The following is a 72,089-nucleotide window of genomic DNA, read 5'->3' as shown; positions in this document are numbered from 1 at the left end:
CCTTGCACAATGATCCCTTTTGACTTTTAATCGGTGCTGCCTTCCAACCTGTCTCAGACCTTCCCTTTTGTTGTTTCCTCCCCTCCCAACTTTCCCTGCCCCAACACTTATTTAAAACCTGTTCCATCTGTAACATTTTCCAGTTAGGAAGAAAGGTCACAAGCCTGAAACACTAACTCTGCTTCTCTCTCCAAAGACGATACCGGAATTGCTGAGTATTTTCAGCATATTCCTTTTATATTACATTTATATACCTTGTTTAACGAAGTAACACGTCCCCGTCTGCTTTATTGCAGCAAACATCAGACAAAATATGGTAGCTAGTCATGTAGAATCATAGAAATTTGCAGTGCAGAAGGACGCCATTTTGGCTCATCGTGTCCATGCCAGCCGACATAGAGCCGCATGATACTTAGTCAACAGCCCAAGAGGTTACATATAAACCTATGAACAAGGACGGAAAGGCAAAGAGCATCCAGCCCAACCAGTCCGCCTCAAACAACTGCAACACCCCATATACTGAAACATTTTACACTCCATCCAAACTAGAGCCATGTGATCTCCTGGGAGAGGCAAAAACCAGAAAAAACCCAGGCCAATTTAGGGAGAGAAAAATCTGGGAAAATTCCTCTCCGTTCCATCCAGGTGATTGAAACTAGTCCAGGAGATTACCTTGGCCGTATTCTATTCCCTGCAGTACTTACCATTATAATCTGTGCCATTCAACAAAATGCCACCAAGTCTAGCGGGAGCTGGGGGTACTTGTGCATGAAACACAAAGAATAGTATGCAGGTACAGCCAATGGTATATAGGCCTTTATTGCAAAGGGGGTGGAGTATAAAAGCAGGGACTCCTGAACTACTTTGGTTACTTCTTACCGGGTCTCAGCACACTGTTAGAACCACTGCATGTCTTACTACGAAAAGGGGACGAATGAGTTTGGGACAACAGACAAGAAAATGCCTTTGTAAAAGCGAGAAAATTGTTATGCTCAAACAAATTGCTTGTGTTGTATGATCCATATAAGCGTTTGGTACTAGCATGTGATGCATCGTCATATGGCATCGGGTATATATTGCAACAAGCTATTGATTTCGGGAAATTGCAACTGGTTGCCTATGCATCCAGGAGTCTGTCTAAGGCTTAAAGAGCCTACAGCATGATTGAAAAAGAAGAGGGAACGTGTGTTTATGGGCTAAAGAAAATATCTGTTTGGGCTAAAATTCGAAATAGAAACTGACCATAAGCCACTTCTATCCCCGTTCTCCGAGAGTAAAGGGATAAATACCAATGCATCGGCCCGCACCCAGAGATGGGTGCTCACGTTGTCTGCATACAACTATGCCATCCGCCACAGGCCAGGCACAGAAAACTGCGCCAATGCTCTCAGTAGGCTGCCATTGCCCACTACGGGGGTGGAAATGGTGCAGCCCGCAGATCTAGCCATGGTTATGGAAGCATTTGAGAGTGAAGAATGACCCGTCACTGCCCGGCAGATCAAACCCTGGACAAGCCAGGACCTTTTATTATCTCTCGTCAAAAGCTATGTGCTTCACGAGAGCTGGTCCAGTGTCCCAGTGGAAATGCAGGAAGAGATAAAGCCATTCCAGCGGCGCAAAGATGAAATGTCTCTACAGGCAGACAGCCTTCTGTGGGGCAATCGAGTAGTGGTCCCCAAGAAGGGCAGAGATTTCTTCATCAATGACCTCCACAGTACCCACACAGGCAGCGTAATGATGAAAGCGATAGCCAAATCCCACGTATGGTGGCCCGGTATCGATGCAGACTTCGAGTCCTGCGTTCACAGATGTAATACATGCTCGCAGTTAAGCAATGTACCCAGGGAGGTGCCACGAAGTTTAAGGTCTTGGCCCTCCAAGCCGCGGTCTAGGGTACACGCCGACTATGCAGGTCCGTTGTTGGGTAAAATATTCCTCGTGATTGCAGACGTGTACTCCAAGTGGATTGAATTTGAGATAATATCGACTACCAGGTCCGCTGCCACTACTGAAAGCCTGCAGGCCATGTTTTCCACACACGGCCTATCATGACCTGATGAGCGACAACGGGCCAGTACTGTTTTTACCAGTGCTGAGTTCAAAGAAGTCATGACCCGTAACGGGATCAAACATGTCACACCTGCCCCGTTTAAAACCACCGTCCAATGGTCAGGCAGATAGAGCATTGCAAACCATCAAGCAAGGCTTGAAGAGAGTAATTGAAGGCTCACTGCACACTCAGCTATCCTGAGTCCTGCTTAGCTACCGCACGAGACCCCACTCACTCACTGGGATCCCAGTGCTGAACTGCTTATGAAAAGAGCACTTAAGACAAGGCTCTCGTTAGTTCACCGTGATCGACATGAACAGGTGGCACGTAGGCAGCTTCAACAAAGTGCATACCATGATAGCACAAGCATGTCACGCGAGATTGCAATCAATGATCCTGTATTTGTATTAAATTATGGACAAGGTCCCAAGTGGCTTCCCGGCACTATCGTGGCCAAAGAGGGGAGCAGGGTGTTTCGGGTCCAACATTCAAATAGACTCATTCACCAGAAACACTTGGACCAAATGAAACTCAGATTCAAGGACTATCCTGAGCAACCCTCCTTGGACCCTACCTTTTATGATCCCCCTCCATACACACCAGTGGCAACCGGCACCACGGTTGACCCCAAAGCAGAACCCATCATCCATTGCAGCCCAGTAGGGCCCAACACACCAGGCAGCCCAGCAAGGCCAGCTGCACAGCAGCCCAGCTAGGGCCGAACAAAGGATTCAACAACGTCAGCTTTCACACTGAGACGATCAACCAGGGGAAGAAGGGCCCCAGATCGACTCATATTATAAATGGTTACACTATTGACTTTGTGGAGGAGTGTTGTTATATATGTAAACTTGTATTTAATCTGCACAGCCACCACAGGGCTCATCCCCTGGAGTCCCAAGGGATCCCATAATCCCTTGGGAGCAGAGGTATTTAAGGAGGCTTCACAGGTTGCAGCGGTACTCTGGGGACCTGCAATAAAAGACTAAGGTCACTCTTTACTTTGAGCTCACAGTGATCAGTCTGACTCTTTCTTCATACACAACACTTATTATTTCTTAAGTTCTTATGTTCCAATCCCAATTACAAGCTCTAGGTCCGTAAACCTTCAGAGTTACTATGTCCAGGCCCCTCAATATTTTGTACACCTCAATGAGGTTTCCTCTCAACCTCCTCTGTTCCAATGAGAACAAAGCCAGCCTATCCAATCTGTACTCATAACTAAGATTCTCCATTCCAGGCAGCATCCAAGTAAATCTACTCTGCACCCTCTCTAGTGCAATCACGTCTAGTATAATACAGCGACCAGAACTGCACGCAGTACTCCAGTTGTGGCCTAACGAAAGTAGTATACAATTTAAGCATAAGCTTAAATTTTATAATGAGGAGAAATTAGGCATGATCAACGAGGTAGGTTTTTTCGGAGAGTCTTAGAGGAGGAGAGAAGTACAGAGGCAGAGAGGTTGAGGGAGGGATTCCAGAGCTTAGTGTCACGCAGCTGATGGCATGTCCATCAATCGAGGGATGAAGGACACCGGAGATGCGCGAGAGGACACATTGAAGGAGTGCAGATACCTCGGAGGGCCAGAGAGAAGGCGCAGCGCAGTCTTGGAGGGATTTGAATAGAAGGATAACAATTTTAAATGTCGTTGTGAGACCGTGAGGAAAGGTAGGTTCAGCGAGTACAGGGGGGATGGGTGAATGGGACTTGGTGTGAGTGAGGATAGGGGCAGCAGAATTTTGGATGAGTCCAGGTTGATGTCGGGAGCTAAATAGGAGGACGTCCAGGAGAGCATTGGAATAGTCGAGTCTGGAGGTAACAAAGGTCTTGCTGAGAGTTTCAGCAGCAGATGGGTTGTGGCAGTGACAGAGATGGGCGATGTTATGGAAGTGGAAGTAGGGGATCTTGATGATGGGATTGGAGTTGAAAGCTCAGCTCAGGGCCAAATAGGCCATCGAGGATGTGGACCGTCTGGTTGAGCTACGGATAATCTTCTAGAGGAGCAGGGAATCGATGGCTCAGGGATGCAGTTTGTGGTGGGGACCGAGGACAATGGCTTCAGTCTTTCTCACATTCAATTAAGAAAATATCTGCTCATCCAGTGCGTAATTTAGGACCAGCAGCTTGAAAATTCCAAAGCATTGGAGGTATCGAGACAGCTAGTGCTGAGGGAGAGCCGGGTGTCAACAGCATACAAGTGGAACCTGCGGTTGTGTTTTCGGATAATGTCGCCCAGGGGCAGCATGTCGATGTGAAATAGGAGGGTCTAAATTCTAAAGGGGCAAAGTGTGTTAATAAAACAAGCCTGAAGGCTCTGTGCCTCAACGCAAGGAGTAGTTGGAATAAGGTGGACAAATTAACTGTGCAAATAGCAGTTAACGGGTATGATGTAATTGGCATCACTGAGACATGGCTCCAGTGTGACCAAGGCGAGGCACTCAATACCTATGGGTATTCAACATTTAGGAAGGATAAACATAAAGGAAAAGGAGGTGGGGTGGCATTGCTGGTTAAAGAGGAAATTAATGCAATAGTAAGGAAGGACATTAGCTTGGATGATGTGGAATCAATATAGGTGGAGCTACGGAATATCAAATGGCGGAAAACGCTAGTGGGAGTTGTGTACAGACCACCAAACAGTAGTAGTGAGGTTGGGGACAGCATCAAACAAGAAATTAGGGATGCGTGCAATAAAGGTACAGCAGTTATCACGGGCGATTTTAATCTACATATTGATTGGGCTAACCAAACTGGTAGCAATTCGGTAGAGGACGATTTCCAGGAATGTATTAGGGATGGTTTTCTCGACCAATATGTCGAGGAACTAACTAGCAGGCTGGCCATCCTAGACTGGGTGATGTGTAATGAGAAAGGGCTAATTAGCAATCTTGTTGTGCGAGGCCCCTTGGGAAAGAGTGACCGTAATATGATAGAATTCTTTATTAAGCTAGAGAGCGACACATTTAATTCAGAGACTAGGTCCTGAACTTAAGAAAAGGTAACTTCGATGGTATGAAACGTGAATTGGCTAGAATGGACAGGCGAGTGATACTTAAAGGGTTGACGGTGGATAGGCAATGCCAAACATTTAAAGATCGCATGGATGCAGTTCAACAATTTTACATCCCTGTCTGGAGTAAAAATAAAATGGGGAAGGTAGCTCAACCGAGGCTAACAAGAGAAATTATGGATAGTGTTAAATCCAAGGAAGAGGCATATAAATTGGCCAGAAAAAGCAGCAAACTTGAGGACTGCGAGAAATTTACAATTCAGCAGAGGAGGACAAAGGGTTTAATTAGGAGGGGGGAAATAGAGTATGAGAGGAAGCTTTCTGGGAACATAAAAACTGACTGCAAAAGCTTCTATAGATATATGAAGAGAAAAAGATTGGTGAAAACAAACGTAGGTCCCTTGCAATCAGATTCAGATGAATTTATAATGGGGAACAAAGAAATGGCGGACCAGTTGAACAAATACTTTGGTTCTGTCTTCACGAAGGAAGACACAGATAATCTTTCTGAAATACTAGGGGACCGAGGGTGTAGTGAGAAGGAGGAACTGAAGGAAATCCTTATTAGGTGGGAAATTGTGTTAGAGAAATTGATGGGATTGAAAGCCGATAAATCCCCGGGGCCTGATGGTCTGCATCCCAGAGTACTTAAGGAAGTAGCCCCAGAAATAGTGGATGTATTGGTGACCATTTTCCAACAGTCTATCGACTCTGGATCAGTTCCTATGGACTGGAGGGTCGCTAATGTAACACCACTTTTTAAAAAAGGAGGGAGAGAGAGTACGAGTAATTGTAGACTTGTTAGCCTGACATCGGTCGTGGGGAAAATGTTGGAATCAATTATTAAAGATGAAATATCAGCACATTTGGAAAGCCGTGACAGGATCGGTCCAAGTCAGCATGGATTTATGAAAGGGAAATCCTGCTTGGCAAAACTTCTAGAATTTTTTCAGGATGTAGCTGGAAGAGCGGACAAGTGAGAACCAGTGGACGTGCTGTATTTGGACTTTTAAAAGGCTTTCGACAAGGTCCCACACAAGAGATTGGTGTGCAAAATTAAAGCACATGGTATTGGGGTAGTGTATTGACGAAGATAGAGAACTTGTTGGCAGACAGGAAGCAGAGAGTCGGGATAAACGGGTCCTTTTCAGAATGGCAGGCAGTGACTAGTGGGGTGTCGCAGGGCTCAATGCTGGGACCCCAGCTATTTACAATATACAGTAATGATTTGGATGAAGGAATTGAGTGTAATATCTCCAAGTTTGCAGATGTCACTAAGCTGGGTGGCGGTGTGAGCTGTGAGAAGGATGCTAAAAGGCTGCAGGGTGAATTGGACAGATTAGGTGAGTGGGCAAACGCGTGGCAGACGCAGTCTAATGTGGATAATGTGAGATTATCCACTTTGGTAGCAAAATCACAAAGGCAGAATATTATCTGAATGGCGGCAGATTAAGAAAAGGGGAGGTGCAACGAGACGTGGGTGTCATGTTACATCAGTCATTGAAAGTTGGCATGCATGTACAGCAGGCGGTGAAGAAGGCAAATGGTATGTTGGCCTTCATAGCCAGGGGATTTGAGTATAGGAGCTGGGAGGTGTTACTGCAGATGTACAGGGCCTTAATGAGGCCTCACCTGAAATATTATGTTCAGTTTTGGTCTCCTAATCTGAGGAAGGACGTTCTTACTATTGAGAGAGTGCAGCAAATGTTCACCAGACTGATTCCCGGGATGGCAGGATCGACATATGAGGAGAGACTGGATCGACTGGGACTGTGTTCACTGGAGTTTAGAAGGATGAGCGGGGATCTTGTAGAAACACATCAAATTCTGATGAGACTGGACAGGTTAGATGCAGGAAGAATGTTCCCGGTGTTGGAAAATCCAGAACCAGGGGAGATAATCTAAAGATAAGGGGTAAGCTATTTAGGACTGAGATGAGGAGAAACTTCTTCAAGCAGAGAGTTTTTAATCTGTGGAATTCCCTACCGCAGAGAGTTGTTGATGCCAGTTTCTTGGATATATTCAAGACAGAGTTAGATATGACCTTTATGGCTAAAGGGACCAAGGGATATGAAGAGAAAGCGGGAAAGGGATACTGAGGTGAACGATCAGCCATGATCTTTTTGAATGGGGGTGCAGGCTCGAAGGGCCGAATGGCCTACTCCTGCACCTATTTTTCGATGTTTCTATGTTTCTAAATATAGATCCTTGGGGCACTCCAGAGGTAATGGTGCGGGAGCAGGAAGATAACCCATACCTGGAGATTGTTTGGTTACGACTGGATTGATAAGAATGGAACCAGGTGAGGGGAGTTCCACCCGGCTGGACTATGGGGGAGCGACGTTGGAGGAGGATGGTGTGGTGTCAAAGCCAGCAGACGGGTCGAGAAGGATGAGGTGGGATAGTTTTCCACAGCCACAGTCACATATGATATCATTTGTGACTTTGAAAACTGCATTTTCAGTGCTGTGGCAAGCGCAGGAACATGACTGCAGAGGTGCAAACATGGAGCTTCGGCAAATATGTACATGGTTTTGGGAGGCAACAACTGTTCAAGGACTTTCGAAAGGAAAGGAGGATTGGAAATGCGGCGGAAGTTTGCTGGGGCTAAGATTTCAAGGGTGGTCTTTTTAAAAGTGTGTAATGAGGCAAAGTTGAAGGAGAGGGGTCAATGCAAGAGGAGCAGTAACCTTTAACAATATAATCTCGTGTGAGGCCCAGGAAGGGAAGGTGGGTGATTTGCCATTTACTGGAAATAGTGGCGAGAAAGCAGGAGGTGACTTTCATGGACAAGATGATCTCGGAGAGCTCATCGGGGGAGATAGCAGAGAAACTAGAGACAGAAAGACATTCAGGGCTAGGGCAGGGTAAACCTTCAGGAAAGTTTCTCCCCGTGGGCTATGGGTAGGGAAGGAAGCGGCGGAGGCAGCTGAACAAATGGTCTAAATCGTAATGACAAAGGAGCCCAGGAGGTCTCCTCTCCCTTGCCCACTACAACAAATGCGGAATTTAAGAAGCTGCATGGTAGTGGAGAAGAGAAGCTGGGTTTTATTTGTATTGCAGGATGATCCTTAATTGGTGAACAGTTTTGCCAGAGAAGAGCAAGACCCGATCGTGCTATGTGTCGTCCAGCTACGTCTGGGAATGAATGGCTTAACCAAACGTCCTCAATAAACGCTCAAATTAGCATCCCTTGGAATTAAAGGAGCGTATATGGGTGTTATACTCGGTGACATACTAGGGCAGCCGCAGTGATGTTATATTGGGGACAAGGGCCTGAAATAAAGAGGTGAAGGTGTTATTGAGTATATCGATGGTAATAGTGGTTATGTTACTGAACCAGTAATACAGAGACAAAAAGAGAAAATGCTGGAAACACTCAGCAGACCAGGCAGTATCCGTGGACAGAGAAACCGAGTTAAAGTTTCAGGTTTGGAACCTTTGTCAGTAACCCAGAGGCTTGGACTCATAATTTGGAGACGTAAGTTCAAATCCCACCATGGCAGCTTGGGGAATTTAAATTCAGTTAAGCAAATAAATCTGGAATTAAAAAATTAGTGTCCGTAATGATGACAATGAAACTACCAGAATGTCATAAAAACCTATCTGGTTCACTAATGTCCTTTAGGGCTGGATATCTGCCATCCTTACCTGGTCTGGCCGATATGTCACCCCAGACCCATAGCAATGTGGTTGACTCTGAACTGCCCTCTGAAAAGGCCTAACAAGCCACTCCATTGCATCTAACCGCTATGACAAAGGCAGCACTGTGGGAGTACCTTCACAAGGACTGCAGCTGTTCAAGAAGGCAGCTCATCACAACCTTCTCAAGGGCAATGGGGGGTGCGCAATAAAAGCTGACCTTGCCAGTGACGCCCACATCCCACGAATGAGTAAAAACATATATTATTGTGGCGCATGGAGGTTAAATAGTTGGAAATCTGAAAGCGTGGTTGGAAATGATATGGGGAGGGATTTTTGCAGCGGCAGACACAGCAGGAAGTAGTGAAAGAAGGGGAAGGGAATGCGATTGGTGAGTGAAAGAATGAATCTGATTGAGACAAGCGGAATAACAAGGCCACGTGTGATGATGGATTGGCCGTGAATAGGCGTAGGAAAGTATATACGCATGGAGACGTTATTTTGGACAGAACGGAATAGAACACAGCGATGATCCACGTACTGTAAACACAATCTCTCACAGTCTGGTACCTGCCCCAGTTCCTGTACTTTACAGACCGGGTCCCTCAGACCCGCTGACAGCAGTTTCACTGCTGAATCTCCCAGATTATTATTACCCATGTGCAGAACCATCAGCGAGCGGTTTGGACTGAGAGCGGAGGCGAGTTCCCCGGCACAAGAACCTGTGAGACCGACATCACACAGCCTGGGGATCAGAGAGAGAAATAAAATAAATCATAGATTAACAGCACTGCTAGTGATACTAATAATAAACACAGTGTTTATTAATAGGGAGTGACCGCTGCCAATGGCGCGATGCTGCGCAGGAGCGCAATGTGCATTAATCTGGAACCGGAAGCATGAACCATTTATTCCCCATTTCCCGCTCCCTCCCTGGTATTATTCCCCATTTCCCTCTCCCTCCCTATTTCCCGCTCCCTCCCCGGTATTATTCCCCATTTCCCGCTCCCTCCCCGGTATTATTCCCCATTTCTCGCTCACTTCCCGGTATTATTCCCCGTTTCCCGCTCCCTCCCTGGTATTATTCCCCATTTCCCGCTCCTTCTCTGGTATTATTCCCCATTTCCCGCTCCCTCCCCGGTATTATTCCCCATTTCTCGCTCACTCCCCGGTATTATTCCCCATTTCCCGCTTCCTCCCCGGTATTATTCCCAATTTCCCGCTCCCTCTCTGGTATTATTCCCCATTTCCCGCTCCCTCCCCGGTATTATTCCCCATTTCTCGCTCACTCCCCGGTATTATGCCCCATTTCCTGCTCCCCCCTTGTATTATTCCCCATTTGCCGCTCCCTCTCCGGTATTATTCCCCATTTTCCACTCACTCCCCGGTATTATTCCCCATTTCCCACTCCCTGGTATTATTCCCCATTTCCCGTTCCTCTCCGGTATTATTCCCCACTTCTCGCTCACTCCCCGGTATTATTCCCCATTTCCCGCTCCCCCCCTGTTATTGTTGCCCATTTGGCGCTCCCTCTCCGGTATTATTCCCCATTTCCCGCTCACTCCCCGGTATTCTTCCCCATTTCCCGCTCCCTCCCCGGTATTATTCCCCATTTCACGCTCCCTCCCCGGTATTATTCCCGATTTCCAGCTCCCTCCTCGCTATTATTCCCCATTTCCTGCTCCCTCCCTGGTATTATTCCCCATTCCCGGCTCACCACCCGGTTTTATTCTCCATTTCCTGTTCCCTGCCCTGTATTATTCCCCATTTCTCGCTCCCTCCCCGGTATTATTCCCCATTTCTCGCTCACTTCCTGGTATTATTCTCCATTTCCCTCTCCGTCCGCGGTATTATTCCCCATCTCCCGCTCCCTCCCCGGTATTATTCCTCATTTCCCGCTCCCTCCCCAGTATTGTTCCCTATTTCCCGCTCCCTCCCCGGTATTATTCCCCATTTCCCGCTCCCTCTCCGGTATTATTCCCCATTTCCCGCTCACTGCCCCGTATTATTCCCCATTTCCCGCTCCCGCTCCGGTATTATTCCCCATTCCGCGCTCCCTCCCCGATATTATTCCTCATTTTCCGCTCACTCCCCAGCACATTTTCCCAGAAGTGCGCTCTCGCCCCGTAATTACCGAAAACAATTCAATGCCCACTCCGGTTATGATCCTGAAGCACGCATGTGCACAACAATTCCCCATTCGTTTGCAGCAGTCACGGCTTAATTATTAACATTATTACTGATACTGATAATAAAGCATAATATTTTTAATAACAATATTAATGACACTAAATGTCCAGTTTTAGACATCCAGTTATTATAAACACAATCTCAAACACTCTGCTACTTACCGCACTTTATGTATTTTACAGTCCGGGTCCCTCAGAGCTGCAGACAGCAGTTTCACTCCTGAATCTCTCAGTTTATTGTAACTCATGTCTAGAACCGTCAGTGAGCGTTTTGTACTGAGAGGGGAGGCGAGATCTCCGGCAGAAGAATATGTGAGATCGTTTTCAGAAAGACTAGCATTCAGAAGGAGAAAAATAATGGAAATCAGGGCAAATCAGAGCGAGGGTAAAATTGGGCACGGATGGAAACCACTGGTCACATATTACACGCTCCATTGCATCGACTTCAATAGACCTGTTAAGCATGGTCATAGCAGCCCACAAATGCAATTCCGCCCATTTTCCTTCCGTGCCATGTCCAGCTTCACCCCACTATTTATTAACACCATATTATTTATGTGCAGGAAAAATAAAAAAGCAAATTATTATTTAAATTGACAGAGATTACAAAATGCTGCCGTACAGACTGACCTGGGGCTTTTGTGCATGAAACACAAAAGCTTAGTATGCAGGTATAGCAAATAATCTGAAGGCAAATGGAATGTTGGCATTTATTGCAAGGGGGATAGAGTATAAAAGCAGCGATGTCCTGTTACAACTGTACAGGACATTGGTGAGACCACACCTGGAGTACTGCGTGCAGTTTTAGTCTCCATATTTACGAGGGATATATTTGCATTGGCGGCAGTTCAAAGTAGTTTCACTCTGTAGATTCATGAGATGAAAGGGTTGACTTATGAAGAAAGGTTGAGTAGGTTGGGCCTCTACTCTGGAGTTTAGAAGAATGAGAGGTGATCTTATTGAAACAGAAGATACTGAGGGGCTCGACAAAGTAGATGCTGAGAGAATGTGTCCACCCGTGGGGTAATCAAGAACTAAGGGGCATAGTTTTAAAATTAGAGGTCGCCCATTTAAAACTGAGGTGAGAAGGAATTTCTTCTTTCAAAAGGACATACATCTATGGAATTCTTTGACCCAGAGAGCTACAGAGGCTGGATTATTGAATATACTTAAGCGGGAGATAGACAGATTTTTGAACGATAATGGGTGATGGGCTTTGGGGAGCGGGCAGGGTAGTGGAACTGAGTCCAAGGTCTGCACCTTTGCAGGACCGGAACCGATGTCCTAGGGAGACTGTTTGCTAGTGCTGTTGGGGAGGGGTTAAACTAATATGGCAGGGGGATGGAAAACTATGCAGGGAGATAGAGGGAAGTAAAATGGGGGAGAAGCAAAAGATTGAAAGAAGAAAAAAAAAGTGGAGGGCTGAGAAATATAAGGCAAAAATCAAAAAGGGCCACATTACAGCAAAAGTCGAAAGGGACAAAATGTGTGAAAAAGCCAAGCCTGACCGATCTGTGCCTCAATGCGAGGAGTGTTCGTAATAAGGTGGACAAATTAACTGCGCAGGCAGCTGTTAATGAATATGATATAATTGGAATTACGAAGACATGACTCTCGGGTGACCAAGGATGGGAACTCAACATCAAGGGTTATTCAACATTGAGGAAGGATAGACAGAAAGGAAAAGGAGGTGAGGTAGCCTTACGAGTTAAAGAGGAAATTAATGTAATAATAAGGAAGGACATTAGCTTGGATGATGTGGAATCTGTATGGGTAGAGCTGCGGAATACCAAAGGGCAGAAAATGCTAGTGTGAGTTGTGTACAGACCACCAAACAGTAGTAGTGAGGTTGGGGACAGCAGCAAACAAGAAATTAGGGATGCGTGCAATAAAGGTACAGCAGTTATCATGGGCGACTTTAATCAACATATAGATTGGGCTAACCAGACTGGTGGCAGTACGGTGGAGGAGCATTTCCTGGAGTGTATTAGGGATGGTTTTCTAGACCAATATGTCAAGGAACCAACTAGTGGGCTGGCCATCCTAGACTGGGTGATGTGTAACGAGAAAGGACAAATTAGTAATCTTGTTGTGCGAGGCCCTTGGGGAAGAGTGACCATAATATGGTAGAATTCTTTATTAAGCTGGAGAGTGACACTGTTCATTCAGAGACGAGTGTCCTGACCCTAAGGAAAGGTAACTTCGAAAGTATGAGATGTGAATTGGCTAGAATAGACTGGCGAATGATACGTAAAGGGTTGATGGTGGATCGGCAATGGCAAACATTTAAAGATCACATGGATGAACTTCAACAATTGTACATCCCTGTCTGGACTAAAAACAAAATTGGGAAGGTGGCTCATCCGTGGCTATCAAGGGAAATTATGGAGAGTGTTAAATTCAAGGAAGAGGCATATAAATTGGCCAGAAAAAACAGCAAACCTGTGAGAAATTTAGAATTCAGCAGAGGAGGACAAAGGGTTTATTTAGGAGGGGGAAAATAGAGTATGAGAGGAAGCTTTCTGGCAACATAAAAACTGACTGCAAAAGCTTCTATAGATATGTGAAGATAAAAAGATTAATGAAGACAAACGTAGGTCCCTTGCAGTCAGAATCAGGTGAATTTAAAATGGGCGAACAGAGAAATGGCAGACCAATTGAACAAATACTTTGGTTCTGTCTTCACGAAGGAAGACACAAATAACCTTCCGAAAATACTAGGGGACCGTGGGTCCAGCGAGAAGGAGGAACTGAAGGAAATCTTTATTAGTCAGGAAATTGTATTCGGGAAATTGATGGGATTGAAGGCCGATAAATCTCCAAGGCCTGATAGTCTGCATCCCAGAGTACTTAAGGAATTGAACCTAGAAATAATGGATGCATTGGTGATCATTTTCCAACAGTCTATCGACTCTGGATCAATTCCTATGGACTGAAGGGTAGCTAATGTCACACCACTATTTAAGAAAGGAGGGACAGAGAAAACAGGGAATTATAGACCGGTTAGCCTGACATCAGTAGTGGGGAAAATGTTGGAATCAATTATTACAGATGATATAGCAGCGCATCTGGAAAGCAGTGACAGGATCGGTCCAAGTCAGCATGGATTTATGAAAGAGAAGTCATGCTTGACAGATCTTCTAGAATTTTGTGAGGATGTAACGAGTAGAGTGGACAAGGGAGAACCAGTGGACGTGGTGCATTTGGACTTTCAAGAGGGTTTTGACAATGTCCCACACAAGAGATTGGTGTGCAAAATCAAAGCACATGGTATTAGGGGTAATGTATTGACGTGGAGAGAGGACTGGTTGGCAGACAGGAAGCAGAGAATCGGGATCAACAGATCCTTTGCCGAATGGCAGGCAGTGACTAGTGGCTTGCCATAGGGCTCAGTATTGGCACCTCAGCTATTTACAATATACATCCATGATTTGGATGAAGGAATTCAGAGTAATATCTCCAGGTTTGCAAATGACACCACGCTGCGTGGCGGTGTGAGCTGTAAGGAGAATGCTAGGAGGCTGCAGGTTGATTGGATATGTTAAGTGAGTGGGCAAATGTATGGCAGTTGCAGTATAATGTTCATAAATGTGAGGTTATCCACTTTGGTGGCAAAAACATGAAGGCAGAATATTATCTGAATGGCGGCATATTAGGAAAAGGGAAGGTGCAATGGGACCCGGTGTCATGATACATCAGTTATTGAATGTTGGCACGCAGGTGCAGCAGGCGATTAAGAAGGTAAATGGGATCTTGGTTTCACAGCTAAGGGATTTGAGTATAGGGGAAGCGAGGTCTTACTGCAGTTGCACAAGGCCTTGGTGAGGCCTCAGCTGGAATATTGTGTTCAGTGTTTGGCTCCTAATCTGAGGAAGGACGTCCTTGCTATTTAGGGAGTGCAGCGAAGGTTCAGCAGACTGATTCCCGGGATGGCAGGACTGACATATGAGCAGAGACTGGATCGACTGGGCTGTATTCACTGGCGTTTAGAAGAATGAGAGGGGATCTCAGAAACATATAAAATTCTGAGGGGACTGGACAGGTTAGATGCACGAAGAATGTTCCTGATGGTGGGAGAATCCAGAAGCAGGGGTCACAGTCTAAGGATAAGGGGTAAGCTATTTAGGACCGAGATGAGGAGAAACTTCTTCACTCAGAGAGTTTTTAACCTGTGGAATTGTCTACTGCAGAGAGTTGTTGATGCCATTTCGTTATATATATTCAAGAGGGAGTTAGATATGGCCAAGGTGTATCATCAAGGGGTATGGAGAGAAAGGAGGAAAGGGGTACTGAGGTGAATGATCAGCCATGATCTTATTGAATGGTGGTACAGGCTCGACGTGCCGAATGGCCTACTCCTGCACCTATTTGCTTTGTTTCTATTTTGCTATGTTTCAGCCATGATCTCATTAAATGGCGGAGCAGGCTCGAGGGGCCAAATAGCCTACTCCTGCTCCTATTTCTCATGTTCTTATGTTCTTATTCCTGATATTTATAATAATTTAGTGTTTCATAACTCTATTACTGATATTAATAAACACTGTGCGTTATTATTAATAACACTATTACTGATATAATAATTATGTACAGTGTTTCATCAATTAGTACTGACATTAATGTACATTGTTTTATTACTCTATTAATGGTGCTCATAATATACAGTGTTTACTAATAACACTATTACTGATACTAATGATGGATGTTAATAACACTAATACTGAGAATAATAATATGCAGTGATTATTAATAATACTATTAATGATACGAATAATGTACAGTGTTTATGAATATCACTATTACTGACACTGATAATAATTTTCAGTGTCAGACATCCAGTTATTATAAACACAATCTCACACAGTCTGGTACTTACTGCAGTTTCTGTATTTTACAGCCCATGTTCCTCAGAGCCGAAGACAGCAGCTTCACTCTTGAATCTCCCAGTTTATTATTATGCAGACCCAACACAGACAAAGAGCGAGAAACACATTGAAAGAAAGATTTGTATTTGTATTGCGCCATTTACGACCATTGGACGTCTCAAAGAGCTTTACAGCCAATGAAGTACTTTTGGAGTGTAGTGACAGTTGTAATGTGGGAAACATTGGGTCAAACTCCGGTCGTGATTCTAATTTTGTCGCTCCCATATTAGAGGAAACATGGAACCAAAATCAGGAAAATATTGCAGACAGTATACTGGCTCAAAATTAAACTCAGTTGGGGTACTTTGAATTTTTGTTGACACAGTATGATGGACGATATTGGATCGACCGCCAATTATATACGGATTTTATGGGAATGGGGTGATTTTCCCCGAATTCAATGATGAAGCGGCGATTCACTGTACATTGTATTCTGTGCATTATATTATTCTGTATAATATCTCAGGGTGAGTTATAGTGTAAAACGGCGCTAAATACTGCTGAAAAATCCTTCTCCCTGGATTTTATGTAAAAAAAGAATTTATTCTGTCCCATTATAAGTTTTAAATGTCCCTGTAATCCTAATTTATAGGGGAGTCACTCATTTTTGACCCATTAATCTGGCTCTACTTTGATTTCAGATTCAGGTATTGCTATATTTTGAGGAATATCCTTGCTTCCGACAGATCTTTGCCCAAGGGGCAGATTAGCAGAAAATTCAGTGATCATCACCTGTGATTTTACCAGTAACTGTGCACTATGTGCAAAAACCAGCCTGGCGAAAATTCTTCCCAGTCGTCCTTTGCATGACTGTATCCTGCGACATAACCGGACAATGGTGGAGCTTTGAAGTTTAAAACAACGACAGCATTCTTTATTTAATTAACAGGATTGGAAACAACTTGCAATAATTAGACATAGAGATGTCCTTTTACCGCATTTTCTAAATCCAAGACATTTTGCCTGACATTGGATCATTCATTATAATATACAAGACTAATTCTATCTCGTGATTTGTATACAGTTTACAATGGATATAGCAACGTATTTTAGAATTTTAAATATTTTTATTTGAAATGGTTTTGAACCTGACCATATGTCTATTTTCTGCTGTCCATTGCCAATCCCTGTAACGGAATTTCCCGCCATAATTTCCTTATCAAACTCTTTCAGTCACTGATAAGTAGTGTAACATCACCACTTGCACGCAAAGGCTCCATACTCATTTTCCGCCTTGGAATTTAACCCTCGTCCTGTTATTTCTTTGCGACGTGTTAATCACCGTGTCTCTCTATGGCTTAACTGGAAGTTTTTATTTAATAATGAATCATTACTGTAGCCAATGACTGCTCAACAACGGAACTAACAACGGCAGAAATAAATAAACAGTTACCTCAACTCCCGTAATTTGTGCAGTACGGGACCAAGCGCTGGAGTCCTTCACACTGAATGGAGCATCACTCCAGATCGAGGTCTTTGATTGTATTACAGAGCCCAATGACATGAAACAGGACCGCACAGTCAATCGGGGTCAGTGGCAATCCACGAAATCTCAGTGTTTCCACAGATCCCACTGTGAGCCGAGCGAGTGCTATATTCTGAGAATGTAATGGAATATGTTCAGGAGGTTCCTTATACTAGCATCGCTCTATGTGTTCCCAATCTGCCCTTCAACCTTCTCCTTCACCCAGTCAATCATTCGGCAGGTTTGATGAAGAAATGGACCCAGAAACTCCTCCAGGAGCCGAGCTGAGTGTGGGGAGGAGAGACCAGCAGCAAAACGGAGAAACATCTCAAATCGCCCATCTTCTTTGCTGTGGGATTTACTGAGCAGTTTCCAGATGTCCCCGGGATCTGTAGTCAGGAATTGTGCGAGTGCAGCTACAAACCCTTGGATGGTGAGGTGTGGGAATGTATACACCACGCTCTGGGCAGAATCATCTCTCTCCAAAAGCTCTATCATGAACCCAGACAGGAACTGGGAAGGTTGCAGATTGTACTTGATCAAATCTTCATTTCTAAACACAATCTTCTTCTTGGAGACTCCTGTGAAAGCCATCTCACCGAGCTTCAGTAACACATCACAGGGGCTTCCAGTCTCGCGGCTGTGGTTTTCGGAATATAGATATAATATGAATACAGTTGCGTGATGGTCTTGGGAACTCGCTGCTGTACCCTATCTCTTTGTGTAAAGAAGGGGTCCAGTGACAGACCGAGGATCCAGGAGTAGAAAGGGTTGTAGCACATAGTGTACAGGATCTCGTTTTCCTCCAAACAGCTGCTGCCAACGTCTGTTCCTCAAAACACTTGTTGAAATATTCCTTCCGTTCTTCACCAACAAATCCCAGGATTTCAGCCCAGACACTGATCTCAGCCTTTTCCATTAAATGTAATGCAGTGGGGCTGCTGGTCACTCGCACTGAACATCCTGGGAGCAGCTTGCGCTGTATTAAACTGTATACAATGTCAGACACTTCACACCAGTTTCGGGATCTGTGCACCTGTGCTGAGGTTCTGTATTTCTCCGATTGTCAGCAAAATCGATACTGTCCTTGAATTCATTCAAACCATCGAATATAAACAGCAATCCCTCTCGATTCTTCCAGAGCTCTCTCAGAATATTCCCAAAGTATTGACACTGATCCAGTATCAGATTCCCCAGATTTAATCTACAGTTAATAGCGTTCAAATTCTGGAATATAAAACTGAAAACAAATTGAAAGTGTGGGTATATTTTCCCAGTGGCCCAGTCATGAACAATCTTTTGTACAAGTGTTGTTTTTCCATTCCCCGGGACGCCAATCACTGCTGCTGAACACCCCGAGACACGGCTCACTGCTCCTGATCTCCCAGAATTGGGTCGATGGATCAAAGCTTTCATTTTCTGAAGCACACTGTGCCTCTGAGAAAAACTGCTCTGGAACAATTGATCAGTTCGGATTTTTTCCAGTTCACTCCGGAGATTTTTCTCTCTCCAATCTTCATGGTCCCGGCCTCTTGCCAGCAGTTCATTTCCTACAACTGTCCGATGTGTCGAACAGTAGAAGTGACCCATAGCTCAGCGCATCGATCAACCAGCTCGAAAATCTTAACTTTCTCCCTTATTAGGATAGTGTTCTCTATTAGTGTTTCAATTTGTACCCGAAGTGTTTCCTTCTGTTTCCATTGAACACCTTCAATTAGAACGTACAGAAAATGGTTCTCAGTATTAGTTGTATTGTGAAAATACATCTTCTAAATACCCCTTTGCTATTCAGTAAAATATATAAGAATTCTTTCACAGCTTCAACAGAGGTGTGGAAATTAAAACCCAGTTAATGGAAACCTCGCTTGAAGTGACCAAAAGCCGAGAAAAGTTCCAAATTCTCACTGGATACTAATATTTACTGAATATGGAGTTTTATATGAAGTCGATCTTTTCCCTCTAATGGTCAATACACTCAAGCCTGCCCTGTACTATCGACATCTCATTACAAATCACACACGATACTGGTTGTACGATAGTCGAGGTTCTATGGATCAATCTTTGAAATAGCCAGTGGGGCTTAACTTCTGCAGAAATGTGAATCACGGGATTGTATATCAGTGGGAATGGGATATAGTGTGAATGGTCAGGAGTCCCACTCTTATTGTATCATCGCATCAGACAGCACAGTGGGTGATTAGGCCCGTCGTGCCTGTATTGGCTCCTTGAATGAGCAGTTATGCTTAATCCTGCCCTCCCCACCACGCTTTTTGTCCGCAACCCTGCCAGTTCCTCTTCCTCATGTACTTGCACAAATCCATTTTAAAATTATTTATAGAATGAGCTTCCAGCATCTTTATAGGTAGAGCTTTCTAGACACCAACAACCCAATGAAAAAATCTCCTCGGCTCCCCTCCAGATCTTTTGATCCAATGATTTGAATCTATGACCTCTAGTTATTGATCCCTTCACCAGAGGGAATAGGTTTCCTCTATCTTCTTTATCAATACCTCTCACCACCTTGTAAACCTGCATTAGGTTATCACTTAGCGTGCTCTGTTCCAAGGAGATCAGAATTAACTTTTCCAACCTCTCCACGTAACTAAATTCCCTCATCCCTCGTGAACCTTCTCTCTACCCTTTCTAATGTTTTACATCTTTCCTGAAGTGTAGCGCCCCGAATTATCACAATATTGCAGCTGAGGCTGAACCAGTGATTTATAACGTTAGAGCATGATCTCTTTCCAGTTATATTCTATTTCTCTATTTATAGGTATCATAAGAAATAGGAGCAGGAGTAGGCCCTATGGCCCCTCGAGCCTGCTCCGCTATTCATTAAGATCATGGTTGAACTTATCATGGAATCAGCTCCACTTCCCCGCCCGCTCCCCATAACCCCTTATTCCCTTATCTTTTAAGAAAATGTCTGTTTCTGTCTTAACTGTATTCAATGTCTCAGCTTCTACAGCTCTCTAAGGCAGCGAATTCCACAGATTCACAACTTTTTGAGAGAAGAAATTTATCATCATCTCAGTTTTAAATGGGTGGCCCCTTATTCTAAGATCATGCCCTCTCGTTCTAGTCTCCCCTATCAGTGGAAAATCCTCTCTGCATCCACCTTGTCAAGCCCCCTCATAATCTTATACGCTTTGATAAGATCACCTCTAATTCTTCTGAATTCCAATGAGCAGAGACCCAACCTACTTATCCTTTCCTCATAAGTCAACTATCTCCTCTCTGGAATTAACCTAGTGATCGTTCTCTGAACTGCCTCTAAAGCAAGTATATCCTTTCTTAAATATGCAAACCAAATCTGCACGCATTATTCCAGGTGTGGCCTCACCAATATCTTATATAGTTGTCGCAAGACTTCCCTGCTTTTATACTCCATCCCCCTTGCAATAAAGGCCAAGATACCATTGGCGTTCCTGATCACTTGCTGTATCTGCATACTATCCTTTTGCGATTCATGCACAAGTCCCGCTGTACTGCAGCACTTTGCAATCTTTCTCCATTTAAATAATAAACTGCTCTTTGATTTTTTTTCTGCCAAAGTGCATGACCTCACACGTTCCAACATTATATCCATCTTCCAAATTTTTCCCCATTCACTTAACCTGTCTATATCCTTTTAAAGATAATTTGTGTCCTCCTCACACATTGCTTTTCCTCTCATCTTTCTATCGTCATCAAACTTAGCCACGTTACACTCAGTCCCTTCTTCCAAGTCGTTAATATGAATTGTATATAGTTGTGGTCCCAGCACTGATCCCTGCAGCACCCACTAGTTATTGGTTGCCAACCAGAGAATTAACCATTTATCCCGACTCTCTGTTTTCTTTTAGTTAGCCAATCCTCTATGCATGCTAATAGTTTACCCCCAACACTGTGAATTTTTATCTTGTGCAGTAACCTTTTATGTGGCACCTTCTCAAATGCCTTCTGGAAGCCCAATTAGAGTTATAAACTCAATTAAATTATAGCTGTTTACCCCACCTTCTCAACCTGCTCTGCCACCATGAAGGATTTGTGTATATGAACGCCAAGGTCTCTCTGTTCATCTACACTTTCCAAAATCGTTCAATATATAGCATATGGCCATTCCATATTAGACCTCCCAAAGTGCAGCACTTCACACTTCTCCGCATTGAACTCCATCTGCCCTGTTTCTGCACATTTCACTCTCCTGATTATGTCATCCTGAAGCCTATAACATCCATTATCATGATCGACAACATTGCCAAGTTTCGTATCACCTGCAAACATTGTTATGCTGCTTCCTAAACCAGATTCTAGGTCATTTATAAAGATTAAAATGAATAATACATGTAGATGCAAAACTGACATTTGGGACATACCACTGCAAACTACCTCCTGGTCTGAAAAAAACATCCAACTACCACCAACCCTCGCTTCCTGTCACCTGATTCAAATTTGCAATCATACCACCGCGTTCCCCTTAATTCTTTAAGATTCCAGCCTCTTACTAAGCCGTGTGTGTCGCATCTTTCCGAATGCCTTCCTAAAGCGCATATATATAACATCTACTGCAGTACCTTGATCAACCTTCTGGTATCTCAAATAATTTAATCAAATTAGTCAGACACGATTTGCCTTTTAACAAATCCATGGCAGGTTCTCCACTTTCTTGAATAGTGGTATAACATCAGCCACCCTCGAGTCCTGCGACATTACACCTGAATCCAATGAGGATTGAACGATTGTGACCAACGCCTCTTTCAGCAATCTAGGATGCATTCCATCTGGAGAAGGTGACTTACAAACTTGTGCAGGTTATCTAGGATATTGTGTGTACTGGCAGAGGTCTAGGCAATATAAAATAAACTGTACAATTTTATACCTGGGTTTGTATGTACACAAGTCTTTGTTTGAGAAGTTGAGAAAGCTGATAAAAAGGATATGGGATCATTGGCTTTATCAATAGTGGAACAGTTGAAAAGCATATTTATGTTAAACCTTATAAAACACTGATTTGGCCTCAGCTGGAGTATTATGTCCAATTTTGAGCACCACGCTCGGAAATATGACAGGGTGCTGAAGTGATTTACTAGAATGGGACTAGAGATGAATAGAGACTGGAAAAGATGGTGCTGTTATCCTTGGAGCCGAGCAGCTTAAGAGGAGATTTGATAGGTTTTCAAAATAATATACGCTTTTCATAGAATAAATAAGGATAAACAGTTGGCCGTGGCAGAAGGGTCGGTAACCATAGATCACAGATTGAAAGTGATTGGCCAAAGAACCAGAGGCGACATGGGGAAAACACTCTTTTAAGCAGCAAGTTATAATTGTCTGGAATGCAGTGCCTGAAAGGGTGGTGGAATCAGATCCAACATTAACGATCAGAAGGCAATTAAATAAATACTTGAAGGAAAGATAACAGGGTCAAGGGAAAGAGGAGGCGACTGGGACTAATTGGAAAGCTCTGACAAAAAGCTGCCAGAGGCAGGAGGGGACGAATGGCCTCCATCAATGAAGAGTTCCTATTTATTGCATCGGGCAGTTAGCAGGTTATCTGGGGCAGTGTTTGCACTGGGAGAGGGACAGACTGTAAATAGCCCGGAGTCCCCCTGTTACTGTATCAGACGGTGGCCAGGTTATCTGGGGTATTGGGTGCACTGGGAGAGGGACAGACTGTGAATGGTCAGGGTACCACTTTTACTGTATCAGACCGTGGGCAGGTTACTTGGGGTAGTGTGTGCACTGGGAGAGGGACAGACTGTGAATAGTCAGGGTACCACTGTTATTGTATCAGACTGTGGGCAGGTTATCTGGTTTAGTGTGGGCACTGGTAGAGGGACAGACTGTGAATAGCCCGGAATCCCCCTGTTATTGTATCAGAATGTGGGTAGATTATCTGGGGTACTGTGTGCACTGGGAGAGGGGCAGACTGTGAATGGTCAGGGTACCACTGTGACTGAATCAGACCAGGGGCGGATTATCTGGGGTGTTGTGTGTGTGCACCGGGAGAGGGAGGGAGTGTGGATAGCCCGGAGTCCCCCTGTTATTGTATCAGACTGTGAGCAGGTTATCTGGCTATTGTTTGCACTGTGAGAGGGACAGATTGTAAATTGTCAGGCTATTATTGTATCAGACTGTGGGCAGCTATCTGGTTTAATGTGGGCACTGGGAGAGGGACAGCGTGTGAATGGTCAGCAGTCCCAAAATTACTGTATCAGATTGTGGGCAGGTTATCTGGACAAGTGGGTGCACGGGAAGATGGACAGACTGTGAATGGTCAGGGTACCACTGTTACTGTATCAGACTGTAGGCAAGTTATCTGGGATAGCATATGCACTGGGAGAGGGACATAATGTGAATAGCCCAGAGTCCATCTGTTATTGTATCAGACTGTGTGCAGGTTATCTGGGGTACTGTGGGCACTGGGAGAGGGACAGACTGTGAATGGTCAGGGTACCACTGTTGCAGTGTCCGACTGTGGGCAGGTTATCTGGGGTATTGTGTGCACTGGGAGAGGGACATAATGTGAATAGCCCAGAGTCCACTAGTTTTTGTATCAGACTGTGGGCAGTTTATCTGGGGTACTGTGGGCAATGGGAGAGGGACAGACTGTGAATGGTCAGGGTACCACTGTTGCAGTGTCTGACTGTGGGCAGGTTATCTGGCGTATTGTGTGCACTGGGAGAGGGACAGACTGTGAATGGTCAGGGTACCACTGTTACTGTATCAGAACGTGGGCAGGCTATCTGGGGCATTGTGTACACTGGGAGAGGGACAGACTATGAATGATCAGGGTACCACTATTACTGTATCAGACTGTGGGCATGTTATCTGGGGTAGTGTGTGCACTTCTAACTCTCTGACTATAGGAACACTGTTTTTACAACATTGAAGATACAAAGAAGAATCAAAAATATTGCGTGTGCCAGGAATATCGACAGAGGAAAGGCTGGAAGAGTTGGATTTGTATTGTTGCGGGATGAGACAAATGATGTTGAATTATTGATCTATATTTTGAAGGGAGTTCATAAAATGAATGCGGGAAACAAACCCGCAAATAACAACATGATTTAATAACGGATCAGCTGAGATTGTGAAGTGAGGACTGAGAATGAAGTCAAGGTGATATTGTTCATCCGGAGCATAATAGAGCGGGGTATTAGATACCTGGGAAGGACACTAAAGGGTCAGTGTAAATGGGGTCCACAGATAATTGAACGTGTTTCTGTGGATAAACTAGGAGGAGCAGCTGGTGGTTCATCTCTCTAACAGGGACAGGCTTTGAGGGCCAATGGCCTTTTCTTGTCCAGAAACATTCTCCTGTTAGATTGAGTTTCAGAATATTGAAACCGTTTTTCAGTTGTTTTACACATATAGTAATTTATTGTGTTTTATAACAGTCCTGTCCAATCTGAAATAGAACTGCTGCCCACATCACCGAGTATAATGTTGGAGCAGAAATTATTCACTGTTCCATCAATAATTACATTCCCTTGTTTAACTTTGATCTGCGTGTACTATACTGGAGGGCTGGAAATTAGAAAATATGTCTCCATTAGTCAGTAATTGTCCGCATGCCCGACACAAGACTCCCAAAGCAAGCACTCTATTCGGAACTCCTGCACGGCAGGCGATCCGCTGGTGGGCAGAGGAAACATTTCACGGACATCCTCAAAGCCTCCCTGATAAAGTGCAGCATCCCCACTGACACCTGGGAATCCGTGGCCAAAGACCACCCTAAGTGGAGGAAGAGCATCTGAGATTGTGCTGAGCACTTCGAGTCTCGTCGCCGAGAGCATGCAGAAAACAAGCGCAGGCAGCGGAAGGACCACGCGGCAAACCAGACTCCCGACCCAGCCTTTCCTTCAAAGACTGTCTGTCCCACCTGTGACAGAGACTTTAATTCCCGTATTGAACTGTACAATCACGTGAGAACTCACTTTTAGAGTGGAAGCAAGTCAAGCTCGATTTTAAGGAATGGCCGATGGTGAACTGGGTGTAAATGGGCCGTGAATTAAATGACTATTCTTTGAATTAACAGGTTGCTCGGTGCGTATTTTAACTGTTTCGCTGCCACTACGAAATGGGCCAATAAACTCCTCGTCACCCTGAACAATTATGAGAGTCATTGAGCGAGATAGAGAAGGAGAGAGCCAGAGAGAAAGACAGAATAGGAAACAGAATAACATTGAGAGAGACATTGAGAGAAATATTGAGAGAGAGATTGAGAGAAATAGAGGGGGCAAAAAGAGCTGGACTGATAGAGATAAACAGATAGTGAAAGAGACACACAGGGAATGGGCAGACGGAGAGATAGAAAAAAGAGATATACAAACTGGTGCGTGGGGAGCCATAAATAGCGAGAGTGAGAGCCAGAGGAGCAGAGAGATACAGAGGGAAGAGAAATGCAGCAATAGAGAGTGAGAGTTAGAGAGGCGGGGAGGGAGGGACAAAGTGACTTTGAACGTGATTTTGTTACATCCGAAACGTGGGTCTTTTATGTAAAAAAGCAACTACGTAGTTATGAGCGATGAGTGGGCTGCAGAATATTGAGAAACTACATTAAGCGTTATGATGGTCGACAAGCAATGCTGCCATTTAAAGAATTAACATATTATTAACAACAAATATACATTCCTTTAAGGCACAAAAAGCCGATAGGAAAGGTGGTCCAACGGTGGCTAAAAAGACAAGCAAAGGTATTATTAGAACAAAGGAAGAAACTTCTAATGTTGCCAAAAGGTGGAGTAAGCATTAGGATTGGGGGGATTTTAGAATACAGCAAAGGAGGACCAATACATTTATGAAGAAAGGGAAAATATAATATGACAGCTAACTATCAAAAACAATGAAAAGAGACTAAAAGCTTTATAAGTATGCAAAAGAAAAAAATTAGAGGAAGTAAATGTGGGTCCCTTGGAAGCTGAGACAGGAGCAATTATAATAGAGAATACTACAAAATCAACAAATATTTTGTGACTGCCTTCATGAAGAAGTTGCAAGAAACCTCACAGAAATAGCAAAGAACCAATGGTCGAGCGAGAATGAGTAACTGAAAGAAATTAATATTTGTAAAAAAATAATACTGGTGAAATTAATGGGACTGAAAGTCAATACATCCCCTGGACCTTTTGGCCTACATCCTTGGTTTTGGAAGTGCTGGTTATAAAGATAGTGGATACATTGGCTGTCATTTTTCAAATTCCATAGATTCTATAACAGTTCCTGCAGATTGGAAGTTACCAAATGCAACACCGCTATTTAGGAAAGGAGCGAGAGAGAAAACGGGGAGCTACAGACCAGTTAGAATGACACCAGTAATAGGGAAAATGGTAGAATCTATTATTAAGGACGTGTTAGCTGGGCACTTAGAAAATAGTAATAGTATTGGGCAGATTCAACACAGATTTATTAATGGATAATCTTGTTTGCCGAATATGTTAGACTTTCTGAGGTTGTAAATAGCAGAATAGATAAGGGTAGTTTATTTGATTTTCAGAAGGCTTTCGCTAAGGCGCCACACAAGAGGTTATTAAACAAATTTAGAGCTCATGGGATTGGGCGTAATATATTAGCATTAACCGAGGAATGGTTAATGGACAAAATACAGAGAGTAGGAATAAACATTATTTTCGGGTTGTCAGGCTATAACAAGTATGATATTACAATGATCAGTGCTTAGGTTTCAGATATTTACAATCTATATCAATGATTTTGGATGAGGGGGCCAAATGTTATATATCTAAGTTCACTGATGATAAAAAGCTAGGTGGGAATGTAATTTGTGAGGAGGATGCAAAGAGGATTCATGGAGATATAGATAGGCTATGTGAATGGGCAAGATCAGAGCAAATGGCAGATAATGTGGAGAAATGTGAACTTATCCACTTTAGAAGTAAAAATCCAAAAGTTGAAGATTTTTTTAAATGGTGCAAGATTGGAAAATGTTATTCAGAGAGACCTGGGTGTTCTTGTACACGAATCAATGAAAGGTAGCATGAAGGTACAGCAAGCAATTAAGAAATAAAATGGTATGTTGGCCGTTATTACAAAAGGATTTGAGTATAGAGTAAAGATATCTTATTGCAATTATATAGGGCATTGGTGAGACAACACCTGGAGTGTTGTGTACACCTTACTGAAGGAAGGATATACTTGCCATAGAGGGAATGCAACAAAGGTAAACCAGACTGGTTCCTGGTATGGGGCAGACTGGTCACGAAAGTAAAAGCTCATCGGATCTAGGGCAAAGTGAGAAGTTGGATACTAAATTGGTTCAAAGGCAGGAAGCAAAGGTTAATGGTTGATGGGTGTTTTTGTGAATGGAAGGATGTTTTCCGTGGGGTTCCCAGGGCTCAGTACTAGGTCCCCTGCTTTTTGTGATTAACATCAATGATCTAGTCTTGAATATAGGGCGCATGATTAAGAAGTTTGCAGATGATACTACAATTGGCTGTGTCGTTGATAATGAAGAAGAGAGCTGCAGACTACAGGAAGATCTGAATCAATTGATCAGGCGGGCAGATCAGTGGCAAATGGAATTTAATCCAGAGAAATGCGATGTATTGCACTTGGTGGGGGGAGGGAGGGGGCTCGCAAGGAAAGAGAATACAAATTAGATGGTAACACTAAGAAGTGTAGAGGAACAAAGGGACCTTGGATTGTATGTCCACAGATTCTAGAAATAGCAGGCCAGACAGATAAGGTGGTTAATAAGGCATACGGAATGCTTGCATTTATTAGCCGAGGCATAGAATACAAGAGCATGGTGGAGGAGGCTGGGGTGGGGATTATGCTTGAACGGTATGAAACACTGGTTAGGCCACAGCTAGAGTGCTGCGTGCAGTTCTGGTCACCTTATTACAGGAAGGACGTGATTGCACTAGAGAGGTTACAGGGGAGATTTATGAGGATGTTGCCGGGAGTGGAGAATCTTCGCTGGGAGGACAAATTGGATAGGCTGGGTTTGTTTTCCTTTGAACAGATGAGGCTACTGGGAGACCTCATTGAGGTTTTTTAAATTATGAGGGGCCTAGATATAGTGTATAGAAAGGGACTATTTCCATTAGCAGAGGGGCCAACAACAAGAGGGCATGAAGTTAAAGTAATTGGTCGAAGGGTTAGAGGGGATTTGAGGGGAAATTCCTTCACCCAGATGGTTGTGGGTGTCTGGAACTCACTGGCTGAAAGAGTGGTAGAGTCGGAAACCCGCACCACAGTTAAATATACTTTGATATGCATTCGAAGGGCTATAACCTGCAGGGCTACGCACCTAGATCTGGACAGTGGGATTAGGCTGGATAGCCTCTTGCTGGCCGGCACGGACATGATGGGCCGAAATAGACTCCTTCCTTGCTGTACATTTCTGTGTTTCTATAATTCTGTGAACTAAACCAACAGCAATAAAGTCAACCAGTATCTATAAACTAAACCAGCAAAAATAAAATAATCCAATATCTATAAATGAAACATACGCCAACAAAGTAACCAAATATCTATAATCTAAATCAGCAACAATAAAGGTCCTCAGCATCTTTAAACTAAACCAGTAACATTAAATTGACCTGCAATTAAGAAAGCAAATGGTATATTGGCCTTTATGCATCCTGAACTTAAGGAAAGGTAACTTCGATGGTATGAGACGTGAATTGGCTTGAATAGACTGGCGAGTGAGACTTAAAGAGTTGACGGAGTATAGGCAATGGCAAACATTTAAAGATTGCATGGATGAAATTTAACAATTGTACATCCTTGTCTGGAGTAAAAATAAAACCGGGAAGGTGGCTTAACCCTGGCTAACAAGGGAAATTAAGGATAGTGTTAAATCCAAGGAAGAGGCATATACATTGGCCGGAAAAAGCAGCACACTTGAGGACTGGGAGAATTTTATTATATAGCAGATGAGGACAAAGGGTTTAATTAGGAGGGGGAAATAGAGTATGAGAGGAAGCTTGCTGGGAACATAAAAACTGACTACAAAAGCTTCTATACATATGTGAAGTGAAAAAGGTTATTGAAAACAATCGTTGGTCACTTGCAGTCAGATGCAGGTGAATTTAGAATGGGGAACAAAGAAATGGCGGAACAGTTGAACAAATACTTTGGTTCTGTCATCACGAACGAAAACACAAATAACCTTCCAGAAATACTAAGGGACCGAGGGTCCAGTGAGAATGAGGAACTGAAGGAAATCCTTATTAGGTGCGAAATTGTGTTCGGGAAATTGATGAGATTGAAGGCCGATAAATCCATGGGGCCTGATAGTCTGCATCGCAGAGTAATGAAGGAAGTAGTCCTAGAAATATGGATGCATTGGTGATAATTTCCCAGCAGTCTATCGAATCTGGATCGGTTCCTGTGGACTGGAGAGTAGCTAATGTAACACCACTTTTTATGAGGGAGAGAGAAAACAGGTAATTATAGACCGGTTAGCCTGACATCAGAAGTGAGGAAAATGTTGGAATCAATTCTTAAAGGTGAAATAGCAGCACATTTGGAAAGCAGTGATGGGATTGGTCCAAGTCAGCATGGATTTATCAAAGGGAAATCCTTCTTGACAAATCTTCTAGAATTCTTTGAGGATGTAACTGGTAGAGTGGACAAATGAGAACCAAATGGATGTGGTGTATTTGGACTTTCAAAAGGCTTTTGACAAGGTCCCACACAAGAGATTGTTGGGCAGAATTAAAGTGCATGATATTGGGGGTAATGTACTGATGTGGATGGAGAACTGGTTGGCAGACAGGAAGCAGAGAGTCGGGATAAACGGGTCCTTTTCAGAATGGCAGGTGGTAACTAGTGGAGTGCCGCAGGGCTCAGTGCTGTTGCCCCAGCTATTTCAGTATACATGAATGATTTGGATGAAGGAATTGAGTGCAATATCTCCAAGTTTGCAGATGACACTAAGCTGGGTGGCGGTGTGAGCTGTGAGGAGGACGCTGAAAGGCTGCAGGGTGACTTGGACAGGTTAGGTGTGTGGGCAAATGAGTGGCAGATGCAGTATAATGTGTTAAATGTGAGGTTATCAATTTTGGTGACAACAACACGAAGGAAGAATATTATTTGAATAGCGGCGGACCAATTGAACAAGTACTTTGGTTCGGTATTCACTAAGGAGGATACAAACAACCTTCCGGATATAAAAGGGGTCAGAGGGTCTAGTAAGGAGGGGGAACTGAGGGAAATCTTTATTAGTCGGGAAATTGTTTTGGGGAAATTGATGGGATTGAAGGCCGATAAATCCCCAGGGCCTGATGGATTGCATCCTAGAGTACTTAAGGAGGTGGCCTTGGAAATAGCGGATGCATTGACAGTCATTTTCCAACATTCCATTGACTCTGGATCAGTTCCTATGGAGTGGAGGGTAGCCAATGTAACCCCACTTTTTAAAAAAGGAGGGAGAGAGAAAACAGGGAATTATAGACCGGTCAGCCTGACCTCAGTAGTGGGTAAAATGATGGAATCAATTATTAAGGATGTCATAGCAGTGCATCTGGAAAATGGTGACATGATAGGTCCAAGTCAGCATGGATTTGTGAAAGGGAAATCATGCTTGACAAATCTTCTGGAATTTTTTGAGGATGTTTCCAGTAAAGTGGACAAAGGAGAACCAGTTGATGTGGTATATTTGGACTTTCAGAAGGCTTTCGACAAGGTCCCACACAAGAGATTAATGTGCAAAGTTAAAGCACATGGGATTGGGGGTAGTGTGCTGATGTGGATTGAGAACTGGTTGTCAGACAGGAAGCAAAGAGTAGGAGTAAACGGGTACTTTTCAGAATGGCAGGCAGTGACTAGTGGAGTGCCGCAAGGTTCTGTGCTGGGGCCCCAGCTGTTTACATTGTACATTAATGATTTAGACGAGGGGATTAAATGCAGTATCTCCAAATTTGCAGATGATACTAAGTTGGGTGGCAGTGTGAGCTGCGAGGAGGATGCTATTAGGCTGCAGAGTGACTTGGATAGGTTAGGTGAGTGGGCAAATGCATGGCAGATGAAGTATAATGTGGATAAATGTGAGGTTATCCACTTTGGTGGTAAAAACAGAGAGACAGACTATTATCTGAATGGTGACAGATTAGGAAAAGGGAAGGTGCAACGAGACCTGGGTGTCATGGTACATCAGTCATTGAAGGTTGGCATGCAGGTACAGCAGGCGGTTAAGAAAGCAAATGGCATGTTGGCCTTCATAGCGAGGGGATTTGAATACAGGGGCAGGGAGGTGTTGCTACAGTTGTACAGGGCCTTGGTGAGGCCACACCTGGAGTATTGTGTACAGTTTTGGTCTCCTAACTTGAGGAAGGACATTCTTGCTATTGAGGGAGTGCAGCGAAGGTTCACCAGACTGATTCCCGGGATGGCGGGACTGACCTATCAAGAAAGATTGGATCAACTGGGCTTGTATTCACTGGAGTTCAGAAGAATGAGAGGGGATCTCATAGAAACGTTTAAAATTCTGACGGGTTTAGACAGGTTAGATGCAGAAAGAATGTTCCCAATGTTGGGGAAGTCCAGAACCAGGGGTCACAGTCTGAGGATAAGGGGTAAGCCATTTAGGACCGAGATGAGGAGAAACTTCTTCACCCAGAGAGTGGTGAACCTGTGGAATTCTCTACCACAGAAAGTAGTTGAGGCCAATTCACTAAATATATTCAAAAGGGAGTTAGATGAAGTCCTTACTACTCGGGGGATCAAGGGTTATGGCGAGAAAGCAGGAAGGGGGTACTGAAGTTTCATGTTCAGCCATGAACTCATTGAATGGCGGTGCAGGCTAGAAGGGCTGAATGGCCTACTCCTGCACCTATTTTCTATGTTTCTATGTTTCTATGATTAGGAAAAGGGGAGGTGCAACGAGACCTGGGTGTCATGGTACATCAGTCATTGAAAGTTGGCATGCAGGTACAGCAGGCGGTCAAGAAGGCAAATGGTAAGTTGGCCTTCATTGCTAGGAAATTTGAGTTTAGGAGCAGGCACGTCTTACTGCAGTTGTACAGGGCCTTTCTGAGGCCTCACCTGGAATATTGTGTTCAGTTTTGGTCTCCTAATCTGAGGAAAGACGTTCTTGCTATTAAAGGAGTGCAGCGAAGGTTCACCAGACTGATTCCCGGGATGGCAGGACTGACATATGAAGAGAGATTGGATCGACTGGTCCTGTATTCACTGGAGTTTAGAAGGATAAGAGGGGATCTCATAGAAACGTATAAGATTCTGACGGGACTGGACAGGGTAGATGCAGGATGTTGCGGAAGTCCAGAACCAGGGGACATAGAAACATAGAAACATAGAAAATAGGTGCAGGAGTAGGCCATTCGGCCCTTCTAGCCTGCACCGCCATTCAATGAGTTCATGGCTGAACATGCAACTTCAGTACCCCATTCCTGCTTTCACACCATACCCCTTGATTCCCCTAGTAGTAAGGACTTCATCTAACTCCTTTTTGAATATATTTAGTGAATTGGCCTCAACAACTTTCTGTGGTAGAGAATTGCACAGGTTCACCACTTTCTGGGTGAAGAAATTCCTCCTCATCTCGGTCCTAAATGGCTTACCCCTTATCCTTAGACTGTGTCCCCTGGTTCTGGACTTCCCCAACATTGGGAACATTCTTCCTGCATCTAACATGTCTAACCCCGTCAGAATTTTAAACGTTTCTATGAGGTCCCCTCTCATTCTTCTGAACTCCAGTGAATACAAGCCCAGTTGATCCAGTCTTTCTTGATAGGTCAGTCCCGCCATTCCGGGAATCAGTCTGGTGAACCTTCGCTGCACTCCCTCAATAGCAAGAATGTCCTTCCTCAGGTTGGGAGACCAAAACTGTACACAATACTCCAGGTGTGGCCTCACCAAGGCCCTGTACAATTGTAGCAACACCTCCCTGCCCCTGTACTCAAATCCCCTCGCTATGAAGGCCAACATGCCATTTGCTTTCTTAACCGCCTGCTGTACCTGCATGCCAACCTTCAATGACTGATGTACCATGACACCCAGGTCTCTTTTCACCTCCCCTTTTCCTAATCTGTCACCATTCAGATAATAGTCTGTTTCTCTGTTTTTACGACCAATGTGGATAACCTCACATTTATCCACATTATACTTCATCTGCCATGCATTTGCCCACTCACCTAACCTATCCAAGTCGCTCTGCAGCCTCATAGCATCCTCCTCGCAGATCACACTGCCACCCAACTTAGTGTCATCCTGAAATTTGGAGATACTACATTTAATCACCTCGTCTAAATCATTAATGTACAGTGTAAACAGCTGGGGCCCCAGCACAGAACCTTGCGGTACCCCACTAGTCACTGCCTGCCATTCTGAAAAGTCCCCATTTACTCCTACTCTTTGCTTCCTGTCTGACAACCAGTTCTCAATCCATGTCAGCACACTACCTCCAATCCCATGTGCTTTAACTTTGCAAATTAATCTCTTGTGTGGGACCTTGTCGAAAGCCTTCTGAAAGTCCAAATATACCACATCAACTGGTTCTCCCTTGTCCACTCTACTGGAAACATCCTCAAAAAATTCCAGAAGATTTGTCAAGCATGACTTCCCTTTCACAAATCGATGCTGACTTGTCTAAGGATAAGGGCTAAGCCATTTTGGACTGAGATGAGGAAAAACCTCTTCAGTCAGAGAGTTGTTAACCTGTGGAATTCCCTACCGCAGAGAGTTGTTGAAGTCATTTCATTCTATATATTCAAGATGGAGTTAGATATGGCCCTTATGGCTAAAGGGATCAAGGGGTATGGAGAGAAAGCAGGAAAGGGGTACTGAGGTGAATGATCAGGCATGATCTTATTGAATGGTGGTGCAGGCTCGAAGGACCGAATGGCCTATTGCTGCACCTATTTTCTCTGTTTCTATGTTTATTACATAAGATTTTAGTATAATAGTAATGACATGTTACTGCAATTATATAGGGCCCTGGTGAGACCCTCCTGGAGTATTGTGTACAGTTTTGGTCTCTTTACCTAAGGAAGGATAGACTTGCCATAGAGGGAATGGAACGAAGTTTCACCAGACTGATTCCTGGGATGCGGGGAATTTCCTATAAGAGAGATTATGTAGATTACGTTTATATTCTCTGACATTAAAGCTGATCTCATTAAAATATGCAAAATTCTTGCAGGGCTTGACAGGGTAGATGTTTCCACCGACTCGCGAATCTAGAACCAGGGGTTACAATCTCAGAATCGTCGCTCCATTATTTAGGACAGAGATGAGGAGAAATGTATTCGGTGTTGAATATTTGGCGGCTCGGTCGTTGACTATATTCAAGCCAGAGATCGATAGATTTTTGTATATTAAGGGAATCAAGGTATTCGGGGTTAGTGCAGGAAAGATGGGATTTTACGACAATCTGATAGTTACATTCTCACCCGTAATGATACTATATTTTTATTCCAGGTTTATTTAATTGAATTTAAATTCCACAGCTGCCATGGTGGGATTGAACTCATTTCTCTGGAACATTAGTCTGAGCCTTTGGGGTTACTGGTCTATTAACATAAGCACTATACTACCGTACCCAGTGATTTTTACATTCAAAGATCCTGCATTTGCTTTTTAGAATCTTATCACTCGGCCTTCAAAGATTAGAAAACTTAAACACCCAGGTACCTTTGTACCTGCACCCCATTAAAATTGTGCCATTCCGTTTATATTGCCTCTCCTCACTTATTCTCCCAAAATGTATCACTTCGCACTGGTTAAATTTTATTTGCCACATTTTACACACTTCACCAGACTGTCTATTTGCTCCTGAATTCTGCTACTCTCCTCGCTGCTTACTATATTTCTGAGTTTTGTTTCATCTGCAAACTTTGAAATTATGTCTTTAGACTTATGTCCAGACCATTAATCTCGATTAAAATGGCCACTGGACCTAATATCGAACCCTGGGGTGGGTGACACCACGGTATGACTCCCTTCCACGTGAAAAACAACTGTTCATCACTGCTCTCTGATGTCAGTCATTTAGCCAATGTTGTATTCAAACAGTCACTTCCCCATTCATCCAAAGATTTATCTGTTCTCCTATCAACTGTGTTAAGCCATACTTTATCAGACACCTTTTGAAAGTCCAGATACACAACATCAACCGCACTAGGCTCGTCAACACTCTCCGTTACTTCATCAAATAACTGAATCAAGTTTGCCAGACACACGTTGACTTTAAAATATCTCTTCTGGTTGTAATTTATTAATTCATGTTTTCCAAGTGACACATAATTTTGTCTCGGGACTATGACCTGTTGATGTTTCCCCACCACCGACTTTAGGCTGACTGGCCTGTAATTAGAGTTTATAATTCTCTCCACTTTAAAACAGGCTGAAACATTTGCAACCCTCCAGACGCCTGGCTTCACTCCCATATCCAAGGAAGATTGAAAGATTCTGGCCTGAGCCTAAGCTATTTCCACCATTTCTTCACTCAACAACCCTCATTCATCCCATACGGACTGGGTAAATGTTCTACTTTACTGTGGTACAACAAGTCATAGATTGAAAGGGGTTAACTGAAGCTGTTTCTCCAGGGACTGTATTTAATGTCAGTCTCCACGGGTTAACTGAACCTGTTTGTTCAGTGACTGTAATTAATGTCAGTCTCCATGGACCCTAATTGTATCAGTGCAGGGTTTCCCTCTTCTATTAATAAGCGATTCATTTCAATGTGTTATCCCATAGTGTCAGTGAGAGCATCACCTCTGGCGTTAACAGGGATCAGTGCGCTGTTAACAGAGAGTCAGTCGGAATCTGAGAAGAGTGGACTTGAAGGCTACAACAATGGATCGGAATTGGAGAAAAATGGATTGGAATGATACAACAATGGATCAGAATCTGAAAACAGTGGAATGGAATGTTACAACAATGGATAGAAGTTTCATCTCGGATATTGACTCATTTTCTGTATATTTCAATATACTATCATTAGAAGAGCGAATACGGGTTGCACTTTTGATTATTCAATACATTTACTATCCTCTCCTTGCTGCTCTTGGTATCCCTGGTAAGTCTCTGTATCCAGCTATTAATTCTGTAAATCATGCTTTACTCTATTACTGTTCTTGTCATTTACACTGCCTTACTTTCTGCTTCGGTGTTCCACGTAAGTCTCTATAGCCAGCTATTAACTCTACAAACTGTAACTGTGTAAATCTTCTTGTAATCTACTCTTTTCTTTTTGCTATTGGTTTCCGCGGTAATTCTCTGTATCCAGCTATTAGATCTTGGAGGTTTTCAAACTGTATTTAAAGTGATATAGAACCAGTTAATACACCTAAGGGTCGAGAGCTTCACACGTCAAAAATAAAACAGCCATATATGACTAAAGCGATAGAGAGCAGCATAAAACTATAGGAAAAGGTATACAAAAATGGTGAATGTGAAAGATGCAAAGAACAGCAAAGGGTAAAAAAAAGAGAGCGGCCCTGAAATCCAGGCTTCCAGCAGACGTTCGAATAGATTTTAGAAAAATGATGCCCACCTACCTAAAGCTGGTGCCACCACGCGAGATCTTGGTCTGGAAGCCTCTCTTGACTGCGCGTTGCAGTGCGTGCACGTCAGAATGTGCGCAGGCCTGGAGGTGGAGTCACATGGCTGCACACTGGAAATGCCAAGCTGAGGCCATTAGTGCATCATTTACCGATCCCCACCCTCACTCCTGTGGTGACAACTCCCTATATGCCACAATTTGAAAATCCATCGATCCGGTTTCTAAGGCTTCTCCAATAATAAAAATTGCCACCCTAAATTCACCAATTTCATCCCCTCTGTGTTTTCTGTGCAAGTATCGCTAAATCTGAACACCAGTACTTAATCGTTTCTTATCATTTAAAAATATTCTGTTTGTTTATTCTTCCTCCCAAAGTGAATTATATTTCCGAACAATATACTCCAGCTGTAAACTCACTTGATCAGTCAATAACCCTTTGCAGGCTCGTTGTGCCCTCTTCACTGCTTACCTTCCCACTAGCTTAGTATCGTTGGCAAACTCAGTTCCGTCATCCATAGATTGTAACTATCTGAGGTTAAACATCTATATTAAATCTCCACTTAACTGTCACTTCTCCGAATTGCACAAACCCAGCTTCTCCACTCTCTCCATTTCACTGAAGTCCCTCATCCCTGGTACCAATGTGGTCAATGTTCCATTAACTTTCTCTGCTCTAAGGAGAACAACCCCGGCTTCTCCACTCTCTCCACTTAACTGAAATCGCGCAGCTCTGGTACCATTCTGGTCAATGTCTCATTAACTTTCTCTGCTCGAAAGATAAAAATCCCAGATTCTCCAGTCTCCCCAGGTCACTGAAGTCCCTCATCCCTGGTACCATTCTGGTAAATCTCCCCTTAACATTCGCTGCTCTAAAGGGTTCAAACACAGCTTCTACAGTCTCTCCACGTAACTGTAGTCTCCAATCCCTGGTACCATTGTGGTAAATCTCCCCTTAACATCCGCTGCTCTAAGGAGTACAAACACAGCTTCTCCAGTCTCTCCAAGGAACTTCAGTCTCAGATCCCTGGTACCGTTCTCATCAACCTCCTCTGCATCTTCTCTAATCCTTGACTACCTTGCAATAGCGTGGTGCTCAGAATTGGACACAGTATTCCCACTGGACATTGACCAATGATTTAGAAAACGTTAGCATTTCTTCCTGGGTTTTGTTACTCTATGGCCCCAAAACTGCGGTGACCTCCGACCTAAAAAAATTGCAGTAACTTTGCTGGTGGTCTGGGTGGTTCAGAAACCTTCGGTCCTGGGGTTCTACCTGAAGGCTTATGTAGAGGCCGACATATTCCAGGAAGGTATGTGCTTCATATATGTCCTGGTATAACCAATCAAAGTAGGGTAGTCCCTGTCATATTTGTGGTAAGTTCCGTATGGGAATATCCCCAAAACACACTTCAAATATTCATTTTTTAGAAAACACGTATGTAAGATTCATCAAAATTGAATGTATTTAATTATTTAATTACGTTTTCTTTCAATTGAAAATAAATGTACATATGTTAAAGAGCATATAAATAAACTTACCTTATTCAACCAGATTTTAAATGTTTGGATTATTTAAAAATGTCTTCTTCTGCCTTTAATTTTTCTCATGCTAATAAAAGCCTGCTTTTTGCCTGCTTTTATCAGTCGAAGAATTTCACGGGCATTTGCTGTGCAGAAGTTGGACAAATAGCCCAAATTACCACTCGCGGAAATGCTTTACTTCCAGATGTGTGCGATCTGTCAGAGGATTATTGACTGAACACAGACCTAAACCTGGAATTGCATTGTCCCCGCGGGAGCCCGGAGGCTCCGTGAATTCAGGGCCGATATTTCTGTTTGGAAAGCCAAAGACTGTGTATGCTTTAGTAATAACCGTCGCAACTTGTACTGCCAAGTTGAAAGATTTGTATAAGTACACCGCAGGTCTCTCTGATCGTGCATCCACTTTGAATTGATACCCTTTAATTCATATTGCCTCTGCTCATAATTCTACCAAAATGTATTACATCACACTTTTATGAATTAAACTGTATACTTCTCATTATTTAGTAACATATCCGAGTTTCGTGCCTTCAAGGACTTTGAAATTATGCCTTTACATCCAATTCCATAGTTTTAATATATACCAAAAGGGCAGTGGTCAGAATAGCGACTCCTGCGGAACACCACTGCATACGTTCCTCTTGTCTGAAAAAGAACCGTTTACCACTGCGCTCTATGCTTTCAGTCCCTTAGCCAATTTGTGAACCATGTCGTCACTGCCCATTTCATCGCATGCGCTTCAATTTTGGCATTGTGTGGTATTTATCAAACGCATCTTGAAGGGAAAGAAAAATCTAGAAAGTATGAGCAGTATCGATCATAGAATTGGTGAGTCAAGTTGTGTTAACAATTTCTTTAGCAGAGCATGCCGCCCCACTCTGATTACAGGCTTCGCCTGGTTTCAACCAATGAATTACAAAATCATTGCTTTCATTCCCATTTTGTTATTTATATGTGTTTGTCCTCAGGATATGGGCGTTGCTAGTAAGGCTGATATTATAAGGCTGGTCTGCACAGAGTGAAATTAAAGAGTGGTTTACTTGGAAATTTGAAAAGAGTGGAGAGTTGGAGACGAGGACGAGGTGCAACTTTTTGCCCACAGTGTTTGTAGGGCTTTGTGTTACAGGCAGATATTTAATTTCATTACCCGTTACTTTATACAGAGAAATTAAGAAGTCAGTGAACTAAACTTTAAATTAAGTTACTTAAATACCAATTTAATTACATTTAATTAAATAGAACAAGGCCATGTAGGGATGGCAATGTAGCTGGTGTGCCGAAACTGCAACATCTGGGAGTTTCCAGCAAGCATTGTGATCCCGGAAAGCCACGTTTGTACTCTGTGCCTGCATCTTGATGATCTTTAGCCCAGAGTTGCTGAGCTGGAGTCTGAGGTGGAGACATTGCGGGGCATCAGGAAGGAGGTGAGTTACCTGGATACTTTGTTCCAGCAGGCCGGCACATCCCTTTGGTTAGGTAGTGGTGCAGGTACGGTTAGTGGTCACGGGCAGGAGGTTGTTGCTAAAAATCAGGCAGATAAGGGAACCACATGTGCAGAGTTGGAGGAGCCTTTACCTTTGCTCTTATTCAACAGGTACGTGGTTGTTGCTGCCTGTGTGGATAAGGGAAATGCCTGCACGATGGATGAACAGGTTGACCATGGCACCATGATATAGGACGTCATTCAAATGGGTGGAGTGAAAGGGAATGTAATTGTGGGAGGGGACAGTATAATCAGTACTATTCTCTGCAGCCGTGACTGGTAGTTTTGAAGGTCATATTCTTTGCCAGGGTTAAAGACGCCGCCTCGCGGCTGGAGAAGAACATGCAATGGGTAGGGGAGTATCCAGTTATCGTGGTTCATGTAGGAAACAATGACAGTTAGAACTTGGAATGAGGTTCTGCTGAAAGAGTTTGAGGGGCTGGGGTCCAAATTAAAGAGTAGAACCTCAAAGTTAATAATCTAGGATGGTTACCTGAGCCACGCACCAATTGGTATAGTGATAAGCAGATTAGAAAGTTAAATGCGTGGCTCAAAGAGAAGTGTGGGAGACAGGGATGTTGCTACATGTGGCCCTGGCACCAGTACCAGAGCAGGAGACGGGCTCCACTTGAACCGGGCTGGAGCCAGTGCCCTGGCGAATCGAATAACTAAGGCAGATGGCAGGACTTTAAACTAAAGAAGGGGGAGGACTCAGAAAAGAGTAGATTTAAAAGCAGCAAGAGAAATGTCAAGGCTCTGGAGCAGAGTAGAATTTGGGGCAAAATTAAGTAGAGTAGTTCAGCAAGGGACACAAAGAGTACCAAAGGTATTAGGACATATTCTACCTGACTAAGATGACAGCATGGAAATATACCAAAAAGACAAAACCTAAAGGCATTATATCTGAATGCGCGAAGCATTCACAACAATATCGATGAATTATTGGAAAATATATAAATTAATAGGTTTGATCTATAGCCATTAGAGAGACGTGGTTGCAAAATGGCCAAGGTTGGGAACTAAATATAGTAGAATACTTAACATTTAGAAGAGATCGGCTAATGGAAAAGGAGTAGGGGTGGCGCTGATAATAAAGGATGTGATAAAGACAGTAGAGAGAAATAATCTTTCTTAGCTCGGAAAATCAAAAAGTAGAATAAGTTTTGGTGGAGGTAAGAAATAGCTGGGGCAGAAAACATTGGTGGGAGTTTTTTTTATAGGCCCTCAAACAGTAGTGTGAATGGGGGGCGGAGTATAAATCATGGAATTAGAGGTGCATATTACAATGGTAGTACAGTAATCATGGGGGACTTTAACCTACATATAGACGAGGGAAACCACATTTTCAGTAATTTAACTATCCGCTATTAATTCATCTATTTTGTTGCGAATGCTTTGCACAATCAGATACAGTGCCTTTAGGTTTTGTCTTTCTTCTATATTTTCCTGCTGTCATCTTAGACAGATATGCCCTATTACCTTTATTACTGTCGTTGTCCCTTCCTGAACTACTCTGCTTATATTTACCCCAAACTCTGCTGTGCTCCAGAGCCTTGACATTTCTCTTGCTGATTTTAAATTGACTCTTTTCTGAGTCCTCTCCCTCATAATTTAATAGATCATGACGTTCTGGATCAGTAGTTTATGGAACGAACTAGAGAACAGGCTATTCAGATATAATCATAGAGCATGCGAGGACTCCATTTCGGACTATCATTCCATGCCGACCAAAAAGAGGCTATCGAGCTTAATTGCACTTTCCAGTTCTCGGTCCAATCGTGTAGGTTACGGCACTTTGGGCGCACATCCAAAAGCACATCTAATTACTTTATAAATATGGTGAGTGTTTCTGCCTCTACCACCCTTTCAGTCAGTAAGTTCGGGATACCCCCTCCCTCCCTTAGTAGAGGGTGTCAACAACCAGGGGGTATAAATTTAAAGTCATTGGTAGAAGGTTTAGAGAGGATGTGAGTGGAATTTCTTCACTAGAGTGTTGGCAGGCCCCTCATAATTCTACAGACCTCAATGTGGTCTCCACTCAGCCTCCTCTGTTTCAATGAAAACAAATCCATCCTATCCAATCTCTCCTCATAGCTTAGATTCTCCACTCCCGGCAACATCCTTGTAAATCTCCTCTGAACCCTCGCCAGTACAATGACGTCCTCCCTGTAATGTGGTGACCAGAACTGCTTGCAGTACTCCAGTTATGGCCTAACCAATGTTTTGTACAGTTCAAGAATAATCCCCTGCTCTTGTATTCTATGCCTCGGCTAATAAAGGCAAGCATTCCACATGCCTTATCATCATCTTATCTACATGGCGTGCTACTTTCAGGGATCTGTGGACATGCACTCCAAGGTCCCTTTGTTCCTCTACATTTCTCATTATCCTGCCATTTAATGTGCATTCCCTTTCCTTGTTAGGCCTCCCAAAATGCATTCCCTTACATTTCTCTGGATTAAATTCCATTCGCCACTGTTCTGCCCACCTGACCAGATGTTTGATATCTTCCTGCATTCCGCAGCTTTCTTCTTCATTATCAACCACACAGCCGATTTTAGTGTCATCTGCAAACTTCTTAATCATACCCCCTACATTCAAGTGTAGATCATTGATGTAGATCACAAAAAGCAAGGGACCGAGTTCTGAGCCATGTGGAAACCCACTGGAAACATCCTTCCAGTCACAAAAACGCCCATCAACCATTACTCTTTGCTTCCTGCCTCTGAGCCAATTTTGGATCCAACTTGCCACATTGCCCCGGATTCCATGGCTTTTATTTTTGTGACAAGTCTTCCATATGGGACCTTATCAAAAGCTTTGCTACAATCCATATACATTACATTATACGCTTTGCCCTCATCGACCCTCCTGCTTAACTCATTGAAAAATGCAATCAGATTGGTCAGGCACGATCTTTCTTTAACAAATCCGTGCTGACTGTCCTTGATTAATCCTTGTCTTTATAAGTGAAGGTTTAACCCCTCGTTCAGGATGTTTTTCAATAAATTTCCCACCACTGAGGTTAAGCTGACTGACCTGTAATTAGTCGGTCTATCCTTAGTATTGTGCAACGAGAAAAGTTTACTTAATAACCATGTAAAAAAGAAGTCTTTTGAGAAGAGTGATCATAATTTAACAGAATTTTATATTAAGTTTGAAAGTGACTTAGTTAAGTCCGAAGCTAGGATCTTAAATCTAAAAAAAGGAAACTATGTACGTATGAGGGGAGACTTGGCTAAGGGAGATTTGAAACTACATTAAAAGGTATTATAGTGGACCAGCAATGGTTGTGCTTAAAGAATTAATGCATAATTTGCAAAAAAAAACATTTCTTAATGCACAATCGAATTTCATTCTGCTATTTCCACGGATCATTTAGAACAGACCAAGAGAATTTTGTACTGCTTTAGGATATTTTTCACCTGATGGCGAAAGGGCATCGACCTGAAATGTTAACTCTGTTTCTCTCTCCAAAGTTTCTGCCTGACATGCTGAGTATTTCCAACATTTTCTATATCCATTTCAAATTTCCAGCACCCGCACTATGTTGCTGTTGTTTTCGCCTAACGCTCAGCATGGTTACTTGCACAGAGTCACAGGATCAAATCCGAGCAGTTTATAACACATCTTCACGTGTCAGAAATAACCGCTCATCATTCAGTTCCACTCAGTGTCTCCTTTATCACCATCTCCAGTTCTGCATTAGTCACATTGCTTCTGATTGTTGGAACAGGATAACAAGGATCATTTTATTCTCACCAAATGTTAATTCTGTCAGATTTCAATACATTGATTTCCCATCTTTGTTTTGAATTTACAATTGGATCCCATGTCCGCCTGGCATAGTTCAGAGTGATTCTCTATCGCCTCCTGCTGTATTTCAGGATAAAAAAATCTCAGCTGATTGTAACTGAATAAGTGAGGATAAAAAAATCCTTTCATTTTTTCTCGTGTAATATTTTCTACACAAATGGAAACCAACAGGTGAAAAAGTATGAGGATAAATCCCTTCCATTTGTTTTCATAAAATGTATAAACACATTCGGCGGCTCTTTGCCTATGGGGTAATTCGCCTGGTTTCGATGTTAATAAATGCATTTAGTGGGATATCACCTAGTCAATCATGACAAGTTATTTTAATTCAGTGTCTATTCTTTGTCATTTTATTTGGAACAACTTCCTTCAATGAGCTGCAATTTGTATATTTCAATAAAAACGGCAGAAAACTCATCCGTACACTTTAAACACAATTGCCGATAATCATCGCATGGCAACTTTGCAGTTTATGTATTTTGCTGTTACATTCATTTTCAGTTCTAAATATAACGGATATTCTAACCAGGAGTACGAATCCAAGCGGGCTGACATCCTCCTTAACATAATGGCACAGAAGCGAATTGCACAGCTCTGAATGCTGACTGATCCCGGGACACGACGGCTTCCTGAGAGGTTCTGGTCCTTTTTGTCACTGGTACCTCGGATGGTTCTTTGGTCTGCTGGGTTAAAGCAAGATCTATCATTTAATCTCTCATTGATCAACCATCTGTTACTTTCTGTTGTATTTATCACCATTTAATTTATTGATTTCACAGTGTATTCCCAATTATTCGGGCACTAAACCCTGCATTCAACTCCACGGGTAATCAAATTAGATTATATCATTTAATGACTTACAGATTTCACCCTAAAGTCCATCAAACTGCTACTCTTGCTCCCAGCCTGATGTATAATTTATCTATTTATTTACCTTCCTCACAGCGAACGTAGTGACGATTGTGATCCTGTCTCGGGGAAAGTGCGGTCTCTCCAAATGTGTCACTCGCTACCTGGTGGCCATGGCAGCGGCGGATCTACTGCTTGTTATCCTCGACCTGGTATTGAGGCACATGCCGATTATTTATCGGAATCAGTTTATTTCCCTGTATAACCTCCCTTTGTGTAATATACATGCCGTCCTGCTGTTTGCAGCCACAGACTGTTCTGTCTGGTTCACTGTAAGTTTCACCTTTGATCGATTTGTGGTAATTTGTTGCCACAAACTGAAAACTAAATATTGCACAGAGAAAACGGCAGCTCTGGTTCTGGGAACAGTGAGTGTGCTGAGCGGATTAAAAAATATTTTCTGGTATTTTATGTTGACAAATCAGTATTCGCTCGTGAACAACCCCTGGTTTTATGATGTAACATGGGCAGTTAAGGACTCACCAGTCTGGACAGCAATCGAGTTTCTTCATTATATCCTCACTCCATGTCTCCCATTTGTTGTGATTGTGCTGCTCAATGCTGTCACTGTTAGACATATTTTTGTGGCCAACAGAGCCCGCAGGAGACTCTGGGGTCCCAGCAGTGGGGAGAATTCAAGAGACCCAGAGATGGAGAGCCGCAGGAAATCCATCATTGTACTGTTTGTTATCTCATCCTGTTCATGGGCAGTGTTTATGGTGTATTGTATATCGATCAGAATGTGGTGGATGGGGTATCGGTCTGTATTTCTACCTGATTATGTACAGGAAGTGGGATTCGGGCTGCAGCAGCTGAGTTGCTGCACAAACACCGGTATTTATGCCGTGACACAGACTAAGTTCAGAGAGCAGTTGAAGAATGTGGGGAAATATGCATTTACTCTGATTGTGAAAAAAATTAAACGATGAGCAGAAGCGCAGAGTTTGCACCCTCCGACTCCCAGCGGCTTGGTATTGTAAGCGAGACTATCTCCCCTGCACTAATATGGCGGCTCTGGTGTCCTGCACTATGATTGTGGCTTTGGGGTCCTGCATTACAATTGCGGCTCTTGGGTCCAGCACTAAAATGGCGAATCTGAGGCTCTGCACTAAGATGGCGGCGCTGCGGTCCCACACTATTATCGTGGCTCTACATCCCTGCTATAAGATGGCGGGTCTTGGTCCCTGAAATAAGATCCCAGCTCTTGGTCCAGGCACAAAGTTGGCGACTCTGGTCCCCACACAGGATGAGTCTCCTGACGCCCCGCACAAAGATGGCGGCTCATGCGTTCCATATTATGAAGGCGGCTCTGGCTCACCACACATGATGGCCACGGGTCTTCTATTCTCAGATGGTCCCACTGGAGACCTGCTCTAAGATGGCGGCTCTGGGGGTCTTGCACTTAGATTGCGGTTCTGGATACGCGCCCGAAGATGGCTGATCTTGATCCCCGCACGAAGATGGCGGCTCTGACGCCCTACCTTAAGATGGCGGTTCTGCGAACCCATATTAAGACGGCCGCTCTGACGCCCCCACAAAAAGATGCTGGCTCTTGCTCCTCGCATTAAGATGGCGGCTCTGGGGTCCCGCACTAAGATGGTTGATCTGATCCACCGCACGAAGATAGGGGCTCTGGCGCACCGCACAATGATTGCGGCAGGCAACCGGGGCCTTTTACCCGACTTTTTGAGCGGTGTAGGATATATAATTGTATTACAGAGAGGGGTGTGAGTTATATCAGTGTTATAATAAAGGGTGTGGTGTGTATCAGAGTTTTACAGTGAGGGTGTTGGTGCATGTCAATGTGTTACAGTGAGGGGTTTGGTATTTACCTGTGTTACAGTGAGGGTTGTGGCTATATCAAAATGTTAGAGGGAGTGGTATAGCTATATCAGTATGTTACAGTGAGGGGTGTGGGGTATATCAGAGTGTTACAGTGAGGGGTAAAGCTCTTTCAGTATGTTACAGTGACGGGTATGTGTTTAGAAGAGTTTTGCTGTGAGTGGTTTGGGTGTATACCAGTGCGTTGCAGTGAGGGGTGCGGTGTTTATCAGAGTGTTGCAGTGAGTGGTTTGGGCGGATAACAGTGTGTTCAGTGAGGGGTGTGGGTATATCATTGGTTACAGTGAGGTGAGAGGCTGTATCATTGTTTACAGTGATGGGTGTGGTGTTTATCAGAGTTTTGCAGTGAGTAGTGTGGGTATATACCAGTGTTTTACAGTGAGAGGTGTGGGTTTATATCAGTGTGTTACACTGAGGGATGTGGTGTTTAAAAGAGTGTTGCAGTGAGTGGTTTGGGCGTATAACAGTGTGTTGCAATGAGGGGTGTGGGTATATTATTGGTTGCAGTGAGGGGAGAGGTTATATCATTGGTCACAGTGAGGGGAGTGGTTATATCATTGGTTACAGTGAGGGGAGAGGTTATATCATTGGTCACAGTGAGGGGAGTGGTTATATCATTGGTTACAGTGAGGGGAGAGGTTATATCATTGGTCACAGTGAGGGGAGTGGTTATATCATTGGTTACAGTGAGGGGAGAGGTTATATCATTGGTCACAGTGAGGGGAGTGGTTATATCATTGGTCACAGTGAGGGGAGAGGTTATATCATTGGTTACAGTGAGGGGAGTGGTTATATCATTGGTTACAGTGAGGGGAGTGGTTATATCATTGGTTACAGTGAGGGGAGAGGTTATATCATTGGTTACAGTGAGGGGAGTGGTTATATCATTGGTCACAGTGAGGGGAGAGGTTATATCATTGGTTACAGTGAGGGGAGAGGTTATATCATTGGTTACAATGAGGGGAGAGGTTATATCATTGGTTACAGTGAGGGGAGTGGTTATATCATTGGTCACAGTGAGGGGAGAGGTTATATCATTGGTTACAGTGAGGGGAGAGGTTATATCATTGGTTACAGTGAGGGGAGAAGTTATATCATTGGTTACAGTGAGGGGAGTGGTTATATCATTGGTTACAGTGAGGGGAGAGGTTATATCATTGGTCTCAGTGAGGGGAGAGGTTATATCATTGGTCACAGTGAGGGGAGAGGTTATATCATTGGTCACAGTGAGGGGAGTGGTTATATCATTGGTTACAGTGAGGGGATTGGTGTTTATCAGAGTGTTGCAGTGAGTGGTTTGGGCGTATAACAGTGTGTTGCAGTGGGGGGTGTGGGTATATCATTGTTACAGTGAGGGGAGAGGTTATATCATTGTTTACAGTGAGGGGAGTGGTGTTTATCAGAGTATTACCGTGAGGCATGTGGCGGCACAAATTAAAATAAATGGGTATGACGTGATAGTCATCACAGAGATGTGGTTGCAAGGTGGCCAAGGCTGGGAACTGAATATTTAGGGTTACTTGATATTTCAGAAGGACAGGTAGAAAGGGAAAGGAGGTGGGATAGCGCTGATGTATTTTACCAAATGAATACACACTCGAAGTCTGTTGAAAGTCAAATAATCGTTTATTCCCTATACCTGCATGGAAGAGCGACATAGCCGTGTCCTTACTCAGGCCAATCCACACTCACTCTCGTCGAACATAAAATTATTGCTTCAATTATACAGCTACATTGAAATATTTCGGTCAGAGACACACCTGCGCGGCCCGACCGCAAGGTTCATGACATTTAACATTGCAGCTAAAAACATTGTGTTAACAAGTTCACTTGAATTGTTTGGTTTGTACATCTCAACCACAAGGACTATGACAGTTACAGGGAAGCGCACAACTCAGCTGAATATCCTGTCTCGTGCGATTTCTTGGACCTGTTTATGTGATGTTCGTTATTACAGCCTATACCTGCTGTTGCTGGGGCAGTTGGGTTTGCTGCTTACCTAATTTGCAATTGCCAGGGTCTTACTACAGTGGAATTCTAAAATCCGATTTCAATCTCCCATTTTGGCTCTTGGCTAACCTACCAAGGAGACAACTACTACCTACTATCTTTCCTTACTTGCATGTCCCGCCCCCTTGTGTAGTGCGGAGGTCCACTGCTTTTTAAGGCCTAAATAACAACTTTAAGTAGCTTTGCTTGTTCGTTAACTATAGTTTCAGCTTTCTTTTTATTTCTTTGCTTCGAATAAGTGGTGCATATCATCACCAACCAGCAAAAAGCCAAAACCACCTGTAATGCCACCAATACATGTGGGATAATGCGAATTCAAGTGTGGATGTTTACGTTTAAGCCCCAATTCCAGGCTTGTTGGTACCACGGGATCTTATGGATTTCAGTTTCAATCTCTTTGTCTAGCTCTTGTAATTCTTGTTTTCGGAGGTGATACTGTTTAATGTTCTCTGTAAAGGATTCCTGAGGTTCTTTAGATCATCTGGAAGATGCGTGATGGGCGCTGCAAGGGGTTCATCGTGTAGCCCCAGGTCCGCTCTTATCTCGTCTGTTAGGTTCTGGGTGACAATTTTCATGCGTGAATGTACGTCTTCCATGCATGCCCGGTGGTCACGGTTAGGCTCGGTGTAAAGCAGAAGTTGGGGTCAGTGATATTTATGCCATAGTCGTACATCCGTTGGGTTGTTACTGTGCAATTTCCCCCGGTAAGATGGATAGGTTCATATTCCGTTGGACATATTTCCAGCACACATCCGATAGTCTGATTGAACCCGCATCCTTAATACCTTGTCCCACCGGATGTGGAAAGATCATCAGGCTCCCTTCCCCGCGGCACCCAGTCAATGAGACCCCGCTGATGGTTCCGTTTCTTTTGATCGCATAATGATCCATTGGGTAGTACCACAAGTAGTCCCTTTTCCTGATCAATCCTATATTAGGTGAGTGAAGTTGATACAGTCGGGGACCCTGCCTGCCTGCATCTGGTCCAGGTGTGACTGACTTGTCCTATCATTCATCCCCCATATGCATGACAAATGTCCCGTTTCACCCGATCGCTCGCGTCCTTGTATTCTCTGTCAATTAAATGGTTAACAGTGGCAGCATGACCCTCTAGTATCGTAAGTACCTGTAATAATACCTTAGAGGTCTGCTGTCCCAAGACTACTCCCGTCCTGGCGTCACCCAGGTACTCTGGAGCAGAATACGCATGGTCTCCTTAAGGCTTTCTGAGCTTGCTTTCAAGGATTGGATGTCCACGGCATTTACAAGGGTGTGCCAGTATTTATTCCAAACTGTATGTCAGTGACTAATCCTCGCTTGTGGCGGCGGATCCCCCTGTGCCCTCTGTATTGGGAGGCCCCTGAGGCGTGCGTAGCTTCCCTGAGCACAATATCCAACATTCTGGTAGACAGGGCCCTTACCCTGGGATCGCATTTCTCCGGTAAGTTCAGGTCAGTTAAGTGGACTATTACCGGGAGTATCTCGTGTGTACATTATCATACAACTGGATCCCCTCCACACACAAGACCCTCCGCTCGAAGGTCCATCGGTATGGATTGCGGGGATGGGGCACAATCTCTCACGATGTCTGATGTGATATCTATATTGATACCACTGTGGCTACCCTCCTTTCAAAAGCACCACATATATTTATCACGTGGCCATATGTTTCTGCAGGCATCGAATAACTGTGTCATCCCTGGTAGATAATTGAACTTAATCTGTACGCATCTCAGATAGGTCCGGAATTTGGTCTATATTCTATTGATATCACATTCAATGTACAAGGTCCTATTGTACCCTATTGCGACACCCGATATTGTGGATTGGTTCGATTACAGCCGCAAAACGTTCGGCCTAATCCGAGGGGAGTCCCTGCGCCCTCTCGCCGGAATATGCCAGTCAGATTGATTCTGTCTCCCATGAGGACCTGTTGGTAATTCCAGTCTCCCTGATCTTCTGAATGCCGATTTCTCAGAAGGTGTTATGTTCCGTGGGTCCAAAGTATTATCAGAACCACGATCCTGCAGGTCATCCTGTCAATAGGAAAAGGTGTCGAAGCCCTTGAACTATCCATTACATGTCAGTGTGTCTTTTCAACTGGGACCAATGTTTCCACCGCCTGACGCCCTTAATATCTACACATGCACATATGTCGCCAATTATGAGTACCTCATATTGGCCGGAGCACCGCGCGGCTAATCCCGTTCGGCCTGGTAACCCTTTTACCATTATCTTTTCTCTTATCTATGGCACGTCTGCCGGTAATTTTAAATCCCCATCCTGGTCCCTATCAACCTGCTATTACCCAATTTTATGTCTCATGCCTTTTAACTGTTTACTCAGTTCCAGTACATATCTTAGACTGCGGTCCCTTAATAGACCCAGGTCCACTCCCTGTGCAATTACTCCCTCGGTTAGCCTCATGGCCCTACCTGCATGAGTTCGTATGGGGTTAGATCCATTGTACGGTTCTGAGTTGCTCTCAGCCTCATTAATATGGCAGGTAACAGTTCAGGCCAGGCCTGTCTAGTCTCCTGGATGGCCTTGACCAGGTCTGTTTTTATAGTGCGGTTCATCCGTTCCACCACCCCAGAACTCTGGGGATGGTAAGAGATGTGAAATTTATGTTTGATGTCTAATGTGGTGCACAATAACTTTACTACTTGCCCCGTAAAATGGGTTCCTTGATCAGAGTCGATTTGAGTGACAATTACCCAGCGGGGAATTACCTCTTCTGCGATTATTCTTGCTACAATTGGCGCTGTCGAGTTTCGGGTAGCAAATGCTTCCACTCACCGTGTGAACAAATCTATTATCAATGGACATTATTTTCTTCCTCGAGAGTTTGGCAGTGGCGCTGTAAAATCAATTTATATATTCTTGCGTGATCCCTGTGGGCGTGACCGATGGGCCATGTTTATTTTTATGTCCTTTCCGGGGTTATGGTGGGCACATGTAATGCATTGCTGACAATACTTAGCAATGTCGTGTTCCATTCCTGGCCACCACTAATCTCGGTAGGTACTTGTTATCATAGCGTCAAGCCAGGCGTGATTAATACCATGGTGTAATTCCTGGAGCATCTTCTTTATGCAGGAGGAGCTAATACCTTTCCATCCTTTCTCTATATGGAGTCCGGGCCTAGCATTTCTCCCTTCCTTTTCCATTCTGTCTTTTCCCCATTGCTCATGTCTGCGTGAAATTTTATTATGTTTATGTCTTCCTCTGTGCTAACACTGCAGACTGATTCTATTTCTGCTACTGCAGATGTGACCATCTCGCGGGCGTCGTTATCTGTGGCTTCATTTCCTCACTGAATGTCGTCGACCAATTGTTGGTGGGCTTTCACCTTAATCACAGCCGCTTTGATGTGTTTACTTGCAATATCTAACAGACATTTTATTTGGTCATGAAGTTTGATAGTCTCGCCGCTTGAGGTAATGAATCCTCGTCTCCCTTAGGCGACCATATAGTCATGCACCACCCCAAAGGCATATCTACTATCTCTATATATGTTGACTGTTTTCCCTTCTGCTAACAACAGGGCCTCGGTCAGCGTGGTCAATTCTGCCACCTGAGCTGAGAGACTTTCGTCCAATGCTCCTTGCATCACGACCTGTAGATGTTGGTCTACTACTACCCATCCCGTACAGGGGTGGCCATCTACGTACCGTCGAGACTGTCCACATATAACGTGACGCCCGGATTCTCAAGGGCTACCTCGCTCAAGTTTCCTGGGGAATCCTCCCATTCTAGTGCAGTGCACTCGTGGGGTTCTCTCCTGGACATGATTCCTTCCGCTGGGTTCTCCCTGGTGACTCTGACTATCTTTATTGATTCATCATGTGGTAATAAGGCTTTTTCACCACTTTGCTCGGCGGATGATGGAGATGGTCCAGAGATTTTCAATACTCAACATTTCCACCACAGTTTGTTTTGTGTGTAGGACAAACTCACCTGTCATGACGACAGGTTCACTGACCTAGACTTAGACTGCCCATGTGGCACAATCCCGACAGGCCCGCGGCTGGGTTGTGTGGAATGGAAATCTACGGGTCTCATTCTGCCCCCATGCATTTGTGTTACCACGGCTCCATAAAAGCCTTCGAGGATCTCACAGTATATGTAGAAAGGGAGGTCCATATTCGGGATTCCCAATCCTGGGGCGGACATTAAGCCTTTCTTCAGATGTCCATGTGCCACCTCCTGCTCGGGACCCCATTCAATGGTCTCTAGGGACGGTTTTCCCCTTTTACCAGTTTCTGCACGGCTTCTGCGATTGCCGCAAAGTTAGGTATAATGTTCCTGCAGTGATTAAAGAGACCCAATACTTTGCGTACTCCCTGGATTCTCTTTGGTCGAGGCATAATTCTAACAGCTTCTTTCCTGTCATTAGACATTGTCTGAGTTCCTTGGGATATCTCGTGTCCCAGGTACTGCACTGTGGTTTATCTAATCTGTGCCTTCTTGGGGTGCACCTTAAACCCTGCTTCTTGTACGACTTCTAGGATCCTGTGACAACCATATCATCTTCTAAGACAATCAGCAGGTCGTCTAATTACTGCAGTATTGTGCTTCTCTATGGTGTCAGACCAACTTCTCTATGTTTCGACTCATATTCTGATGAAATATCGCCGGGCTATTGTAGAACCCTTGTGGGACCCGTATCCAGGTATACTGGCCTACCAGGACGGCAAATTTATCCTGGTGTTCTTTTGCCTGGGGGTATGGACCAAAATCCGTTGGCTATTACTACATTGGACTGGCGGCCGGGTGGGTTGGTTCTGTCTACATTCCTTTTTTATGTGTTCCACTTACCCGCAGCCATAACAGACTGGAGGCCCTTGTTTAGTCTGGCCCCCAGGGGTTGTAGCTGTGGCCAATTCCATTTTTATCTGTTTTGCATTACAGTCATTGTCCACTTGACATTACCAGATGATCACGCTGTCGTATGTGTCGATGGCTATCACCCCAATTTTTAGGATTTCCTGGTGCTCTGTGGACAACCGGCCTTTAAACACGTTCCTAAATGCTGTGTCGTCGTTTGGCGCTGGCTGTCCTGAGTATTTCTGAAACGCCGTCCACAATCTTCTCCATATTGATTACTGTTCTCATTTTTCTTTTGTTTAACTAACATTATGGGTCCCCAATTTGGCACAGGGTTTCCCTAAGCTGTCTGAACAGCCAGGATAAAACCTTCTAACGCCGGCTGTCTTATGTCACCCTGAGCCTTATACACGGGAATCCATCCTCTATTCTTTTGAGCATCTGTCAAGATATTCCATCTATTTGGTGTACGATTTGATGTACATCTTGATCATGCATGTCATGTATTTCTGAGATCTCCTTTAACTGGCCCCAGAAATCTATATTTCCGTGACGGGCCTTTAAAGGAGGTATGTCCTTGATAATTCCCTGTTTCTCTAATGAGGTGATGGCTGTATATGTTGCCTTTATATTTCCCTGATGATTTAGCCAGGTTCTGTTAGGCGCCAGAGGTGCCTGTTCCTCCTCATCACTTGATGTCGCTCTGACTTCTCTATATGGCGGGGCACATCCGTGTTTTCTTCCATGTATTCCCCTCCAAATTTTCTACGTTCCTCTAACATTTCCTTTAATTTCTTAATTTCCTCTCTTAATTTCTTAAGTTCTTCTATTCTTAGTTTAGTCAGTTCTTTGTTTTTAATTAATTGCCGTGCTATAATTATACGAGCTTTTGTTGCCTTTTTCCGTTTTTCTTTCTGCCACCATTCTTTCTGAACTGGTGGCTCCTGAGGCGGATCCTGTGCATCCTTTCTCATTTTGTCTATTAATCCCTGGCGGTCATCAGCGTAAAACATAGTGAACGACCCTTCGGGCCCCCACTCTATTTTATCACTGTCGGTGATTCCCAATGACTGAACTGAAAGACGGATAACAATTATCTGCCTACTTCTGAGACAGTATTATCAATGTCCATGTCAGGCAGCCCTTAATAGACCACAGTTGGACCACTATCTCTAATACTGTCCATTGTACGCATATATATCCAAGATATATGCCCCCTTCAATATCTATGCACCTCTTATCCTCATACAATCTTGCCGGCAAATACCGCAACAACAATTCTCTACAAATTCTTTAAGCAAACATTATAATATTCGTAGTTTCACGTGTAAACCAGACACCACCAAATACACATCACAAACAAACTTATTTTATCATGAGTCTTTATTCTTTCACAGACTTCTCTATGTTGGGATTCCCTAGTTGACCGACATGTCCCGTCACAGATTACAACGGATCTTTAGAGTGGTAGTTTAAAATACTAACTCAGGTATGATCTGTCAATGGTCGTCTGTTGGTCTCCCAGGAGTTATCCTGCCGACTACGCCATTTGATGTAGTGTAACAAATGGATGCACGACTCGAAGTCTGTTAAAAGTCAAAGAATCGTTTGTTCCTATACCTGCAGGGGAGAGCGACCTTGCTGGGTCCTTACTCAGGCGTTTCCACAACTAACTCTGCCCAAAGATAACACTGTTGCTTCAATTATGCAGCTACATTGAACTATTTTGGACAGGGACAAACCTGTCTCCGCATTACCGTAAGGTTTCATGACAGTTAACGTTACATCTAAAACATCGTGTGGACAGTGTATTAATACATGTTCACTCGAATTGTGTGGCTTCTACGTCTCAACCACAATGTGTATGACATTGTGAAGTGCACGACTCGCAGACGCAGACGACTGTGGTTTTACGTTCTCAAAGCTGGACATCCTGCCCCATGTGATTTCGTGGAACTGTGTACGTGATATCTCTTTCCTCCTGTTGCTAGGGCAGTCAGGTTTGCCACTGACCTATTTTGACTACTGCCAGGGTCTTACTATAGTGGGATTGTAAAATCCTACTTCTGTGGGGATTTACTGCCTGCATCCACTGAGTTCCAATGCTATGCATCCAGACACACAGCCTTCGTTCAATCAAAAAATAAATAGATTATGAATTAATTATTTCCTTATTTAGCACCAATCAAATTTATTTTTTAATAAAATGTAATTTGTAAAAATGTTAAATGTAAATATATTTTTTTTAAATTGGCTTTTTTATGGTTTGGTTTTACTTCCCTCTCCCCTGACTGCCTGTCTATTACCTGGGCTTTCAATAAACATCCCAGCCACACGTGGTCCTGAGCTCCACGCTCACTCACGCACTGCACAGTTACCTTTTGGGATGATGGAAATCTCACTTTATTCTTTTAAAATGGATGTGCTGTCAGTTAAGGTTCATTCTGCATCTGTGTAAACGGGAAGGTTGTCAGTTCCGGTTCATAATCTATCCCGCTAAAACGGGTTTTCTCATGATCCCGGATCATTCGGTATATTTTTAAAAAGAGTGGGACTTCAGCTGTGATGAATTGTTAAACTTGTTTTCCAAGTTACATTGGGTTTCCCTGCGACGGTGCGCATCCAGACCACAGCACATCTGTTCATTTACTCGAAATATGCTCATCTTTTCCTAAATCCACTACTTGATACAGCTGTTGCCCCGAATTTGCTCCCAATAAAACCAAGAACAAATGGTGTGCGGATGGCAGTGGTGCATAGCCTAATGGATATGGTATCTACCGTCAGATTCGAAGAGATGAATGCCCGAGGTCGGCAGCTCATTAGTCTAGGACTATGATTCTCGCTTCGGGATTTTTACAGTAGAAATGCGAGATGTCACGAGTTCAAATCCAGGACGAGTCCCGCCACCTTTCAGTCAAATATCCGCTTCTCACATGGCAGAAAGCAGAAATATTTCAAATTAAAACATGCGATATCGCGCCGTTGTTCTCACAGCGTCTAAATCCCAGAACTTCACAGGAGCAAAGTGAAATTCACCCAGCTGAGTAAAGTTAAAGAATCCCAGATGTACTCAGCTCGATGTCTCATTGGACAATCTAAACCCGTGTTCGATTCAGGCCAAAACTTGATCAGTATATTTTCCTTTTTGCACGCATGTGCTCACCTTAATTAAGAAGAGCGTCAAATTCCACGTCATCGTGAAACGCACTCTGCCCGAATCTGAGTGTGTCCTGTCATGCATGTATGCTTGGGGTTACTAGCCACCAGGTGGCGCCACTGCCAGACGTCATTGGGCCATGCGCACGTGTGTGCGACCCAGACATAAAAGGCAAGCTATCATGTAATGTATTCACTTTGGGCCCTAATAAAGCAGAGTCAGATTTGTACCTTTGTTAGTTTACAGTATTCAGTTTATCGAGTTATTACATACATTACAATTGGCGACGAGGTAACTTAAGAACCTTTACATGCAAAAATGAGCACAATTGGAATTCTGGAGAGATTCGTGGACGGAGATGACTGGGCAGATTTTGTAGCTCCCCTAGACCAGTACTTCGTGGCCAACAAAATTGAGGGACCCACTGACACAGTTAGGCGCAGGACAGTCATGCTCCCGGTTTGCGGTCTGAAAATAGGGAATCATAAAGAATCTTCTCTCGCCTGCAAGTCCAACGGACAAGGACTATGGGAATTGTGTGCTATGGAACGTGACCATCTCAGACCAGAAGAAGGCATCAAAATCTCTCGATATCATAGAAACATATAAACATAGTAAATAGGTGCAGGAGTAGGCCATTCGGCCCTTCTAGCCAGCACCGCCATTCAATGAGTTCATGGCTGAACATGCAACTTCAGTACCCCATTCCTGCTTTCTCGCCATACCCCTTGATCCCCCTAGTAGTAAGGACTACATCTAACTCCTTTTTGAATATATTGAGTGAATTGGCCTCAACAACTCTCTGTGGTAGAGAATTCCATAGGTTCACCACACTTTGGGTGAAGAGGTTTCTCCTCATCTCGGTTCTAAATGGCTTACCCCTTATCCTTCGACTGTGACCCCTGGTTCTCGACTTCCCCAACATTGGGAACATTCTTCCTGCATCCAACCTGTCGAAACCCATCAGAATTTTAAACGTTTCTATGAGGTCCACTCTCATTCTTCTGAACTCCAGTGAATACAAGCCCAGTTGATCCAGTCTTTCTTGATAGGTCAGTCCCGCCATCCTGGGAATCAGTCTGGTGAACCTTCGCTGCACTCTCTCAATAGCAAGAATGTCCTTCCTCTGATTAGGAGACCAAAACTGTACACAATACTCCAGGTGTGGCCTCACCAAAGCCCTGTACAACTGTAGAAACACCTCCCTGCCCCTGTACTCAACTCCCCTCGTGATGAAGGCCAACATGCCATTTGCTTTCTTAACCGCCTGCTGTACCTGCATGCCAACCTTCAATGACTGATGTACCATGACACCCAGGTCTCGTTGCACCTCCCCTTTTCCTAATCTGTCATCATTCAGATAATAGTCTGTCTCTCTGTTTTTACCACCAAAGTGGATAACCTCACATTTATCCACATTATACTTCATCTGCCATGCATTTTCCCACTCACCTAACCTAACCAAGTCGCTCTGCAGCCTCATAGCATCCTCCTCGCAGCTCACACTGCCACCTAACTTAGCGTCATCCGCAAATTTGGAGATACTACATTTAATCCCCTCGTCTAAATAATTAATGTATAGTGTAAACAGCTGGGGCCCCAGCACAGAACCTTGCGGTGCCCCACTAGTCACTGCCTGCCATTCTGAAAAGTACCCATTTATTCCTACTCTTTGCTTCCTGTCTGACAACCAGTTCTCAATCCATGTCAGCACACTACCCCCAATCCCATGTGCTTTAACTTTGCACATTAATCTCTTGTGTGGGATCTTGTCGAAAACCTTCTGAAAGTCCAAATAAACCACATCAACTGGTTCTCCTTTGTCCACTCTACTGGAAACATCCTCAACAAATTCCAGAAGATTTGTCAAGCATGATTTCCCTTTCATAAATCCATGCTGACTTGGACCTATCGTGTCACCTCTTTCCAAATGCGCTGCTATGACCTCTTAATATTGGATTCCTTCATCTTACCCACGACCGATGTTAGGCTGACCGGTCTATAATTCCCTGTTTTCCCTCTCCCTCCTTTTTTTAAAAGTAGTGTTACATTGGCTAACCTCCACTCGATAGGAAGTGATCCAGAGTTAATGGAATGTTGGAAAATGACTGTCAATTCATCCGCTATTTCCAAGGCCACCTCCTTAAGTACTCTGGCATGCAGTCCATCAGGCCATGGGGATTTATCGGCCTTCAATCCCATCAATTTCCCCAACACAATTTCCCGACTAATAAGGATTTCCCTCAGTTCCTCCTCCTTACTAGACCCTCTGACACCTTTTATATCCGGAAGGTTGTTAGTATCCTCCTTAGTGAATACCGAACCAAAGTACTTGTTCAATTGGTCCGCCATTTCTTTGTTCCCCATTATGACTTCCCATGATTCTGACTGCAGGGGACCTATATTTGTCTTTACTAACCTTTTTCTCTTTACATATCTATAGAAACTTTTACAATCCATCTTAATGTTCCCTGCAAGCTTCTTCTAGTACTCCATTTTCCCAGCCCTAATCAAACCCTTTGTCCTCCTCTGCTGAGTTCTAAATTTCTCCCAGTCTCCGGGTTCGCTGCTATTTCTGGCGAATTTGTATGCCACTTTCTTGGCTTTAATACTATCCCTGATTTCCCTTGATAACCACGGTTGAGCCACCTTTCCTTTTTTATTTTTACGACAGACAAGAATATACAATTGTTGTAGTTCATTCATGCGGTCTCTAAATGTCTGCCATTGCCCATCCACAGTCAACCCCTTAAGTATCATTCGCCAATCAATCCTAGCCAATTCACGCCTCATACCTCCAAAGTTACCCTTCTTTAAGTTCTGGACCATGGTCTCTGAATTAGCTGTTTCATTTTCCATCCTAATGCAGAATTCCACCATATTATGGTCACTCTTCCCCAAGGGGCCTCGCACAACTAGATTGCTAATTAATCCTCTCTCATTACACAACACCCAGTATAAGATGGCCTCCCCTCTAGTTGGTTCCTCGACATATTGGTCTAGAAAACCATCCCTTATGCACTCCAGGAAATCCTCCTCCACCGTATTGCTTCCAGTTTGGTTAGCCCAATCTATATGCATATTAAAGTCACCCATTATAGTTGCTGCACCCTTATTGCATGCACCCCTAATTTCCTTTTTGATGCCCTCCCCAACATCACTACTACTGTTTGGAGGTCTGTACACAACGCCCACTAACGTTTTTTGCCCTTTGGTGTTCTGCAGCTCTACCCATATAGATTCCACATCATTCAAGCTAATGTCCTTCCTAACTATTGCAGTCTGGGATGCAGTCCATCAGGCCCTGGGGATTTATCGGCCTTCAATCCATCAATTTCCCCAACACAACATCCCGACTAAAAGGTTTTCCCTCAGTTCCTCCTCCTTACTAGACCCTCTGACCCCTTTTATATCCGGAAGGTTGTTGATGTCCTCCTTCGTGAATACGAACCAAAGTACTTGTTCAATTGGTCTCCTCTTTAACCAGCAATGCTACCCCACCTCCTTTTCCTTTTATTCTATCCTTCCTGAATGTTGAATACCCCTGGATGTTGAGTTCCCAGCTCTGTTCATCCTGGAGCCACGTCTCCGTAATCCCAATCACATCATATTTATTAACATCTATTTGCACAGTTAATTCATCCAACTTATACGGATACTCCTTGCATTAATACACAAAGCCTTCAGGCTTGTTTTATTAACACCCTTTGTCCTTTTAGAATTTTGCTGTACAGTGGCCCTTTTTGTTCTTTGCCTTGGCTTTCTCTGCCCTCCACTTTTCCTCATCTCCTTTCTGTCTTTTGCTTCTGACTCCTTTTTGTTTCCCTCTGTCTCCCTGCATTGGTTCCCATCCCCCTGCCATATTAGTTTAACTCCTCCCCAACAGCACTAGCAAACACTCCCCCTCAGACATTAGTTCTGGTCCTGCACAGGTGCAGACCATCGGTTTGAACTTGTAACAGCTCCTCCAGAACCGGTTCCAATGCCCCAGGAATTTGAATCCCTTTTGAATATCGATTCTACAAGCATATTTGTTCTGAGGGCCAGGATGTGTCGGAATTCGTTGCTGACCTAAGACGTCTAGCTGCACCGTGTAAGTTCGAAAATGGGTTGGGAGACAATCTGCGAGACTTCCTTGTAATCGGCATCAACCAAGAAGTGAACCAGCATCAACTACTGGCGGCGGAGACGCTGGATTTGAGCAAGGCCATCACAGTTGCCCAGGCATGCATGACGATGGACAAAAATTTAAAGCAGATATCATCGAAAAATTGGAACTTGGCAAGTACTGTAAACAACATTGTATCGTCGTTTGGCAGAACTGCATATTGCAGGGCCTACTCGACTGCGTATGCAAAACCTGTGGCTGCCCGAAGTCTGCCAATGGGAATGAGTCCGATTTCACTGTGTTGGTGCTGTGGGGGCAATCATTGTCCTCATCATTGCCGGTTTAAACAGTATATTTGTAAACGCTGTTCGAGACTGGGGCATCTCCAGCGCATGGGTCCGCAACTGAGCAAGCGTGCTGCGACATACCAAGTGGAGGTTGATGGCCAGTATCGTGCGGACCCGTATATGCAATCCGAGATACCAGAGAAGGAAGTGTATGGAATGTATTCATTCCGAACAAAGAGCCAACCAATAATGATTAATGTGAAACTTAACGGTATGCTGGTACCGATGGAATTGGAAACAGGTACAATTCAATCAATAATGAGCCAGAGGACATTCGACAAGCTTTGGGATACTAAGACTGTGAGCCTTAAGCTGAGTCCAGTCAATGCCAAGTTGCGTACGTAGACTAAATAACTCAGAACTCAGATTGGCATTGAAGTAGTCAAGGTGTTGTATGATCACGGTTCATGATTTACCATTATGGATTGTTCCAGGCAATGGTCCAATGCTGTTCGGCAGAAATTGGCTAGAAAAAAATCAAAAGGATTTGGAACGATATCAAAGCATTGTCGTCGGAGAATGATACTCCATGTGTTCAAGTGCTGAGCATGTTCCCCTCACTGTTTAAACCAGGCATCGGCAATTTCACGGGAGCCAAGATGCAGATCCACGCGGTTTCAAATGCAAGATCCATACATCATAAAGCACGGGCGGTGCTGAACATGATGAGGGAGAATGGCGAAATCGAATTGGATAGACTTCAGCTTGAAGGGGTCATATCACTGGTCGAATTGAATAAATGGACCAGCCCCACTGTTCCTGTGTTGAACAGTGATGGCACTGTCAGGATTTGTGGAGACTACAAGGTTATGACCAACCGAATTTTGAAACAGGATCAATACCCGTTACCGAAGGCTGATGACCTGTTTGAAACGTTAGCTGGGGGGAAGTCATTCACTAAACTGGATCTGACATCGGCCGACATGATATAGGAGCTGGTCGAGACGTCGAAGAAACTTATTTGAATCAACACTCATAAAGGACTGTTTTGCTGCAACTGGTGGCCTTTCGAAATTCGCTCGGCTGTGGCCATATTTCAGAGGAACATGGAGAGTCTACTGAAGTCCGTCCCTAGACCCTTCGTTCTCCAAGATGACATCGTGATCACAGATCGTGATACCGCCGAACATCTGAACAACCTGGAAGAGGTTCTGCATCGTCTGGACAAAGTGGGACTCAGGCTGAAACGTTCGAAGTGCATCTTCATGGCACCGGAAGTCGAATCCCTGGGGAGGAAAATTGCTGCTGATGGTATTAGGCCTACAGACACGAAAACCAAGGCCATCAAAAAAGGACCCAAGCTTCACAATGTGACGGAGGTGCGCTCGTTCCTTGGTCTACTCAACTACTTTGGTAATTTCCTACCTAGATTGAGCACTTTATTAGAGTCACTACACATGCTGCTAAGAAAAGGCGACAATTGCGACTGGGGTGCGTCTCAAGTTAGAGCTTTTGAGAAAGCTACTAATCTTTTCTCTAACAAACTGCTGGTACATTATGATCCGTGTAAACATCTAGTATTGGCCTGTGATGCTTCGTCATATGAAGTTGGTTGCGTGCTCCAACAAGCCAATGAGTCGGGTAAACTACAACCTGATGCATATGCTTTTAAAAGTTTGTCAAAGACGGAAAGAGCTTACAGCATGGTAGAAAAAGAAGCATTAGCCTGTGTGTATGGGGTTAAAAAGATGCATCAGTACCTGTTTGGTCTTTGGTTTGAACTGGAAACAGATCACAATGCACTCGTTTCATTGTTTTTGGAAAACAAAGGTATAAATACCAATGCATCATCCCGCATCCAGAGGTGGGCGCTGACATTATCTGCCTATGATTATGCCATTCTCCAAAGACCTGGCACCGAGAATTGTGCCGATGCAGTGAGTCGTCTGCCGTTGCCCACACTGGAGGTGAAGACCTCACAACCTGCAGATCTACTGTTAGTTATGGATGCTTTTGAAAGTGAATGAACCCCTATCACGGCTGAACAAGTTAACAACTGGACCAGCCAGGACCCGATAGTATCGGTTGTTCAACGACGTGTACTTCGTGGTGGTTTGTCTGCCATACCCAAGCAAATGGGTGATGTGACGAAACCTTACAACCGTCGAAAAGACGAACTACCCATTCAGTCAGATTGTTTACTGTGGGGTAATCGTGCTGTTATGCCTAAGAAAGGGAGAGAGAAATTTGTACATGATCTACATAGCACTCATCCTGGTATTTTCATGATGAAAGCCATTGCCAGGTCTCATGTATGGTGGCCTGGAATTGACTCTGATCTGGAATCATGTGTTGCATCAGTGCAACACTTGCATGCAGCTAAATAAAGCACCAGCCGAATCGCCGCTGAGTCTGTGGTCGTGGCCATCTAAACCATGGTTCAGGATCCGCATCGATTTTGCAGGTCACTTCCTGGGAAAGATGTTTTTAGTTCTGGTGGATGCATATTCCAAGTGGATAGAGCGTATAATCATGTCATCCAGTACATCTACAGCTACCATTGAGAACCTTCGTGTCATGTTTGCCACTCATGGTCTGCCCGACATCGTTGTACCCGACAGCAGTCCTTGCTTCAGTAGTCTGGAGTGTCATGTAACTCAATGGTTTCAAACATGTGAAGCCAGCACCATTCAAACCCGCATTTAATGGTAAAGCAGATCGCGCTGTCCACACCATCAAGCAGAGTATGAAACGTGTAACTCAAGGTTCATTGCAGACTCGCTTATCATGCCAACTGCTTAGTTACTGGACAAGATCCCACACGCTTACCGAGGTCCACCCTGCTGAACTATTGATGAAGAGAGGTCTCAAGACCAAGCTCTCTCAGGTCCATCCTGATTTGAACGATCATGTTGAATACAGACGTCAAAGTCAGCAGTGGTATCATGATCGCGCTGCTGTGTCACGCTACATTTCTGTTAATGATCCTGTGTATGTACTAAATTAAGGTCCTAAGTGGATCGCCGGTACTGTTACGGCCAACGAGGGGAACAGAGTGTTTATTGTCAACCTCAAGAATGGCCAAACATGCCGGAAACATGTTGATCAGATAAACCTGAGGCACTCGAATGAAACTGAACAGGCTGAGAAAGACACAATTATTGACCAACCAACCCACCCTCAGTTATCAGAGGACTCCACTGTATCAATGAATCTTGACTTTCAATCCCTAACATGGTCATTGTCACTCCCATCAGATCGGCTACCCAGACCCCCCGTTATAAAAGATTCAGAACGCTCGGGTGGAGTTTAACTGAGGCAATCAACTCCGGAGCGGAAAGCCCCGGACCGTCTCAATTTGTAAAAAGACTGTTACTAATATCTTAAATGGGGATATTGTCATGTATGTATGCTTGGGGTTACTAGCCACAGGTAGCGCCACTGTCGGAGGTCATTGGGCTGTACGGACATGTGTGCGCGGCAAGTATAAAAGGCCAGCCATCAAATAATGTAATCACTTTGGGCCCTAATAAAGCAGAGCCAGGTTTGTACCCGTGTTAGTTTACAGTATTCAGTCTATCCAGTTATTACATACATTACATGTCCTGCTTTCTCTAGAGCTGAAAAGATGTGAGAAGCTGGCTTTTGAATTAGTTCCGTGGTTGCCGAATTCAAACCGTACAGGAAACCAATCCGGGGTGGCCAAGCTGCCTGGTTTGATTAAAAGTGGTTTGCGCACTATCTTTACATTAGGAATTTTACAGCCTTCCATCCTCAACAGCACGTTCAAAAAATTGGACCATAAGCACCGCTCCCATTGTCTGGAGAAGCAAATGCTGGTAATAGTTCTGCTGTTCCCAATAACAACTCCTCTGGACCATCCTTTGTTACTTTATTGCCCGATTACCACCCACTTTGCCATTTCCTTATATGCCATTTATTATTTAATCACTCCTGCACTCCATGTTATCGCAGACCTTCCCTTTGTCCTTTCTCGCTGCCTATTTTTTCCAGGCGCTGCTGTTGTTGCAATAATCTGTAATCTTTAACTTTTTCCTAAAACATCGGAATGATCAACCGACTGAACATGAAACCGGGTTCTTCATCCACGGAATATGCACGACCTGCTGAGTTTTATCACTTATAAGGATCAGTGCTGTCACTCCCGGAACATTCTCTGTCTGTTAAAAAGGGCGTGGAATTAGTCCCGGATCATTCTCTGTTTGTTTAAAAGGGATGTGCTGTCTGTCCCGGATTTCAAATTTCAAATTTCAAAAACTGCCTTTGGAGGATACAGGAATTTTAGTTTGTTTGTGAGTTTGTGTAGAAGAGAGATAGCGAGTACAAACGTGCTGTGCGATCTTCCTGTACATGTCATGTGATGTGTGAAAAAAGGCATTACATGCAACTTGATGCCATGTTGATTTGACTGAACACTCCTTCGAAGACTGTCTGAAAGTAGAAGAATCTGCTGCCGGATTTTGCTATTCCATATCTGAAAGAAGGCAAAATACACAAGTTAGAAACAGCGATTTCTGCCATTACTTGTGTGTGGGCTGTGTGACATGATGACCTCCTCCCCCTTATTTTCAAATTCAAATAAAATCAAATCAAGACAAGACAAAACATGACTGACTGACTGATTATGTTTCAATATATATATGTATATTTATATAAAATGTATAAATCCCTACTTTTTAACTTTCACAATAAATGTGCTTTTCCTGTTCTGCCTTCATTGGGCTCTATTGCTTTTGACCTCTTTCACAGCACAAGCAGCTGCTGTCGGATCCTGCCATTGCATATCTGAACAACAGCAGAAAGGGACACGCCACTTTAAAAGATCGCCATTACAGACCAAATCTTCTCTCGTGGCTTGTCTTCCACCATGGGCATACTGTGTGTATGTGTATTCATTAACTGAACACCTGATTTCCAATGGAATCCATTCAGACACACAGCCTTATTTCAATCTAAAATATATAAGTTATTAATGTGTAATTTATTTATTCAAATCAAGTTAAAAAAATTTTAAATAAAATTTAAATTGATTTATTTTCTTAAAATGTTAAATATATATCTTTTTTAATTGTTTATTTTATTTCCCTCCCTCTTTCCTGCCTGTCTATCACCGGTGGCTTCAATAACCGTCCCAGCCCCGCGTGGTCCTGAGCCCCACGCACACCCACGCACTACATAATTACCTTCAGGGATGATGGAAATCTCACTTTTATCTTTTAAAAGGGAACTGCTGTCAGTCAAGGATCATTCTGCATCTGTGCAAAAGGGATGTACTTGCAGTCCCGGATCATTTTGTGTCTGTTAAAACGGGATGGTTGTCAGTTCCGGTTCATAATCTGTCCCTTTAAAACGGATTTTCTCATAATCCCGGATCATCCTGTATATTTTGAAAAGGAGTGCGATTTCATTTGCGATGAACGAATTGTTAATCTGTTGTGATTCCAGTTACAGTGGGGTTACTGCGCCGGTGCGCACCCAGATCGCATCGCATCTGTTCATTTACTCGAAATATGCTCCTCTTTTCCTAAATCCACTCCTTGATATAGATGTTGCCCCGAATTTGCTCCCAATATACACAACAGCAAATTTTGCGCAGGGCTCGTGGCCTAATCGATAAGGAATTTGATTCCGATTCTGCCCACGACGTCATCAAAGGGTTGCAGTTTCGAATCTTGCCGCTTTCAATTAAGTCGGCCCGCGAAATTTTACATATTCTGTTGTTAATCTTTCGGAAAACCGACCTTGTGGTCCAGTCACTCATCTGAAATAAAGGAAGGCAGTATGCTGCAAGAAGCTGATGCCATCTTTTTCATCATTGTCGATCTGTTTGCACGGGCAGAACAAGCGGTCAAGTGGACCTTTGTTGCACGTTACTTCTGTTTGGATGCAAAAAACAGGAGCTTGAATGGCTGACGCGGTGTAACTAGAAGAGAGGTGGCGGAGAACTTAAGGCGATGGACTACTAATCCATGGCGCTATGCAGGCGTGGGTTCAAATCTCGTTCTGCTCGTTGTTGTGTTGAACATTTGAACCCTCTTGTTGGTTTGTCAATCACATTTAACCTCTTGGACAAATTTTGCTTTTACTGACAAGGATGCTGCAGTTTGTTCAGTCATGTCTCACATTAATAGTTTATTCATCAAAGGGAAAATATTAGTAGGACGATGGAGAGGTGGACTAATTAGATAGGTCTCTGAGCGACAGCACAAGCACGATAGGCGGCATAGCTTTCTTCACTACCGTCAGAAGCTGAGCGCTGCGCTCCTTGCTCTATGTGGCTCGTTGGTCTCGGGGTATGATTCTTGCTTAGGAGTTTTCACAATTGAAATGTAAGAGATTTCGGGTTCAAATCCCAGATGTTCACCGCCATCTTTTAGTCAAAGATCCGCTTCTCACAGCCGGTCGACATGTGAGAAAACAGACATATTTCAAATTGAAACGTGTGATTTCGCGTCGTTGTTCGCACGCCGTCCAAATCCCAGACATTCACAGGAGCAAAGTGAAATTCACCCAACTGAGTAAAGTTAAAGTATCTCAGATGTACTCGGCTCTGTGTCTCATTCGACAACCTAAACCCGTGCTTGCTTCCGGCCAATACTTGATCAGTATAGCTTCCTTTCTGCACGCATGAGCTCACCTCAATTGGGATAAGCATACATTCAGCGTCAATCTCCACGTCATCGTGAAACACCCTCTGCCCTGAATATGAGTGCGTCCTGCTTTCTCAAGCGCTGAAAAGATGTGAGAAGATGGCTTCTGAATTTGTCCCTTGGCTGCCGAATTCAAACCAGACAGGAAATCAATCCGGGGTTGCCAAGCTGCCTGGTCTGATTAAAACGGCGTTGGCACACTATCTTTCGATTTGGCATTTTATAGTCTTCCGGCCTCAACATTACGTTCAACGACTCGAATCATAAGCACCGCTTACATTATCTGGTAATGGTTCTGCCGTTCCCACTAACACCTCCTCTGGACCATCCTTTGTTACTTTATTGTCCGATTACCACCCACTTTGCCTTTTCTCATTGTGCAATTTATTATTTAATCGTTCCTGCGCTCCGCTGAATCACAGACATTCCATTTTGTCCTTTCTCACTACCTATTTCTTTCCAGGGGCTGTTTTTGTTGAAATAATCTGTAATCTTTAAATTTTTTCCTAAAAAAATCAGAATGATCATCCTACTGGATGTGAAACTGGGTTCTTCATCCACTGAATCTGCACTAACTGCTGAGTTCTACATAATTCTCTGTTTTTATTCATTCTGTTTCCGCATCACTTTTCAGAGGATGTGCTGTCTGTCGGGGATCATTCTCTGTCTCTTGAAATGGGTGTGCTATTAGTCTCGGCTCATGGTGCATCTGCTTAAAAGATATGTGCTGTCCGTCCCGGATTTCAAATTTCAAATTGCAAAAACTGCCTTTGGATGGTGCAAGAATTTTAGTTTGTTTGTGAATTTTGTGAGGGAGAGAGAGAGAGACTGTGCAAACGTGCTGTGCGATCTTACTGTGCATGTCATGTCATGTGTGAAAAAAGGCATTACATGCAACTTGAAGTCATACTGATTTGATTGAACACTCCTTCGAGGACTGTCTGACAGCAGAAGAATTTGCTGTGGGATTTTTCTATCTGAAAGAAGGCAACATGCACAAATTAGAAACATAGTGATTTCAGCCAGGGCTTGAGTGTGGGCTGTGTGAAATGATGACCTTACCACCCGCCCCCCTGCCGCCCGCTTAATTTCAAATTCAAATCAAATCAGATCAACACCACACAAAACATGACTGACTGACTGACTTTGTTTATATATGTATAGAAACAAAGAAAATAGGTGCAGGAGTAGGCCATTCGTTCCTTCGAGCCTGCACCGCAATTCAATGAGTTCATGGCTGAACATGCAACTTCAGTACCCTATTCCTGCTTTCTCGCCATACCCCATGATCTCCCTAGTAGTAAGGACTGCATCTAACTCATTTTTGAATATATTTAGTGAATTGGCCTCAACAACTTTCTGTGGTAGAGAATTCCACAGGTTCACCACTCTCTGGGTGAAGAAGTTTCTCCTCATCTCGGTCCTAAATGGCTTTTCCCTTATCCTTAGACTGTGACCCCTGGTTCTGGACTTCCCCAGCATTGGGAACATTCTTCCTGCATCTAACCCGTCGAAATCCGTCAGAATTTTAAACGTTTCTATGAGATCCCCTCTCATTCTTCTGAACTCCAGTGAATACAAGCCCAGTTGGTCCAGTCTTTCTTGATATGTCAGTCCCATCATCCCGGGAATCAGTCTGGTGAACCTTCGCTGCACTTCCTCAATCGCAAGAATGTCCTTCCTCAAATTCGGAGACCCAAACTGTACACAATACTCCAGATGTGGCCTCACCAAGGCCCCGTGCAACTTTAGTAACACATCCCTGCCCCTGTACACAAATCCCCTCGTGATGAAGACCAACATGCCATTTGCTTTCTTAACCGCCTGCTGTACCTGCATGCCAACCTTCAATGACTGTTGTACCATGACACCCAGGTCTAGTTGCACCTCCCCTTTTCCGAATCTGTCACCATTCAGATAATAGTCTGTCTCTCTCTTTTTACCACCAAAGTGGATAACCTCACATTTATCCACATTATACTTCACCTGCCATGCATTTGCCCACTCATCTAACCTATCCAAGTCACTCTGCAACCTCATAGCATCGTCCTCGCAGCTCACGCTGCCACCCAACTTAGTGCCATGCGCAAAGTTGGAGATACCACGTTGAATCCCCTCGTCTAAATCCTTAATGTACAATGTAAACAGCTGGGGCCCCAGCACAGAACCATGCGGTACCCCACTAGTCACTGCCTGCCATTCTGAAAAGTACCCATTTACTTCTATTCTTTGCTTCCTGTCTGCCAACAGTTCTCAATCCACGTCAGCACACTACCCCCAATCCCATGTGCTTTAACTTTGCATATTAATCTCTTTGTGGGACCTTGTCGAAAGCCTTCTGAAAGTCCAAATACACCACATCAACTGGTTCTCCCTTGTCCACTCTACTGGAAACATCCTCATAAAATTCCAGAAGATTTGTCAAGCATGATTTCCCTTTAACAAATCCATGCTGACTCGGACCTATCATGCCACCTCTTTCCAAATGCGCTGCTATGACATCCTTAATAATTGAGTCCATCATTTTACACACTACCGATGTCAGGCTGACCGGTCTATAATTCCCTGTTTTCTCTCTCCCTCCTTTTTTTAAAAAGTTGGGTTACATTGGCTAACCATCACTCCATAGGAACTGATCCAGAGTCTATGGAATGTTGGAAAATGACTGTCAATGCATCCGCTATTTCCAAGGCCACCTCCTTAACTACTCTGGGATGCAGACCATCAGGCCCTGGGGATTTATCGGCCTTCAATCCCATCAATTTCCCCAACACAATTTCCCGATTCATAAGGATTTCCCTCAATTCCTCCTTCTTACTAGACCTTCTGACCCCTTTTATATCCAGAAGGTTGTTTGTGTCCTCCTTTATGAATACCGAACCAAAGTACTTGTTCAATTGGTCTGCCATTTCTTTGTTCCCAGTTATGACTTCCCCTGATTCTGACTATAGTGGACCTGCGTTTGTCTTTAAACCTTTTTCTCTTTACTTATCTATAGAAGCTTTTGCAGACCATTTTAATGTTCCCTGCAAGCTTCCTCTCGTACTCTATTTTCCCTGCCCTAACCAAATCCTTTGTCCTCCTCTGCTGAGTTCTAAATTTCTCCCAGTCCCCGGGTTCGCTGCTATTTCTGGCCAATTTGCATGCCACTTCCTTGGCTTTAATACTATCCGTGATTTCCCTTGATAGCCACGGTTGAGCCACCTTCCCTTTTTAATTTTTATGCCAGACAGGGATGTACAATTGTTGTAGTTCATCCATGCGGTCTCTAAATATCTGCCATTGCCCATCCACTGTCAACCCCTTAAGTATCATTCGCCAATCTATCCTAGCCAATTCACGCCTCATACCTTCAAAGTTACCCTTCTTTAAGTTCTGGACCATGGTCTCTGAATTAACCATTTCATTCTCCATCCTAATGTAGCATTCCACCATATTATGGTCACTCTTCCCCAAGGGGCCTCGCACAACGAGATTGCTAATTAATCCTCTCTCATTGCACAACACCCAGTCTAAGATGGCCTCCCCCTAGTTGGTTCCCCGACATATTGGTCTAGAAAACCATTCCTTATGCACTCCAGGAAATCCTCCTCCACCGTATTGTTTCCAGTTTGGTTAGCCCAATCTATATGCATATTAAAGTCACCCATGATAACTGCTGCACCTTTATTGCATGCACCCCTAATTTCCTTTTTAATGCCCTCCCCAACATCACTACGACTGTTTGGAGGTCTGTACACAACTCCCACTAGCGTTTTCTGCCCTTTGGTATTCTATAGCTCCACCCATACCGATTCCACATCATTCAGGCTGATGTCTTTCCTTACAAATACATTAATTTCCTCTTTAACCAGCAACGCCACCCCGCCTCCTTTTCCGTTCTGTCTATCCTTCCTAAATGTTGAATACCCTTGGATGTTGAGTTCCCAGCCTTGGTCACCCTGGAGCCATGTCTCCGTGATGCCAACAACATCGCATCCATTAACTGCTATCTGCACAGTTAATTCATCCACCTTATTGCGAATACTCCTCGCATTGAGGTACAGAGCCTTCAGGCTTGCCTTTTTAACACACTTTGACCCTTTAGAATTTTGTTGCAAAGTGGCCCTTTTTGATTTTTGCCTTGTGTTTCTCTGCCCTCCACTTTTACTCAACCCCTTTCTGTCTTTTGCTTCTGTCTCCATTTTGTTTCCCTCTGTCTCCCTCATTGGTTCCCATCCACCTGCCATATTAGTTTAACTCCTCCCCAACTGCACTAGCAAACACTCCTCCTAGGACTTTGGTTCCAGTCCTGCCTAGGTGCAGACGGTCCGGTTTGTACTGGTCCCACCTCCCCCAGAACCAGTTCCAATGCCCCAGGAATTTTAATCCCTCCCTGCTGTACCACTGCTCAAGCTACGCATTCATCTGAGCTATCCCGCGATTCCTACTCTGACTAGCACGTGGCACGGGTAGCAATCCCGAGATTACTACTTTTGTGGTCCTACTTTTTCATTTAGCTCGTTGCTCCTTAAATTCGTGTCGTAGGACCTCATCCCGTTTTTTTACCTATATCGTTGGTTCCAATGTGCACCACGACAACTGGCTGTTCACCCTCCCTTTTCAGAATGTCCTGCACCCGCTCCGAGTTATACTTAAGCCTTGCACCAGGGAGGCAACATACCATCCTAGAGTC

General features: G+C 43.9%; 1 protein-coding gene across 1 annotated transcript; it reads left to right on the top strand.

Annotated features, from left to right (window-relative positions):
- The first annotated feature begins 36,068 nt into the window (after positions 1-36,068).
- LOC139274020 (probable G-protein coupled receptor 139) lies at positions 36,069-45,435 on the top strand. The gene is made up of 2 exons (XM_070891073.1): positions 36,069-36,270; positions 44,543-45,435. The coding sequence occupies exons 1-2, from the start codon at positions 36,069-36,071 to the stop codon at positions 45,433-45,435; spliced, it is 1,095 nt and encodes a 364-aa protein (XP_070747174.1).
- The last annotated feature ends 26,654 nt before the right edge of the window (positions 45,436-72,089 follow it).

Source organism: Pristiophorus japonicus, chromosome 9 (assembly GCF_044704955.1).
Source record: "Pristiophorus japonicus isolate sPriJap1 chromosome 9, sPriJap1.hap1, whole genome shotgun sequence".
Taxonomy (NCBI): domain Eukaryota; kingdom Metazoa; phylum Chordata; class Chondrichthyes; family Pristiophoridae; genus Pristiophorus; species Pristiophorus japonicus.
Note: the sequence above shows the minus strand (reverse complement) of the source record. Positions and strands in the feature narration are given on the sequence as shown.

What these genes read in the sequence shown, in the direction of transcription:
- LOC139274020 (XM_070891073.1), top strand. Translation starts at nt 36,069, where the DNA reads ATGGATTGGAATGATACAACAATGGATCAGAATCTGAAAACAGTGGAA. An exon ending in TGCTGCTCTTGGTATCCCTG is followed by an intron (nt 36,271 to 44,542) that starts GTAAGTCTCTGT and finishes CCTTCCTCACAG; the next exon opens with CGAACGTAGTGACGATTGTG.